At 40.2% G+C, this 71295-nt stretch overlaps 5 protein-coding genes across 6 annotated transcripts in view; 3 read left to right on the top strand and 2 right to left on the bottom strand.

Annotated features, from left to right (window-relative positions):
- The window catches only part of LOC146616823 (hormonally up-regulated neu tumor-associated kinase), a 12467-nt gene extending 9270 nt beyond the window's left edge, over positions 1–3197 (top strand). Inside the window, exons 8-11 of the mRNA XM_085373599.1 lie at positions 434–611; positions 729–812; positions 2068–2344; positions 2434–3197. Of these exons, the coding sequence (XP_085229725.1) occupies positions 434–611; positions 729–812; positions 2068–2344; positions 2434–3197 (1303 nt within the window). The remainder of the gene's footprint in view (positions 1–433; positions 612–728; positions 813–2067; positions 2345–2433) is intronic.
- Positions 3198–12920: 9723 nt separating this feature from the next.
- On the bottom strand, positions 12921–24657 carry selenoi (selenoprotein I). Its single transcript, XM_085372325.1, has 10 exons — positions 24472–24657; positions 22443–22511; positions 21920–22028; positions 21244–21318; positions 17971–18233; positions 17775–17883; positions 17638–17686; positions 17362–17542; positions 15798–15977; positions 12921–15289 (listed from the first exon to the last, which is right to left on the bottom strand). The coding sequence occupies exons 1-10, from the start codon at positions 24526–24528 to the stop codon at positions 15182–15184; spliced, it is 1200 nt and encodes a 399-aa protein (XP_085228451.1). The 5' UTR covers positions 24529–24657; the 3' UTR covers positions 12921–15181.
- A 321-nt stretch (positions 24658–24978) lies between these two features.
- On the top strand, positions 24979–26392 carry ost4 (oligosaccharyltransferase complex subunit 4 (non-catalytic)). Of its 2 annotated transcripts, none has more exons than XM_085373209.1 (3): positions 24979–25054; positions 25675–25812; positions 26285–26392. In XM_085373209.1, exon 2 carries the CDS (start codon positions 25676–25678, stop codon positions 25787–25789), a length of 114 nt encoding a protein of 37 aa, XP_085229335.1. In that variant the 5' UTR covers positions 24979–25054; position 25675; the 3' UTR covers positions 25790–25812; positions 26285–26392. The 2 variants fall into 2 exon arrangements, with proteins under 2 accessions (XP_085229335.1, XP_085229336.1); XM_085373210.1 differs by having other exon boundaries at positions 25675–25821.
- A 651-nt stretch (positions 26393–27043) lies between these two features.
- Positions 27044–43635, bottom strand: agbl5 (AGBL carboxypeptidase 5). Its single transcript, XM_085372493.1, has 17 exons — positions 43587–43635; positions 42561–42845; positions 42303–42474; positions 42003–42169; positions 41692–41869; positions 40782–40960; positions 37916–38447; positions 37560–37729; positions 37178–37313; positions 36140–36357; positions 35848–36041; positions 33476–33655; positions 29897–30039; positions 29728–29780; positions 29366–29553; positions 27715–27848; positions 27044–27605 (listed from the first exon to the last, which is right to left on the bottom strand). The coding sequence occupies exons 2-17, from the start codon at positions 42773–42775 to the stop codon at positions 27531–27533; spliced, it is 2934 nt and encodes a 977-aa protein (XP_085228619.1). The 5' UTR covers positions 42776–42845; positions 43587–43635; the 3' UTR covers positions 27044–27530.
- Positions 43636–45035: 1400 nt separating this feature from the next.
- On the top strand, positions 45036–52784 carry LOC146616819 (poly(A) polymerase type 3-like). Its single transcript, XM_085372870.1, has 18 exons — positions 45036–45043; positions 45297–45458; positions 45586–45652; positions 45757–45838; positions 46005–46114; positions 46198–46251; positions 46349–46463; positions 46586–46675; positions 47051–47189; positions 47297–47369; positions 47474–47594; positions 47806–47890; positions 49475–49528; positions 49697–49816; positions 49909–50015; positions 50090–50319; positions 50886–50983; positions 52595–52784. The coding sequence occupies exons 1-18, from the start codon at positions 45036–45038 to the stop codon at positions 52782–52784; spliced, it is 1905 nt and encodes a 634-aa protein (XP_085228996.1).
- Positions 52785–71295: the final 18511 nt, after the last annotated feature.

Below are 71295 nucleotides of genomic sequence, written 5' to 3'. Positions count from 1 at the left end.
AACATAAGAATGTGCATCTGTTCCATGAGAGAAAAGGAGGACACAAAGCCTCTCCTCAGGGAAAGTTCTGCAGCAAACATTACAGTGTGGGTAAAAGAACCAAGAGGGAAATCACTGCGTGTCTGAGAACAAAATGAACATTTTTGTGGTCTGCAGTGTAACAGCTTTGTGTATTATAGCACAACTAAAAAGCTTTTATCACTTTACGCAGAATGGAAATGCAATCATGTATGGCTCCTGCTGGAAATAATGCGTTTTCCGAAATCCGCAGGAATGATGCCACAGTCTGTGAGCGAGAGCCGTTGCAGCCCTGCTCCAAAAATCCTTCAGCTCCAAGTCTTTCTTTGCCACACAGGCCTGTTAGAGCCACTTCTTCTTCTTCCTTCTATTTCTCATTTGTGAGCCTTTTCCAAAGCTTTCTCTTGTTTTCCAGGTTGTCTTCAGAGGATCTCAACTCGACCGTGCTAGAATACATGACAGAGACACTGGGATATTCCCTCTCTGAAATCATACACGTGGTCACAACCAACCGACCCTCGGCCCTCACGGCCTCCTATCACCTGCTGCTCAGCCGACTCAACAGGAGTCAGAGAGGAGCCAAAGCCAGCAAGGTATTCCCGTTATAACACACAGATATACACACAAAGGCCTGAAAACATGAAACACAAAAAACCATCAGTACAAGTGATATATTCATGGTTTGGCATCAACAATGATTAATTTGTCAGAAGCTAGAGAATAACGACTGGAGTCTTCCCAGCAAGAATACATGGAAAGAGAGGAATAACAGTGAATCCCAGACTCCACAACAGGTAATGCTGAGGTCGCCCATCTCACTACTATTATTACTCTCCCTGACATATTGGTTCAATCAACAGTCAGATAAAGTTTTGATCCATTTTAAGTATAAACTGAATTTGGGCCACTCATGTGTGCTTACAGTACATAATAAAGGAACATATAAGTCAAAAACAGCCCACACAGAAAAACTGACCATGCATCTCATTCATTTGATTCACATAGACTGTATATAACACGGACATTACCAGCTGGTTTTTGGACCCGTACTAAAGTCTAGAATTAAAATTCAAAATTCTAATTCAAATACAAATTTTATTTGTCACATACACAGTCATACACAGTACGATATGCAGTGAAATGCTTACACAACTGCTCGTGGCCTAAAGAAAAAAAGAAAGGCTATCAATAAGATAGGAAATAAATATGAAAATTAAAAAGGGTAAATTTAACTAGGAAGGAATAAAATAAAATATAAAAATTAAAGTTAAAAATGAAATAACTGCACAACACAAATTAGAATGAAGGGTAAATTTAACTGGGAAAGAATAAGATCAAATATATGAATTAAAGTTGAAAATAAAATAACTGTACAACAAAATACACAATACACAGTATAGAAATATATAAGAATGTATGAAGAAATATAAATATATATATACACAATAACAGCAGCTGTACAAGTATTAACTGGAAATGAAGAATATAATGACCAGTGTTGTGCAATCCACATTATTTAGTGTCTTGTGCAGTGCAAATATGCTTAAAGTGATTATCATTAGAGGATCACATGCTAACATATCTGCTAACACCAACAAGCTTATTTAACAAGCTGCTTCTGTAAACCCCACAGACACAAACAGCTGCTAATTATTGCTGCTTAAAACACAAAATGCAGCCTTTCTCTCACCATCTCTTTTGTACAGACTTCTTCAACGATTGGCTCTACATGAACACATCAAGTCGAATTATATATCTGTTACATAATTGCACTAAAAACTCCAGAAACCACACACGCGTACAATCAAAATCAAAAACTGCAGAGTTGAAACCGGGCAGAAAGATAGAGGCAGCAACTACCTGTCAATCAAAGTAGCCATGTCCTAAATAATGCAATGCTTTTTGCATTGGCTTTAATTTTTTTTAGTTTTTAAGGCAACATTGTGGTACAAACTAGTGTCAGGTAGTGTGTTTCAGTATCATACATGTATTGTTGGTTTTATATTCCTCTTTCATCATCCTGACAACCAATCACTGATCAACCTTCAGAATGAACCAACCAATGAAAAAAGCTTGAAGCAGCTGAGCAAGCCTCTGAGGAACCAACAGGCAAGTGAATTTAAGAGCAGCAGAAAGAGGACTGAGAACCTGCACAGAGAGGGTGACGAGAATCGGTCACCTTCTCCTTCTCTACCCCAGCTTCCTCACTCTGCCTCTCCGTCCTTACCCCCTCATCTCCCCTCTCCTTCCCCTGCACCTCTGTCTGCAGAGGAGAGGGCTACTGATGAGGAGACCTTAGATGCCAGAGAGACACTGTTTGCAGAAGGTGAGGAGGGCATTAAATACAAATGCTGCATGCAGTGACAGTATAATACAATGTCAACTATACTATACTTTTATCTCGTTGTATTTTAGTAACTGTTTTTGGAGACAGGGAACTCGTCCACCTTTCTCCTCCTAAAAACTCCACATCTCAACTCTGTGACTCCGCCCCTTGCCAAGTTCCCTTACCTGCAGAGCCAATCAGAGATACTAGCACGTCAAGACCAGTCCGAAATACGCACCTGCTCAGGACTACTCAGTCAGATGGTGCTGCAGACCCCGTGTCAGACTGCTTCAAAGGCACCCGACGCCAGGAAGATTCTAATCACCTGAGCATCAATGAGCGACTGGAGAAGCTGCAGACGTTTTATTCATCCGAGAAGAACGGCACGTCTCCCAGGACGCTCCTGGACACTGACACGCGCACCACACACTCCTCAGACAGAGGCCACTTGGGTTCTGTTGAGGCGTCACAGACATCGCCCTCTTCCCCCCTCCCACTCCTCAACAACGTGGCGCTTAAAGACGGGCGGGGAAGGAAGATGACATGGGCAGGGCTGACCCGACCCGGGCCCCCGAGACTCCTCGTGAATGGGTCTAAACCTCCTGCTCTCCCCTCACAAAGACAACATACTCTGGTCTTCAAGAACCTCAGGCAGGAGAGGGGAAGGAGGAAAGAGCTGTCTGCAGCACGAGGAGAGAGAGTAGCAGGAGGGATAAATGGAGCCAAGAGGAACTCAATTCAGTTGCGCTCGTCTCTCCAGCGTCGCGTGGCAGACCTGAACCTTCCACTGCTTTCTGCAGGCCTGCAGGGGAAACCTGACAGGAAGAGTCAGCTACACAGCATGGACTACTGACACAAAGATGACAGGATCTGATAGTATTTCAGGGACAGTAACTAAAGAAGTATTCAGTAAATACTGGTGTCAACAGAAATAATAGCGAGCAACAGTTATTTGGAACAGATTTAAATGGCAGCTACAGAAAAGTACAATCCTAACGATATTACTTTCTCACTCTGCTGTTCTCTTCATGCCTTTTCTCACCAGCAGGGTCAGTGCTGCAGTGCCAAAGCTTTCAACTCTTAACAATAAGCTAGTCATACAACTCCAGTGTCCATCAACAAGACTTTGGCTGAGCACCTATCAAGCATGTTGTTCTTGAATTTCGACGTGCTGATCTCCACTGACACAAAGTCAAAGGCAGAATTTAAAATGATGATTTTTTTGCTTTGTTTGTATTCACTCTTCTGAAATAGATTTTTGTACTGACAGTGAAAGTAAAAGCAATCCTTGATACTGGTTAATGTTTTTATGTGCTTTCTTTTTCAAAGTTATTGTTGCCATAAGAAAAGAAAAAAACAGTCACACAAAGAATACAAATATTTTTATTTATTTATTTTGTGGTCTGTGTCAGATGTACACTAAACCATTATCATGGTTAAAAGAAGTGATAATATGAAAACATGATGATCATAACAAGAAATATATTATAAATCTAATTTAGGAAATAATCTATCCCTCAGATTCATCTTTAACTCTTCTTACTCCATCTTCTTCCGATTATCCGGCCCCAGGTCGTGCTTTTTTTGGACCAATGTCTCACTTGGTGAGAGGAATAAAAAATGTTTGTGAGCACAAACAAATATCAGTTTGTGACTATTTGATTGACGAATATCTTGCCAATCAAATAGTCAAGCTTGACAAGGGTAGTAGAAAAAAGCACAGGGGTAATACATTGTATATGCAAGTATATGTCTATTATTTTAATAAATTGCTAGTTGGTTCTTAGGCAACATTATAACATCATAACACATCATGCAAGTTTTGCGGTCATAAATTAGACGTTATTGCCATGAAATTAAATGCTATTATAAGGTGCTGTAAGTGCATAATGACTACACAATTTAGTGTATTGTGATATTATCATGTTGCAACATAATGACATCATAATATCTGATCTAGATAAGAACCTTCAGGGGCCTACTGACGCAAAGATGAGAAGACTTGGAAGTGCACCTGTGCGCCATTTTCGGTTGTTCAACTCCTGTATAGTAGGAGTTCACAGACAAACAGAAAGTTTCTGTATTATGGTAAAATTATAGGCACTAAGCACCCATATGATTTACGCCCTGACTAGTATCGGGCTGACAGATGCTAAAGGTTACTGTGCTTTAAAATCATAAAATTTAAGCTCTTACATGACACAAAGTTGTTGTTCTGAATGCACCTTCATATACAGAGCTATCATTAGGGCTGTATCGTCACTGATTTCTAGAATCAATTAGACTCTGATTCACAAGGTTCTGATTTGATCCACGAGTCGATTCAATTTGAATCAGAGAAATTTTGCCTCAGACAGTCAGAAGCATTATAATTCTGATCATTTATCAGTACATATCCATATTTTTATATCTATAAAAAGAAAGCTGACACTTGCGAGACTTTATCAGAGGTGTGAGCATCACAGCGGATGCCTGTGAAGGAGATGAAGGAGATTTTCCCGGCCTGGCTTTTTATAGCAGATAACCTTCAAAATATTCTGCAGTAGAACAAAAACGGAAGAAAACCATGAACCAACATATAAACATTACCTGATGCTGCTGAAGTGAAGCAGAGCAACGTTACAAAGGTTTGATTAGAAACACAGCTAAGCATTTTTCAATTTTGCATCATTTTAAAAAGTTAAAATTTCTTTAGTATTGAACAGCAGACATGAGACTTTCTTCAGGGAAGTCAGTTAAATTTAAGCAAGCAATAATGCAGAAAACAGATTTTTAGATGGGAAACTGTTCTTGAAGTACACTGAAGGGTGCAGGAAGTGTGATTTTATCATGGTGGAAGCAAAACACCAAAAGTCAGAGGGACTTCGTGACGATGTTTATGTGAAGCGAAATCTGAAGCGCAGTTTGGATCGTCTTTGGCTGCTGGTTCAATCAGTTTTGGTTGGAGAGTGATAAAACCTGCAGCTTCAGACTCGAGCACAAAAAAGTCGTAAACACAAAGCGCGAACCCGCCGACGCATCAGAATCAGTGAGCTGTCGGCCCCGACGGCGTGTCCGTGTACCTGCCGTCGGGTGAGAAAGCGTCGGGTCCGCGCTTTGTGTTTACGTCTGATTACGTCTGACACCCGATTTAGCTGTTTAGTGGTTGTCGAAATTTAGTGAGGTTTAACCTGAGATTCTCGTGTTTCGGGCAAAATAAATGTATATTTAAAAAGTCAGCAATGTTTTCTCCCCAAATCTCTGGCTTGTGCCACCCCAAGTCTAGGATCTGCGGATCATTAATATTCAGGACAAAGATGTAGAAGAATCTGGTTGCTGCTTGGTGGCTCTCAATAATTCAGGGACCGTCATCTGATACTTTTGTTTGCGAGTGTGTGTATTGGTGAGGTGGATGTTCTGTGTGTGCCCACTATGGACAGATTGAACCCACTGAGCTGGATACATTTCGAACTCCAGTTACCTCTCTGGCTACTTAACAGTGATATGAACCAGTAAGCTCTGATACTGTTATCAGACATGAGCACACATTCAAGCTGTACAATAGTAGAGTAACAGTAAAGCTGCCAAGTAAAGTAAGCCTATGTAAATAAAGGTGCATAACATTGAAAACAAAATATGTTATTTCAGTATAACTCTATAATGAAACTATATTAGCTCTTTGGATTAAATTAACATAAAAAGATCCATAATGCTTGTTTTGGATGCTGGAAATGTTGGTGTGAGTAAACAAGCACTGGTAACCCTCACCCGTTTAGAAATGACTTCAGTCACACTGATTCTGAATAAACCATGCGCACAACAATTTGGATGAACGTGGTATGGAAATTCAATTAAAAATGCATGCTGCACCTACAGATGTATCCATAGCTACTGGAACGTTGCATTTGCATGCATGCCACAGGAAATGTCATGTGATGAGCATCATGCCATTAACAAAGGCTTTCAAAGGTGTTAGAGAACATAGAGTTCAAGCTCTACTGGCTTCATGCAGGAAAAGTTAGACTTTCCACAACCAGTGGTATAAAAGGGTCCATTTAGGTCAGAATGACATCCGAGGGTCAACGTGAAGCTCTGTGAGGTCTTTTGCACTAACTACACACACTTTCTGAAAGTGGAATGGGAAATAGTAAAAGATCAGGATTATACATGCTTTATGGACAGCTGTAATATAAGGTCTCTGAGACATTTACATCTGTTGGATACGGTGGCCCGGAGAGGCCAAACAGACTGCAACTTAATAAAACACCAGCAATAAGAAAAACGCTGCAAAAGCACACAAAACACAACGGAAATAGGGAAAAACAGATTGCCAATAGCACAAGGGAAGTGTTTATGGGGAAACAATAACCCGACGGACCAGTTGCAGGAACCAAGATATGCTAAGAATTGCGCTGGGAGACACTTAAAAGAAGTGGAGGATCTATCACTCTTGTGAGGAAAGAAAAGATGAGAGGTAAGTGTGTTAGCCTAACTATTAGCCTAAAAATCCATCATCAGTATTTTATGAATCATGATAAAACACACCTACCATGTTTTGGGTTCCTGCAATTGGTCCGTCGGGTTATTGTCTCCCCAGAAACACTTCCCTAGTGTTTTTTCCTATTTCTGTTTTCGTTTTTCCAATTTCCGTTGTGTTTTGTGTGCTTTTGCAGCGTTTTTCTTATTGCTGGTGTCTTAAGTTGCAGTCCGTTTGGCCTCTCAGGGCCACCGGACCCAAGCAGATGCTTACATACTGCTGATGAAGAGGGTGAGTACCCACAAAAAGATGCTATTCAGCTGCTGTTCAGTGACATTTAAAGCTGTCTGTAAACACATCTGCAAGCACAGTCGTGAGAACAAGAACGTTTTCTCAGGACTCTGTGCAGTCCCAAGAAAAGTAAAATCCATGATTCAATAACTTGTAGAACCACCTTTAGCAGCGATTGCTGAGATGCAGCTCCTGAGTTTTTAAAAAGCATTGCATAATCTGACCTTGAAGTGAGTTTGCTGGGACGTCCAATCCTGGGAATATCTGAGATAACACACACCTGAAGGTTATGGCCCATTTGGTAAGATGCTATAGGGATGGTTGCTTGTGGTCAAGGGCAGTTAGTCATGTGTGCTCATTTAGTTAAAATTGTTCAGACATCAAACATGCCTGGACTTGTCTCCCTGCAACTTCTTTTGATGTTTGCTGTTTTTTGTTAAGTTAGTTAAATATTAGAGAAGCATTAGAAACAGCAGCCGTGAGCTTTCTGAACCCAGCAGATGTGTCTTAAATCTTTTTTTCACTCATTATTTCCCTCCAGTCTCCCTTCTTTCCTCATTTGTCTTTGTACCCATTTATAAAGTCATTGTAAATTTCTTGTCTTAACTAGCATTTGTTCACACCACCCTCTGTGGATCAGTGTCTTTGTCTTTACTAAATTGCTATGCAACAATGTGGTCTCGTTAGATTGCTTTTGATTGTCTGTGCACAAAAAGTTGTCTCCGTGCAGACTAATCCTGAGGGAGAATCGTGTATTTAAAAGCTGCAGAAAAGAGCCCACAAAAAAACCTAACGTACCCTGATTGTACTTGTAAGCTGAAGCCTTCATGTCTGCGTATGTGTGTGTGCCTGCGTGCGCGTACACTGTGAACGCATAATGCCACCGTCTACAGTCTACAGCTCAGTTCATCTGTTAATGACTGATGAGAGATGTCCCCAGATGATCCCAGAACAAATGCAGGATTAAGAGCTGATACAAAACCACAAATATGTACAATAGACAAGAATATTGTATCGCTATCATGCATGAAAGAGAAGAACTCATCCACTCAGCTACCCCCCCTCGAATATCATGATATGACACAGATTTTTAAATTGCTAGTAACGATGACACTGATATGGAAAATACTAACTGGTGGTGAGCTGGAGGCCACAGGGGTTACAGGTGCAGTGCTTATGGAATGAAATGGATGGTGTTACTCCATTAGCACTTCAATAGTCTTGGGTGTCTCTGAGCATAATCGCTGTGTCCATCACGGTGTTTGCGTGCGCGCCTGTGTGTGCCAGTCTGGGTAACCCTGTGTTCCGGCGTGTCTAGTTTCTAATGATGGTCATCCATAATTGAGAGTCACCTCGCAGTGGAGGGCCGGGAACAGTCCAGGGTGGCGCGGTGGTTAACTGGGCTCCAGCTGCTCACCGTGAGCGTCCGTATATGAGTCACGGGGGGTCAGCGGTGCACAAAACGCCCAGCACCGCAGGGCAGCAACCTGAGCCCAGGGCAGTTTAATTGATGCCACCTCTGATTAACTGTCAGTTGGGCATCAACACCAGCTAATTCACTAAAGGACGTCCTGACCAGAGACGTTTTAACCTCGGCGCGTGGGAGCCGCCCTCAGCTTAAACACACGTCGACTTTCAAAGCGCGGTAGATCATCGGAGAATGGGGAGAAAATCCTGTTTGTCCATGAAGCACATCAAAATCCTACAGTACAGCACTGTAAAAGTTTAAGGTCAGGGATGGATGGACAGACACCTTTAATATCTGCATGAATTGGGTTCAGTGAGAATCACTTCAGTCTTTTAACTTCTCTCTGCCATGTAAAGCTTCTCTTATCTTTCCTGCAATGAAAATAAAGGCTAATGAAATCTTTTTACTAAAGTGTCTCATCATCTACATAACAAAACATGACATGAAAAAAGCTTCCTCTCTAGAGGTCGTCATTTACATTTATATTCACTAAACATTCAAACTTACTAACATTTTATCACATCTAAGCCAATAAAAACAATATTTTAAGTGAACTGTTCATTATAAAATATTATTGGCACTCATAAACAGTAAGAGATGCCGCTACAGGTGCACAGTTTATGTCAACCTAGTAAAAGTCCATACATTTGTTTCTAATAAGCAGACAGTTAAAATTAGTCAGTTATCTGTTTTACATGTTCCTGGGTGGATTTGAGAACAATCAAGTGTGCAGTTGTAATTGTTACTCATTCATTAGCAAATATAATTAAAGACAAAGTTTTTTCCACCTGGTCCCACAGAAGCTGTGCTGTTTAATGGATTAGAGCTCAGCTCAGTCTAAAAGAATTCTTCACTGAAAATGATTTTAAAATTCATGGCTTCAGAAAGTGGCCCCAAGGACTCACGTTTTTTTTAATAATGTGACTGGAAGACTGAGCACATGGATCGACCCAGCAGAAGTCCCCTGCTTTAGGATTAGGTTCAGGAAACTAAAGCTTCTTTCTTTGTGACTTCTTGGTCTTTTTTCAGTTTGCTAATGCTGTGAATCCACCACAGCTATCAAAGAGGCCAGCTTTAAACTTTTTTAGCATTTCAAGCAAAAAGACTGTGAGATTTTAAAGGATTAATATATTTCTCCATAAAGTGTGGAACTCGTTTGGTGCACAGATGTTAATAGGTATAAATGATCGACTGAAAATGAGTGATCATCTGTAATTTATTCCCCCCCACTCTTCTGTAACACTTCTGCAACCAGGCCGTTGTTCCCAGACAATCAAGTTGATCTCGTGTTTAATGTGCCAACAGTCCCCCGGCTTGCTCTTTGTTTGAATGAATCATTGCTTCGTGAAAAAGATCTTGGGGAGCTGCCAGCTGTTTTGACAGGCAGGACTCAGCACCTATGCACAATGGAGAGGCCGGCCCGACGCGCCTCCACATTCAAACATACAGCTCTGTGAGCTACAAGCATTTATTAAAGGCAAACTTGCCACAGACTCTGCCTCTTTGATGTTCTCTGGCAGCTGCCCTAATGACTTTAAGCATTTCAGATTTCTCTTTGTTTGAAAGTTTTCATTCATTTTCAATCAGTACTCTGCCTCTTAAACTTCCCCGTGAGATTTATTTTTACAGTCTTTCTGTGAGCGCAAAGCTGATAAAAACCAAAAACACACAAACTTTTTGCTATCAGACAAACTTGCATGCAAGGACACATCAATTACTAATGAAGTCTGTTAGAGAGAGCAGAGCCACATAAGTCAGGGGTGTTGAGTTCGGCACATTTTGTTCATACTACGAAGAAGACTTTAAAATGCCAACGTGTGAAGCTCATTTTGTGGAGAACTGTGTGCTGAAACAATTCTTTTATAGTTCTCAACTGTCTGGTCCACTCTACGCAAGTAAAACTGCAACATCTGCTGAGCTACAGCGCCATCTGCTGGATGAGCTGCATAATGCACAAGGATGGGCCAGTTCCTACCTTTGATATTTCATCTCTGAGGCACACACAGCGCTAGAAATGTGCAATGAATTGAACTCACTTGAACAGCATAGCTCCCAGGTATTAACCAGGGTATGTTTAATTGTTTTCCTTATTCCACTCAAATGTAATTGTGTTGCAGATTGTCGGAGTTCATTCGACCACAGTTTGACTGGAGAACAGCTGCAGACATGTTGAATTCATTGCATGGGCAAAACTGTGGATGATTTAATCCACATATTAGTTCATTCCACTTCTTAACTTTTAGTTTCACTATTTTTCTTTCCACATGTGACTCAGCAGTGTAGCGATTTACACATCTGCCTGTCAAGCGACCGATCGCTGGTTTAATCCAAGGAGGAGATGCAGATTTCTTGGGCGTTGTGTCAAAAAAAGCATGTGGTATAAAAATCTGCCACGCATGTGCTGTGGTGACCCCTTGCGACAAAGGGAGCGACTAAAAGTAGCTTCTTCCGTTCGTGTAAATAGGTTCAACAGTATATTCCATTTTAAAGCAATTTCATTATTTAAATGAGTGAAACTGAAATAAACGATGTGGTAAAATGCTCATTTTAATGTGGCGCAATAATGGAAGCATTTTTCTACAGCTGAGGTCTTGTTAGATTTTTATTTATATTTTCTTATTTTAGCATAAGACACTTGAATATCAGTAATTATCAATTTTAGTAGTGTATTTTTTTTTTGTCAGATTAGATCTGTTGCAAAGGTCAAGTGCTTCCCATTTCTGATAATATATACTATGAAATGCAGATATATTTTTCTAAAGTTACAATATATACTACCCTAAGTTGTGAAAATTGGAGTGTGCAGTTTGCCCTTAAAAAGTTCAGGGAACTGGACAACTGGAGCACTAAATGACTGCTACGCCTAAAAAGATATCTACAGCATCTGAAAGTCATGTCTTTAAGAAAACATGTCACTTTGTTCCACCATACAATACGTTCTGCAAAGACTGATTGCCAGTTCCTTCATTTTTCAGCATGACAATGATCCCAAACACGCTGCCAATGCACTAAAAGCATCTTGATTGAAAAACACACAGTGGAACATTGTGAGACATGGATTGGCCTCCACCAGAGCCCGGACCTCAGCATTGCTGAAGCAGTGTGGGAGCATTTTGACAGAGAACAGACCAAAAGGCAGAAACGTCCAAAGAAGAGCTTTGAATGTCCTTCAAGAAGCCTGGAGAACTATTCCTGAATACTTAAACAAAAGACAAGAAGGCTCGACTGGTGAAGAAAAAAAGCACTCACACCAAATATTGAGTTCCAAGCTCATTAAAATTGTACAAAGTCTTTTTTTGCTTCAATAAATCATAGCAACTATTTCCATTTTCCTAACAAAATATAAAGAAATGACCGGTGGTCTGAGACTCTTGCACACTACTGTGTGCAAAGAGGATTGGCACATATATTAAAACAACAGTGTATGAGGTGCTGCTCAAATCTGTTAGATGGGTCAGCTGTAATATTCACTGCTTTTAACCAATCAAACTTGCGCTGACACCCAAAAGCTTCAAAGACAACAGTCGGGATACTGTGGAAAGTTTCTCTGAATATTCTGCATGCAGCTAATAACATAGTGCTGTATGTAATCACAGTGCAGCACTCTTACTACATGAGGTGAGTGAATGCTGCTCTCTGCTACCCTCAGGAGGACACTTAAGAAATGACAGGCTTCCAAGCCCTGAAGTTCAAACCTCAGTCAACAGCAAAATGTTAAAGAAATCTATTTTTATTTGTTTCCGTACAGTCCTTCTTCTACTGGTTAAGTACAACATCACAAGAAGCCACACTGAGGCTCTGGAGCGTTTGCCAGAGCAGCATTATACAACAGCTTGGTTCATCTGAGGGTGGGTGGTTAAGACTTGCTAAGGAAGCAGCATGACAATTTTTTGTTTCCTTCTTTAAATAATAATTTTAAAAAATCCCAGATAACATTTTCTCTGATATGAATTCCCTGTTTGGATTGAGTTTGTAGTGTCTGCAACCTGGAGAGGAAATCCTACTGCTCCTTTCCACAGGATCCCAAAGACCTGGAGGTGATCTCATCAGCTGGTAAAGCAGCACACATAAAAAAAAATAAAATCCTACAATTGTTAAAAACAAACAAACAAAACCAAAAAACCTTAACATTGACACATTTAAACACTGTTCCATAGACCATTTTGTGTTTTGTGCTGCTGACTGGCATCACACCCCATCACGAACTGTCAGACAGTCAACAATCCCACTTAGTTTAAAAAAAAAAAAAAAGGAAGAAGAAATAATAATATGTATTTACAGAGATATTCACACATACAGCGTATACACCCATACTTAAACAGACATGTACTCATGGAGCTGTACATACCCAGACAGTGCACAAACCCACCAGAGACACAGTTAGCTCACTGTGCCGGGCTTAAATCAGTCACAGTTGTTGCCATATTACTACAATCTACTTCATGAAGCGGGGCTCCATAAACATCATTTATTAAAACAAAAACTGTCCTATCAGTGTCAACTGTTATAATGCGATAATGACTGAAAAACAGGTACTGCGAATCACAATCACCTACTTAGCTGTCTATGTTCCTCCCAGCCATACAGGGACAGTAACTAGGTTGTGTTGTGGTCTCAGTGTTCAGTGATGCTCAGTAACAGTTTACGTACAAAACTTCTGCACAAGTGGTAAAACTGCAGAGATGATACCAGCGTTGTTTATATATCCCCAGTGCATGTTACCTATGTATCCTTAAAATAAAGAAGACTGTATAAAGAGATGATGCTTACTGTGACTGTAAATCGTATTCAGTCAGATAACAAACAAACATTAACTCCTGACCGGCCTGACTGTTCCTGAGCCCAGTCCAAGGTTTTCCTATAATTCTTATTCAGTGTTGAGTTTTGTCCTTTTATTTTCAGCTTATTGGTTCTTCCTGTCCCACCTTTCAATAAAGACTGAGGTACCCCAAGTAAACAAGAACTTTACATACATACTGGTTTTCTTCTGGTTTGGCTGGTTTTCAAAAACGGTGAAGCTCAAACTGGTGAAACTAACAACCTGAGCTGAACTACAACAAGCCTGCCCCTCTTCTCTCGGCATGCTTTAAAAACCAGTTTGATGAAAATCCAAGTACCGAGGCCATGACTGAATGGCTATCACACTGGATCCATAGTTACAATCACAAGAGAGGAACAGTGTTTTACAGGACCGGAAAAAGCAACGAGAAGTTATCAGACACACTGCTGAGAAAAAACAAAAATAGAGGCGCTGACAGTATCAGTGCGAGGAGGGACCACGGAGCCAGGCGGTGCTGTGGAGTTCGCGGTGTCCCGTGCAACGACTTGTTCCCTCAGAGTGAGCCCGCTCCGTTAGCGGTTTTTGGACCCACTCTTCATTCAAGTGCTGCGCAACTTTACCACACACCATTGCCATAGCAACAGTTGAATCAAACCCCCCCCAAAAGACGTGATGTATGTTAAAAAATGTTAAAAACTACAACCAAAACACAGTTTTAAAAAAAGTGTTTAAAAAAAAGAAGAAGAAAAGAACGAATCAGCATGAAGACACGACACCTCAGATAGTAGGTAGAGTTGGGAAGCCAGTGCTCAGAGGTCAAAGTGGAAAGTTAGTAAAAGTCACCTGGGTTTGCTCTATAGTCAACTCTGTTCTAAGACGACAGCGCAGACAGTGAACTTCAGAGGGAAATTTGTACAATGTTTTACAGTTTCATTTAAGTTAGAAAAAAAGGATGCCCCAAATCCCCCTGACACATACCATTTATATATATAAGTCATCTCATTAAAAAAAAAAGGTGACAGAACCTTAAACACTGGACCCAGCTGTGGAGCCACATGTGGCCAGAGTTTGATGGTTTGGTCACGTTCAAGAACAACACTACTTGAGGCATTCCTGTTAATATAATAAAACTGAAATGGCATTTCCCCAAGGCATACGATACATTCATAATACTTTTAAGAGTACACGTGTGTGTGTTTGTGGCTGTGTCTATAATCAAATATCTGCCACAAAGTATTTATTCATCTGCATTAAAACAGAATAATGCATCTTCCTGTGTCAATTAGCTTGTACATCTATCTTATAAGTGAGGGGAATTTCTGCCTTTCCTCACTTTGAGTCGGAACTTAGAAGACAGGCTGTGTGAGGTGGAGGCCTGGAGTAGAAACGTGTGCGGTTAAGGGTTAGGCATTGACTTGTTATGGACAATATAAGAGGGGGGCGGTCTGGGCACTGCGCTGGGACAATGAGGGCCCTCACGAAAGATAGCAGAACAAACGATGCGAGTGTTTATCTTTGCATGGCTCGTCTGGGCTCCTGTCCTCGCGACTGAAGCACATTTCCGTAGGAAACAATTGCACCTCATTGGCTCAACCAAGTTGGCCAATCATCAGTGACGGAAGCCAGAGCCCCTGGGCCCACCACACCGCTGACACCAGAGTTTGGTTGGTGGATAGGTTAGGGGAAGTGTGAGCGTGCGTGCTCAGAGTGACTGTGTGTTTTTGAAGACACTGGAAAAAGAAAACCCTAGTCCTTTCCACTTGCAGTGTTGTCATGGATGGAGGGGATGCAGTTTCCGCGGTGATGAAAGTGAAGTGTCGGTAAGCAGAGGAGGAGAGAAGCTTAAACCTCTGCTCCTTTCAAGCCGATTCGTTCCTCCTCCTGTCAGTCGCTGTTGGGCTTCTTGAGGGAGAAGGCAAAGATGTTGAAGTGGTTACTGAGCTGTTTTACCTAGCAACGAAAAAGGTAAAAACAGCAGTTAATTCAAATTCAAAGGCCTTCATATATTCTGTTTCAGTTCAGTTTTGCATTGAATGCAAAGTTTAGGAACAGGAAAATTACTGGTCTCCTCAGGGTTCAGGTTTTGGGCCATTGCTCTTTAACATGCACATTTTCTCTCCAAGTTAAATCATATAGGACAGAAGCATTATTCATTACAGCTATACAGGCCATGCAGTAAGATGTATTATGTATAAAATGGCTACATAAATGAAGACCTTTTGGAATTTGGTGGTTTAACGTCTATAAGTTTTGATCTAAATGAACACAATCACTGTTTTGGGGGGCTTTTTAAGTGTCTTCTTAGCCTCAGTTGGCTGCGTGTTACTGGCACTGCTGCAGTGCTGGTAATCAGGATAAAGGCAGAGCTACAGCAACAAACACATCTTTGTCTTTGGAACAGCTGCAGCCTCTTTGCACAGCAGGGAATCAAACATGTTCTTTGCATATGTGCTCTTACCACAGACACGCCGTAGTGTATGTGCGCTAATACGACAGCAGCTGTCCACAAATAAAGCAGAAGCGTCTCGTTGGTGAAGACCCTGGTGATGGCTAACACCACCACCGCTGTCATGGGCAGTAACAGTATGCTCAGTGGCTGGCAGCGTGTGTTACTCATTTGACACACAATCAACTTACACTGAAAGACAAACACATTCACAAAAAACACGTGAAAAAGCATTAACTATGTACTTCATCAAAAGTAATATGTATGGCATGTTTTGATTTCCAAAAACACGATAGTACCCGTTTGTTTTTTGATTTTCTAAAATAGATACTCAGCATCTTACAGACCGACGCCCTTCTATTTCTGAGGAATTCCATGAGGTCAGTAAAGCTACTGTTTCACCAACACTCAAGTATTAAACATAAATGTTAACCAGGCTGACATACACATTACTGTTAGCCTATATACTGTTTTAACAGTCACATTAAACCATAACTTAACAGATGGCTAAGGCAACAGCTAGTAACTGTGGCTACTTGATAAAAGGATAACATTATTGTGGGAGTTAGGCAGCAAATGCTATTAGTCTTGCCCCTCTGTGAGGTTAACAGACAGCATTACTTAACAGAAAAACACAATAAGGGTCTAAAAAGTGTTGTGTTGCTCCTAAAGTCTCACACTGAAGTTGAAAAGTCCTGAGTTGAAGTTCACCAGCAGCTAAACAGAAACAGTGGCAGGCCACCTTAACAACTCATTTTAGAAAGAAAAATACGGTGCCAAGTAGGGGTGGGCGATACATCGAATAAACTCGATGTATCTCAAGTTTTTCCACGTACGATGGTTAAAATGGCTTTATTGTAACCATCCAGTATAAGTCGCCATGGAATTATTAAGCTGTCTGAATGTAACTCACTCTAAATTTTCTTTTCTCCCACATGCTGCGAATGCATCATTAACCCCCCCCCAAACCAGAAAATGTTCTACCCGCGCACTGTGCTGAGCATGCGTGTCTATATACCAGCAGATAAGGAAAAATATGGTGATAGTGGGAGGATGTTGAACATAATGCTGTAATTTGCAAAACATGCCGTAAAACTACTGCCGCAAAAGGTAGCAGTACCAAGAAAACTTTCCACCAGCTCAAAAGTCATCCACTGCAAAATTAAGACCGTTTTAAACTCTGCAATCTGATTCGGGGGCACTGGTTCGGGGGCACTGGGTTTCAAGACATATTGCGATGTATATTGTGTATCGCGATATAGCCGAAAAATATCACGATATTACATTTTCCTCACATCACCCAGCCAAGTCACCAGAAGCATATGAAATAAACAGGACTGTAGCTGAATACATGTGCATGGACCAGGACTATTGTAATCTATCTTTGACAAGTTGAAAAAACACAAATGAAATCTTTGGTATAGAAAATGGTATCAAGTATTTTCCTGGGTATCAGTACAGAGTTTGAAATTCTAGTGAGAAATTCTGACTGAGGAAACTACATTGCAGAGATGAAGGAAAAAAACAACACAAAAAAAAAAAAGAAAAAAAAGAAAAAGAAAAATCACACACTTACCGTGACGTTGGCAAAAGCTGTCCCCACCATGAGGTAGAAGATCCTGGGCTGCAGCACCAGGATGTTGGATGGAGAGTAGATCACCCAAATGGTGGACAGGACAAACAGAAGAAACGGCGAGAGGAAAGGCAGTAAACCTTCATACAGGCTGCTGTGCTTCAGTGTGTTATTCCTGTAACCCCTGCAAAAGCACCGTGGGAAAACAGTTAAGAACAGAATTAGCAAAGGCAAGAGAAAAAAGAAAATATGATCTAAACTGATATAAGTTGTGCTTACTTGAGGACGTTGTAGAGGCTCATAGGTAAGGTCACAGTGAAGGAACAAGCTGGAAATCAGCAGAAATTAGTTTCAGTTTCACTGCTTTGGCTAATGAATGAACATATTCAGTAACTGAGTAATTAAACACAGCTCACCAATGATCATAAAGGTGAAGAGGTCTCTGTAGAGAAGGTGAAAAATAACTGGCTGGTACCAGGTTTCCACACCCACAGCAGCAGTAACCAAGTAAACAAGGGAGATTGTCTGCAAGGAGACAGGACACAAGACAGATGTTTAGAAGTCTAGAGTAGTGTCTCACACTGTCAATCAACCAAATGCCCAAAAACTTACCACTTGGCTGATATCATATCCCCAAGGCAGAAACAAGATGCCAGTGTTATATTTCTCCCAGTGGGACAGTATGAAGGAGAACAGCACCACCCACAGTATGTAAAAAAGTGTGACCACACCAACACCACTCTCCGCACGCCCAAATATAGAGTATACAGTGGCCACAAAGAAGACACAGGCCCAGCTGTCCAGACCGTGGTCAAAAAGCTCCCCTAGCGGTGTGGAAGAGTTGGTGCGACGTGCCTGTTTGCCATCAACACCATCTATAAAAAGCACAGACAGACACAGATCAGCACATACAGTACAAGTTTATGGGGATATGTATATATGATGACATCTCTGCTCAGCTAAGGCTGAGCATAACTGGTCAAAGGGAGCAACATTCCTACTTCCCACTTCACTGTTACACCAACACAGCTGGGCTTCATTCAGTTCACTCAGGAGCACAGCCTCACATGAAACATCACGGTTGCTTCACTTTAATGGTTCACAGAGTATGACGGAAGGATAGATAAGAAGGGATCAGTATAACTAACACAGATCATGTCAGTGGGAGAGCAACAGACAATTATAAAAAGATATTTATCATAAACTGCAATGAGAAAGTCAAAACTGAAAGTATGCCCAGAGATAAGAGGCTTTGTTCATGTCTAAACGTTCACATTTAATGTTACACGCAGTGATTACTGAGGTCATCAGTCATTAGGGCTGTGTGATATGACCAAAATCTCATATCCCGATATAAGAATTTTATCGTCCGATAACGATATAAATCACAAAAATGTAACATTTCCTGTAAATTCTGTGAATCTTGGGCAGCTCGACTTGCGTGAAGTGTTTCCAGCTGGGCGTCGTGTACCTGGAGTCGAATGTTTTAACCGATGCATGAAACGATACATTTTTAGACATAAGTTGTAACAGCCGCCGTTTTCTTTGTGAGTATTTATTACACGGCGTGCTGCGGGGAAAAGCCTGCTCTAACGTTTGAGTCTAAGGTTTATTTTTTAGCACCTGGCGGCTCTTTTTTGCTTCTCATCCGTAAATACTCTGCATCTTTCACGTGATTCAGTTTATTTTGAAAAGTCTCAACAGGATCTTGAGCTTTATTGTGAAACGTTTATGTGGAAAATAAACAAGTGGACACGCGGTGATTTTACGGTCCTTGTTGCTAACAACAACGCATAAAAACAAGCGCTTGTCCGTCCGTAGTGTGGTTATATTAAATATAAGAGAAAGAGAGAACTTTAAGAAATTAATATAGCCACTACAGTGAGCATCAAAATGATGAAAAATATTGCCGTAAAGTTTATTTTGCGACACCACGAAACAAACAATAGCGTAAAATGAAACGATAGACGTTTTTATATCGTCATCCGATACATATCGTTATATCGAACAGCCCTATCAGTCATTCACTAATGGTGTTCAGGACAAACAGAAGAAACGGAGAGAGGATTCAACTCTAACCTAACTCTGCAGTCTAGCAGGAATGGCTTACGTTTCAGGATGCTGCAGTGTGACCCTTCTCTACAGTCAGGGAATGAAGCTGCTTCAAAGTGTGAGATTATTATATTATCTTATGCCACGTTAGACCCCTAATTAAAGATTGTGAAATCATTATGTAGTTTTAGTTTGCATTATTCTCCTGAAGAGGTGATAACTATCACAGTTATTAAACTGATTTGTATTACATTAGACTGCTCATTTATTGTGAATGAATGATATTGTTTTATGATGCATTATACTGCTGAGTTATAAGAAATACTGTTTTCAGAGAGTCATCACCTTATTTGTCTGATTAGAAAAGAACAGAACATACTGCACAGGAAGCCAAGGTCATAACATAAATGTGTGGAACGCTCAGACACTTCAAGATCAGGCGGACACCTTCCCGCGCTCATCTCTCCTCCGGATGGTCTCGGCTCATAAAGTGTTGAATTGTACGGAATAAACGATTGTTGATTGAGCATTTATACACCGAGTATTGTCCTTCCTTCAGCCCAAAGACCAAACAGAATTGGGAGAATTTAACAAAAGGCAATTACAGTGGTCCCTCGTTTATCGCGGTACTTACGTTCTAAAAATAACCCACGGTAGGTGAAATCCACTAAGTAGCTAACTTTTTTTTTTTACAATTATTATAGATGTTTTATGCCTGTAAAACCCCTCACTACACACTTTCTACACTTTACTCCGACAGGCATGAACATTTTCCCACTTTTCTTTATGGTTTAAACACTCTAAAAGTAAAAATAAGTCCAGTGTTACAGAATAACACCAAAGGCACCCGTGATTGCCTTTGACGGTGCGAAACGTTTCATCGACATTTTTTTGTTTGTTGGAGAAAACTTACAAACATACAATACAGCACTTCAGAGTCACACCGCTAGCGATCAAAGATTTAGATAAATTTTACAAGCTGAACGTGTTCTGTACTGTACAAGAGACACGGCACGAGATTGATTGACAGTGGTCTACAGCCAATCAGAACACATTACACAATGCGCTGTTTAAAAATGTGTTGTTGGTTGTTTTTTTAAAAGCATGCAAAATTGCACACACAAAAAATCAGCGAAACAGCAAGACCGTGAAAGGTGAACCGCATTATAGCGAGGGACCACTGTACTTATGTTATAGCTATTAAGTGGGCAGCCATATGTACTGAAACCTATTTCCCCAATGACATTTTCCAGCCTGGATTTCCCCCACCTTGCTACTTGTCAGAAGATACGTCTCTTTTTTTCAGCCTTGACAACCACACATCATACTGAATATCAGACAACAATTTTATTTCAAATATGCTTTCCTTCAAGTTTTGTTTTTTTAAATAAAATATATAGATATCAGAATTGGGAGTGCAATATATTTACTCTTATAATGTTGTTGCAATGGTGGTTGGTCCCTTATATTTCATACACATACCTCCAGGATGTCATGCATAGCTTTAGACAGACAAGTGCAGCTTTATCTGATTCAAGTTACAAATAGTCTGATAACTTTTATGATTTCAGTTAGAGATACTTCTAAAAAATGAAAATGTAATGCTATGAGATGTAACATGAGTGCATATAAACAATCCAGAAAAACAGGTGTCTGCGTGCCTCATTCTATAAAGTAAGCATCCGAAACAAAAACAGAATAGGGGCCTTTAAGCTTTCGAGGGGCACTGCACTTCCCTGTGAGTTTCTCTACTTCCCATGAGTAAGAAGGGGGAAAAAAATGTACAATAAAAATAAAAACAAGCCACATGGAGTTGCAGAGGTCAGAACTCACCAAGTGTATAGGCTAAGAAGTTGAAGATCCCCGCTGCAACCCAGACCCAACTAGGCACGTGTTGGTATCCTGCAGCTGAGAAACAAACATTGTGAGTATATGGCACGACACACGGAGATCATGAAAAACTTAGACTAGAGTAATTTTCCACATTACTGATTCCACTCACTAGACCAATGTTATCCAATCTAAAAAAGTCAATATTTTAGGACAACTGTTAATATGTGTGCACTGTTTGGATTAGCTATTCCTCTAAGAGCTCAGTACTGACAGATAAAATCCTGACCGGCCCTCTTATTGACTGTAGAGGTCAGCCTTTTGTCCATGAGTGTTTCATTTATGTGTGTATAAGGTAACCACTTAGATTGGACAGCAGACACGCCAGAGCAGAGTATCTTATTTGCAATACAGAGATGTAGTCTGGGCATGTAAACAGGAACAGCTCCCTCGGTGTTGTTGCCTGTGTTAATGACGTAACGGGTTAGTGATTACCATGAGCCACCATAGGCAGTTGATCGCTAGACTTTGCCTTCCATAAACAAACTTGCACATGCCTGAATCTCTCTTCCTACTCTAGACAACAGCGATGGATTCAACCCACGTCTAGTCTGTTTGAGGGAAAACAAACTGAGCAACCCTCCCCAGTTTAAGAAAAAGGAAAAAGTGAATGACCTACAAGATGCATTGAAGTCAAAGTCGTAGAAGGCCAACATGAGGAAGTTCAACACAAGGAACATAAAGCCTGTAAATGTAATGAGGTTTGGTGCCAACCATGTGGGTAGAAACTGTTGAGAAAAGAGTGAGAGAGAAAAAAAAAAAAAAAAACAGAGGCTGTGAGAACAACAATTCATGATCATGGCACTCAGCTCTCACACACAGTTTTCTCATCATAGTAATGGCATATTGAATAACTGGAATTTAATTAGTAGTGCTGAATAGAAGATTTATGTATATTAATATGAACCTTTTCAAATGACTGTCTGGTTAAATGACAGCATTAAAAACAACAACAACAAAAAATCCTCCCAAATCTAAAACAAACCATTACAATCAGTGACTGATGTGTTCTGACACTGGCAGAAAAATGCGCGCTGGTAATGCATCAGGTCGCCTCGCTACTGTATCACAGCACACGGCTGGAAATCTCATTAATGATGTAGCCTGCAACTGACACATTAAGCTGGACGGGTCTTCCTCACCTTCACAACAAGGTTCCAGAAAGGATGCATGACGTAGATGGACAGGGGATTCGAGTCCACTGCGCTGTACTGCAAAGAGGCACAGAGGTGTGATCACAAACAGGTCTTTAATTCTGCATTTCATTGCAGATAAAGCAAAGCAACTGCCTTGTTAACTGGACCGTCTTGATACTAAATAAGAATAAAACTGATTGCAGTGTGCACCTTTTTCCATTGTAGGACCCAATGTAAAAGCTATATTGCATTGGACTGTGTGTTTTATTTTAGTAGGCTTTCCTATTAGGAGTAGATATTGAATCTTTGATATCTATCCTTTGGCACACCCATCTCCTGCGATAGACTTTGATCACACTGTCACTCTTAGATACTTGGAAGAAGGGTGGGATCTTCATTTTTAGGGGACTACACAAAACTATTGTTTTTTTGTTTTGCTTTGTTTTTGTTAAATACACTGTTCTTACAAAAGCTGGGCTCCCCAGTCTTCACTTTCCAAGTTCACTGTGAATACAGTGCAGCACTTAATACTGCAACAGCCAACTAAGGACACAGGCTAATTTTACTACACAGTGCTCTCACTCAAGCCTACACAATGATTTATCTAACCTAATATGAAAATGTTTATCTATTGCTGCAATACTGACAGCGTGTTCACTGCAGATAATGATGATTATAATATGTGATGACATAATAGGTTGTTTGTGTAATCACCTGTGTGATTAATTATAACCATACATGGAAAAACAGGCACTATAATCATAGTCTGTGTGCATTAACAGATACACAAGTATGTCACTTTCACACCAACTAAGGTGGCCCTGCAGTCTGTGACCTGTTACAAATGAATGTGAGAAGTGGAGTGACAGAAAAAAAAGTGAACTGATCAGCTGAGCAATCTCCACGCTCTTGTGTTCTTCCCACTTAAAGCTCATCTATATGCATCTTTATTCCCCTTTTGAGAAAGCAACCTCTGTTTTCAAGGAGAGCCACAATCCCCTCATTTGCTCTCATTTGTCCTTCTCTGCTGCCTGCTAGAAACCAGTGCTTGGGTTACGGCTGCTATTAGACAGGGGAAGCCACTTACAAGGAAAAAACTGGGAAAAAATGGTTTCTTGTGACAATCAGAGATATATGACGACTCTTGCTTTTGCTTCAGTCTGAAGCATTAAAAGCATGAGGTATTAGGAAGGAGCCTGAGTACCCACACTAGGGTTTCAAAGGAAGAAGAAACTTGACTGAAATAATGCAAAACATATAGAAAAAGTTGTAATGTTATAGCACATGTTAACAAAATGAAGATATTCAAAGATCAACTTACTACTTAAAATACTCCATGACTTCCATGCCCTTACAGATGAGCGCACTGGTAATAGCCCAGTGAAGCGCATCCTTATGGGAATTAACTAACAACTAAAATGCTATTAGTTGGCAAACACAAAGTGTGATTCCGTTCAAAACCCATCAAAAGACAATGTTGCACACCCCAGGATTTTTTACAATTAATTTAGACGTTTTTAATGTGCTTCTTTGTTTCTCATATCCTACTGGATCCAGTTCAATGGTTTCCTCTCCACGCTACCATTACAGGTGTTCGTTAGCAGTTTTATTCCTTACAGTGGCTGAAATAAAAAAAAATATTAACAGCTGGAGTCCAATAAAAAGGAAATAGATAAAGTCTCTGAATTGTGCTGTCAAAGCAAAGAAGCCTCCATTCAAATACAACATAAGCAGAGAGGAGTCGCTAGCTGTTAGCGCATATGCACCAAATGTAAAGTAAAATACAGAAAATAAGGACACTTCCGAGCAGAAATTTCAAACAAAAAACGTACCATTGGTGAATATGAGATGAGCTACTTTGCGGCTTTTATTTTCAACAGGAAAAATGGCAAACATCCGGTATCGTTCCGTAAACTCTGAGTACCTTTACACATTTTTCAGGGGAAGCACCCTGCAGATCGTGACAACTAGCTGCTAAACGTACAGAGCCTGTCCGCTCAGCGGCTAGCATGCCATTGTAACCTATAAATCATACCTTATATTTGTCGAAGCCCGCAAGCTGCTCCTGAGTGACATATTCGTAAAGAGCCATGGCGGTAGGGTCTGGCTCAAAGACGAGATAACTAAATATCTCTTCCTTTGGAAATGCAAATCTCCAATGTTAGCTGCCGTGTTCAAGTACCATCTAGCTTGGCCGCCTTCGTTTACGCCGGGTGAGGCGATGTCGAACCATAGGGGCCACTCCTACGGAGCGCAACCCCCTTCCCGGTTAAAGGTAACAGTAGCTCACTACCGCCACGCAGGCCTGGAGGACCCTGAAAAAATAAACCACACAAAATTCCATGAAATTCTGTTGACTGGGTCCCTCTTCCACTATGGTATGGTGATTGTGGTCTCACCTGATAAAAAAGAATGCTAAAATAACTTTTAAAGTGCCGGAAACAGTTTTGACTCCTGTTAATTGCTCACCAACTCCATCAATCAAACAGCTTCTATGGCGCTCCTAGATGTGACGTGGCTTTCCTCTTTGACCGGAAGAAACGTCACTGCGCTTACCTGCTGTTGGAGAGCTGGAGTATTGCTCGAACCGGGAGTTAAAAAGCAATTTAACAGAAAATGTGAGTGATAACATTTGGTAAACGTGATTGCACTTGGATAAAATTTGTAATTTTGCTGAAATATAATATGAAACGTTACTTATTTTACTTAGTTCAGTTCGTGGGGGTGTTAGTAGTTAGCATGCTTAGCATCGCTAAAGCTACGTTGATTGTCCACTTAGAAATTTTACTAAAATATGATAATTTGGCGGATTATTTTGAAACTATCCGATCACTCCTATCTGTTATTATCACTCTGTTGATTCACATAAAAATCCTAATATGCAAACTGCGGCAACGTGCAAAATGTCGGCACTTAATTGTAACATTACATGAAGTTGTGCATGATCTCGCTACTATTTCATTTTTTCCCAACTTTCTGTGTTAATTTGTGACATAATTGTCATGCCTTACCTTCAAGTCGCTAGTGAAAGAGAATGACATTTATTTGAAACTGGTGAAAGGTCCTGAAATGCATTCAGATATCTGCCAAAGCTGTAAAAATAAGCACAGAATATACAAAATAAACATGACTTTATTTTAACCTTTTGAAAATGCCTCTTCTCCTACTACCCACTGATGTAACACACTTTTTCTTCACCCCAGCACCTGCCTAATCTTGCCTCTGTGTCCTTTTGCAGAATGGTGACAGACGTGCAGCTGGCCATATTTGCCAACATGCTTGGCGTCTCCTTGTTCCTGCTAGTGGTGTTATACCACTACGTTGCTGTGAATAACCCCAAGAAGCAGGAGTAGAGTTGTACAGTATGACTGCAGAGGTCAGTGAGGTCAGACACTGTTTGCGTTTTTTTCTTTTAACATTGTCATTTCTGATGTTGATCATCATAAAATAACAAATTGGACAAAAGCAGGTTCTTTCAGTTTTTCTTTTTATTGTGTTTCTATTATGTATACCCCCATGTATTAAAAAACATGACTCAAATCCATCTATAACTGTTTTATAGTATGGCAGCTTTTACATTTAGTTAGTATAATTTTGGTGCTGCCAGTGCTACATTATTCTATTATTGAAGAAAAGTCTCTTCTACAGTTTTCAGTAAGTGTCATTAATAAAGGAAAATGCACAGAAATAAAGGTTATTGGGCTACATATATAGAGTTAATTTGTTCCATCCTAGTTCATGGCTGATCACTGAGCACTACTAAAAATCTGGAGGAATAATTACAAACAAACAGGATTTTAAGGTTTAACAACTGTGAAATGACTGAGGCTTTCTTTTCCTCCCCACAGATGAGATGGATGTCAAAACCACCACCTTGATTACATCATCCCCCTCATCATCTCCTCTTTCTAAGAGGTGTAATTTCTGTTTGCACAAGGATCTTTTTTCTTTTTCTAATAAACATGTTTGAATTTGAATTTCTACAGTCTTTGAATTTTTTCACCTGCTCTGTACACATGTAAACATTTGTTATGCAACTTTAAAATACATGGAGTTTATTGCAGGTTATTTATACTTCCAAATTTAAACACAGTTTTGTTCATCACAATCTTTGCAAAAAAACCCAAAACACGAACGCTAAATGAATAAATATACACATGTACATATAAAAGGAAGAAAAGTTAAAAGTTAATTCAGTACAAACGGGTTACTATTTAGGTGTTCACTCCATTTGGATGCATCACGTTTCCTTCATTAACCTCACTGAGTGCATTTTGCAGCATTAACTTAACCCTCGACTTCCATAAGCCTCACACAAAGCTTGTTTTAGCTTCAGCAATTTTGGTTTCTTATACACATAATACATTATTTTAAACCTGCACGCAGGAGGATTTTATAATGTGACATTTACTTTTATGGTGAGTAGAATCACAAAAACTAAAAAAAAAAAAAAAAAGGCCAAGTAGGTGAAAACCATTTTATGAACAGTATGTGCAAATCACAAAAGTGGAATAAATACACTCATCTCACATTTGTTAAACATCCACAATAGAGATAATGAGATTATAAAGTTGCTATTGTGCTTATGAGTCTAAATAAAAATCAGCCCTTCCCTGTAATTGTACAAGTGGCTGCCTAATAAAATATTTAGCAGTGCATAACAGTATTGGTCGGTATCTGAGGGGAGCAGCAAGGACCAGAAAAATGCAACTTAAATCACAAAAACAGGAAATGTGAGGTACAATTATGGTAGCTGAAATGTTCAAGGATGTTTCAAGTCTGCATTCTTGAGCAGCTGGAAAAATTTGAAAAGATTGAACCACTCCCCCAATACAGCTGCTAATGTAATGTCATAGAGCAAGGCACTTAACCTTCAGCTATTCCAGTAAAAACAAAAGCTGCTCAGTAGTTGTAACAGGTAATTCTAGGTTCTAAATGTTGCCCAAAAAGGCTAAAAACAATACGATTAAACATAAAAAAATGTATTTATATTGCACATCATCATGCCCCAACCAATCCTCCACTGGTGACAAGCCCCTCTCACATTTTGAAGTATTCAATTGCTCAATATGATATTTTTAGGCTGTCGGTTTCCTAGGCTTCTCCACACAGGGTTACTGTCTCACACATGTTCACAGTGTCAGGCACAGTCACTGGAGTTTCCTCCGCCTTTAAAGACAACATCACACAGCCTAGTCATCTTTTAGTTATTCATATTAAATTATAGCTTCAATCTAAATGTACATTAACAACAAGAAGTGTGCACATCGGTTTTCACCTGTTGTTGTGTTCCCATGTCCTCTGCTGCACTTTCTATGATAGCACTTTCTTTGCACGTGATACTTCTGTCTGTGCTTTTCTTCATTAAAGCTTTAGAGGCCAGCTGTATGGCAGCTTCTTTCTCAGATACACCTGCAGAATGGAATAACAGAGGGAAGCAAAGAATATGTGAGATGTCCACTGTAATAAGGGAAATGGGAGTATTAAGTAAAACTTGATGGTGACATTGTGGATTTAAGGACCAGTACTTCAGAAATTGTTACATTTTAGTGGACACAAAATTATGTAGTGCAGTAATAAAATGCTCCAGCAGGAGGCAGTTTATTAAAGTCCATTTCTGAGTCTAAAGACTGCTGGGTTCCATCTGTTTATTTTTACTCTTTTCAATTCAATTTTATTTATACAGCGCCAAATCACAACAACAGTCGCCTCAAGACGCTTTATATTGTACAGTAGATTGTACAATAATAGATACAGAGAAAAACCCAACAATCATATGACCCCCTATGAGCAAGCACTTAGGCGACAGTGGGAAGGAAAAACTCCCCTTTAACAGGAAGACTCTTGTGTCTGGTTGATGTGAATGAGAGGGGATTGCAGTGTATGGTCACAGATAGCGTGTTCCCTGGATTAAACAAGACCAGTTACACTCAGTTCAGCTCCATATTCCAAAGTTTTGAAGCTGAAATTAATCTTTATTTATGTCATGCTGGGCCTTGGCGCAGCTCTTCAGTTCACTACATCACAGAAATCAGCTCACGCCCCTTCCTTAAGCTGACTTTCTTCTGACTGGCTGCTGATTGCAAACAAAAGATCTGAGCAGCAAGTGGGTAGGGCTTTCTTGCTCAGAGCCAGAGCTATGTGCCTGGGTTGACCATCATAAATTATATATTTTTCCATTCTCATATATATATCACTCTTACATACATGGGCCTCAGAGAAAGTTTTACTTATATTTATTACAAGCATTCGGCACTGTAGCGGTAAAACATGTTGTTTAAGATGGTGGATAACCTGAGGGACTGTGTCAAGGTGTCACTAAAATAAGCATGTGTATCATTCAAAACTTGTAGCAGAGCTCAAGAATAAAAACATTAAGCTAATGTGCCTAATAGGTCCACTCTGAAGCATCACTATGCTAACATATGCTAATTACCACTAAAGTAACTTCTACATCTGCGGATCAAAGCCAGGTGGCAAACACCATAGTAATTAGAAGGGGGAAATGTATGACTGCACCAAAAACAGCTGTTGAAATATTTCACTTAAAATCAGAAATGTCCACCTCATATTAGCCAGTGTCAAAATCAGGGGGTGACTGAAGTCATTCTACCACTTGGGGATCCTGAATGTGTGTCCTTTATATGGATGTACAGATCTGAGCTTCAAAAGTGGTATCTGAAAATTCTCTGGATGTCATTCAAAGTTATCTCATTACATTTCATGCACACTGTGGTCAGATGCACAAATAAGCACAATCATGAGTTCTATGTTGTTGTTTTAGAAACGATTCTCCTTTAATATCAAGTAAAACATACTTTTATGAGATGCCTTCATGTCACTTATCCCCATTTTTAACTGATCATTGGTCAGCTCATCTCTGTAATCTATGTCATAAACAGCCCAGAGCAACAAGCAGGTGTACATGCCTGACAATGACAGGTGTCTGTGGAGGCCAGGTCTGAGCAGCTTCCACACCTTCATGGTAGCAGACACCTCTTTACCTCCTGGTGGGTTATTGCTAGATGGAGATGCTTTATTGTTGTGTTTGGGAGGTGCGTCAGTCGACCCCATCCTTCGGATGGGAATGCGGCTGACGTGGGGCTGCAGCTCACACCTGGGCAGGCGACAGAGAGGTTAACATTTTCGCTATTCAAGAAAGAAAATATCAGCATGAAGAAGGGGTTTCCAGTGTGGTTTTCATTTCATTTTTCAGATCCCAGCCTTTGTTGACTGTTTTGGATTCAAATTATTACAATGCAAAAAAAAAAAGAAAAAAGATAGGGCTTACTTGCTAAATTTGATGGAGGAAAGGATGTGTTCAGGCCCCTGGTCTTTAGCAGTCTGTGACACATGGAGACATTACAACAACACATCATAGTCTAAGTGTATATTAATACGAAGTGTTAATAATGGAAATGTGAATTTGCTCAGTGAGTGAGCCAGCAAGGTAACCTAACCTCTCTACCAGCTTCTGTGGGAGGATGAGTGATTGTAAGAGTTCGGCACCCTCTCCCTATGTGCCCAGGACGTACAGGTAGAGGCATTCTGGACCAGACCGCAGAACTGGGTCCACCAGTCTCAAGGTCCGGGCAGCTATTGCCTGTCAACCACATGAAGACACATAAATAAACAGAACAAAGAGAAGAAAGGAGAAACAAAGAGTGGAAGATGAAACACTAAGAATCTGATTTATAAAACTTAAGATTTAAGCCATTTAGTGTGTGTATGTTTAAAGTATCACAATTATGCTGGCAAAAACCAAATATGTTGAAATAACTGAATGTCCTGTAATATCTCATAATCTACATATACTCCTAACTAAGTTTAAGTGGTGAGAGTTTTGGTGTTGATCTTTTCCTTGACGTGAAAGTTGAAAAATAAAGATCACAATCAGAGTCAAAAGAGAGCAAAAGGACCCACACTCTGTAGCTGCTTGACAAACGGATAGTTTTTATTCCAGAGGTTAAACAGAGAGGCGCTAAAAGACAGCGGCACATTCAAGAAAGGTGACAATTGTAGAGACGTTACAAGGACAAACACATAACTGTAGTCTGGTATAGAAGGTTAGCACCACATTGAAGGAAACGGCACAATTCTCATAAGGAGTATAAAGCCGAAAGACCTACTGAGAATGTGACTATGCATACAGTGTTTTCACCTAAAGCTGAGTTCGTCATTTTCAATGAAGACGTAGACGCTTTAAGGCTGAAACAACTGGGACACAGAACATCATAGCTCACAGTGAGAAAGCAGGAAAAAAACAACAACTACAGAACACTCCTTCACCATTTAGCAGGGCACTGATCTAAACTGATAGATCGTAACTCCACTGAGCTGAGGCTACACTAAAACCTTTAGTACAGTAATATTAGATGAGACTACTGTCCAGTAAGCACAAGACAACCATCAGATTTGCAGGGTTTTCTGAGCTTCTCTAACTTAAGAGAGCTGACATTTGAAGCTAATGCCGTGTTCAGACTATACGATACCAGGCTGGTCAGATCTGAGTCACGTAAAGCATCGATTGGAGGTTGGGAACAAAAATGAGAGCAACGCATGCCAATAGGGTGTCATGATAGACAAAAAAAAAGCTATGTGCCAACAAAAGGGCTAGCATATAAGGTAGGTGTACTATTGCATACATTACAAAAGAGAGAATGATGTTCCAGTATAGTTAGGAAGAAGTGTGAGAAGCAGTAACACAAGATAGCCAGCGTCATAGACACTCCTTTGTTTGCTGTTCTGTTGACACTCTTATTTAAAATCAACTGTACCTCCAATGATATCACACTGATTGTGAAAGAAGAGATGAACAAGATTTTATAACTCTTAACCACCTGACACATCGACCACTGCGACAGACTGAAGTATCATGTAGTCTGAGCCCAGCGTGAGTATTAAGGACTGTTTCTACAAGAGCTTTTTATTTGGCTTAACAACGCTTGAATTCGCAAGAAATTTATGTTGTGAGATCACTGCAACTTAGGCAAGTCACACTGAATATGAAAGACAGATGAAGAAGAAGGATATATACCCTATAAGATCACAATAGGAGCAGGACCTTCAAAACCTACTGCTTACAACAAAGCAAGGCACAGCTTAACTACAATGTGTAACAGCACTGGATCAGACAGTAGCTACAGTGAGCAAAGGCCAGATATTCTGAAAGCTATTTTGATCCCTTAATGGTCTGGTTTGTTTGCTCCTTCTAAAAAAGAAGAAAAAATAAATAAATAATAATTCACTTCTGCATGTTCAGTGCAACATAAACGGCCGGTCCTAAAACACAGACCATCATCAAGTACTTGGATAACAGCACGCAAAAAACGAATTACAGACAAGTTACTATAATTCCACAATAGATGAGTAAAATCTTAGACAACATGGCAGCTTCTCATGACTGCTTACCACAAGATATATTAACTCTAGCCGTCGACAGCCTACTACACACCTGCCACGATCGATTTACACAAGGAACATGTCTATCTGCTTGAACAAATTAGGATAAATATTATCTTCATCGGTTTAAGGAAACATATAATACATAAACAAACAAAAAGTCTTCACCATATTTACACCAGACCAGTGTTAGTGTCATATTAAAAAAACAATAAACACCTGCCAGTCAAACTGGTTATAAGCTAAACTCATTCTTTTCATATAATACTACTTGCTGGCAAATAGCCCCACAAATCAACCGTAGTTATCCCAAAGCAGCTACAAGATTGCAAAATCCATAATGAGGTCTCCACACAGGAAGTGAGTGACATGGTGACCAAAGTCAACGATAATCAGAGAAATTGTAGCTATCACCAATGAGAGGGAAGGATGCTGTTTACTGATGTATGAGGATGGTAAATGCCAACGAATGAGCCGCACAACGTTTCCTGTGTGGGTGCCCCTTAAGGACTTAAGCTAATGAGGGTACACAGTTTCTGGCAGTAGGCTATGCTGTGATTATAACGTCATGACCAATGTTGGTCCGACATTGGAATGATGCAGGTTTTTGTTTTTATTTATTTTTAATGGTATTTAGATAATGAAAAACTGACTTGTGTACAAAAATCTAAAAGCAAACCTTTGAATGTCACTTTGAATCATAAGAAATTAAAAAAAGCTATTTAAATGTTTAGCCTCAAATGAAAGTATAATGTGATCGACTTGTGACATCGTTTTACAAATCAACATTAAAGTGAAACCCAAAGACAACAGAACAGATCAGAGGGTGCTTTGGAAGGCTTTTAAAGAAAATAAAGTCTGACTGTGTTCAGTCTATAAAAATATGTCTCAAAAGTCAAATAAAACCAATAAATAATTCAAACATTAAACGCATCACAAAAGCAACTGTGCGAATAAAGAAGAAAATCTCCCAGCTACTTTCAAATGGTGAGCAGAGTAACGTGGTAATTAGCTTTAGCTTATTATTGTATACAGAAAAAGCTTCGTCTGGATCCATATTATAATATTATGATGTCTACGGATAACATCTACTGTGTGCTCTGAACGTCTTATAGGACAGCAGATATTAGGTACCCAAGCAAATATCCCCATTTACTAACCAGTCTGCTATGTTTATCAAAGAGCCAGAGGACAGTGCGGCAACCAGCACTTGATTCAAGGTCGGTGAGAAAAAGCATTTCAGTCATAGCTGAGATCTGAGGAACACATTCGCTCTCAAGTGAAAGTGTTATTTACCTTAAGGTGCTAAAACTGTAGACATGTAATTACTGTGCAGAAAGAAAAAAAATTATTTACTAGCACCAGTGATGTTTTGCACGCACGCTTTGACCTACATGGACTACCAGGCTGGTTTCTGAAAAGACAATCTCACTCAATCATCTCGCACAAGGACATGTGCCCAGTGTTTCATGGTTTAAGTCAGATTCAGTCCGGGGTGGGCCCAGTTGGACTGCTGGCGGCCGGCGGTAAGCTCTGAAGGAGCAGGGGACTCAGTTTGGAGAGCAGCCCAGGGCGGGGCAGGGCCTGCAGGGATGGGAGCAAGGTGGAGAGGCTGGGGGGCTGGAGGGAGTACAGACCTGTCATACTGACGGAGGCCGGGAGGGGACAGGAGCCTGCTGCACACACTGAGGAAGATGAGGAGGACGAGGAGGAAGGGGGTGAGAGTGGGGGACGAGCGGGTGTGTGGCTGTTGCTGGGAGACCGGAGGATGAAGCGGTGGTGATGGGGGGGGCGTCTCTTCTCCTGGGGCTTAGTGTCTACAGAGAGGGAGACACATACACCTGCTCAGAGACGTGCAGGGACCGTAGGGATACACAAAGTGGCTGAAACTACCCTGCATGCACTGAGAACAAAGTCATTACAGGTAACGCAAAGTAAATGCAAAAAAACTCATGAAAGCAAACTGAAATTCTTTTGGTACACAGGGTTTCTGCCAGGAAAGAGAAAAGGAAGACAATCGCTATATCTTTTTTCACACTTCCAGCATGAAGAGAAAGTAAAAAGCATGTAGGTGCGATATAACCAAAATCTCATATCCCGATATAAGACCTTTATCGTCCCGACAACGATATATGTCATAAAAATTTTACATTTTCTGTAAATTCTGTAGTACAGTTTTCTGGTCCGTGTCAGACTTTTCATAACCAAACCATGTCCATGCTACAGAGGTAGCCCCTCGTTTAGGAATAAGGTCCTCGATTTGTTTTGACTGGTCCTTCTGTTTGTCATCATTTCAGTTTATTTTGAAAAATCTCAACAGATCTTCAGCTTTATTGTGAAAGGTTAATGTGGAAAAATAAACAAGCAGACAGCGGAGCCACAAGCTGGGTTTACCGTCATTGCCGCTAACGACAACGCATAAAAAAAGTTGCTTATCCATCTGTAGTGTGGTTATTTTAAATGTAAGAGAAAGAGGGAACGTAAAGAAATTAATATAGCCACTACAGTGACCATCAAAACGATGAAAAAACATTGCCGTAAACAGTTTATTTTGTGACACCACGAAACAAACGATAGCGTAAAATGAAACGATAGATGTTTTTATATCGTCATCCGATATATATCATTATATTGAACAGACCTAAAAGCATGCATATACAAGCTGGAGAACACCAAAACATATTCAACTCTATTGAAATAAAGTGATGAAGGATATATCTTACAGTGATTAATGGACCGAAATGGATGAATATGAGCAGAGTAAGTAAAACAGAATAAAGTCATAACATTTGCCAGGTTCTTTAATGCCCTTTAATAATTGTGGATCTCCTTTTTCTCAGAGACAAAAATCAGGTAAAAAACAAAAAAATGTAATTCTTTGTTTTTACATTCATCAGGTCCCAATCAGCCCAAATAGCAAGGAGAAATTAAAAATACATGCCACGAAAGAGTTGGGGTCTTAGGAGGTTAAAAATGTAATTAACTTATAATTGTTAAATTGTTTATCTGATGCCTTTATCTGCCAACTTTATTTTCATATTCTTCTATCTGAAACAACAGGAAAGCGGTTAAAAAGATTTTTTTTCTGTCTCTGATGATTGCTGCACCCAACCATGTAGCACAGGGGTGGGCAACTCCAGGCCTCGAGGGCCGGTGTCCTGCAGGTTTTAGATGTGTCCTTGATCCAACACAGCTGATTTAAATGGCTAAATGACCTCCTCAACATGTCTTTAGGTTCTCCAGAGGCCTGGTAATGAACTAATCATTTGATTCAGGTGTGCTGACCCAGGGTGAGATCTAAAACCTGCAGGACACCGGCCCTCGGGGCCTGGAGTTGCCCACCCCTGATGTAGCAGAATACAGGCATTGTGAGGAGCCAAAAAAGTAGTGATGCTTATCACGTCCAATATAGCGGACAGCTCGACATGCCCATGATGTCACGTGCAAACCCTTTATACACTGGTGGAAACCCTGGTACATGTGTTATTGAGACAGGGACGCGTGTCTATTCTGCACTCATCATATTTCTTTAAAAGGAGAAAAGAAACTTGATAACTCTAACTAACTCTAAACATCATGTTAGAATACTGTATTATCCATACTGTGAGAAAAATTTCTTTAGGGTAAGGACACAGCAGCAGGAAAAGGGGTCATGCAAAGGTCATGCGGGGGTAATGTGGGGGATGTTACAGGTCGTTAACATCCAGGACACCAAGCTCATCCCAAACCTTGCTGCCAGTTTCACGTCACGCGCAGCAAACCAGAAACTAACATTCACGCAGACAATAACACATCAGCCAGCCTTTCTGAACAGCTCCAACAGCAACGAACAAGAGGTTGAAGAAAGGGAAAGAGAAGAAAATGAGAAAGAGAGAGACCATAAGAGAGGATTTGTGATACAGAGAGAGAGAGAGTGGAGCAGAGGACCACTAAAGGAGATGTGACTTAAGAAAAAAAAAAGAAAAAAAGGCAGCCACAGCACAGGCAGATAGTTGGGAATTCAACTTACCTCTGACTGGCCCGAGTGTTTTGTTGCCTCCACGTCCGCTGCTGTTGTGCTGTGTATGAGTTCGGGGTGGGGGGCACCCGAAAGTAAAACTTGGGGAATTGTGCATCTTCGGCGAGGGTGTTTGGCTGCTGCTACTTTGGCTGTTGCAGCGGACGCGGCTGAAGGTGTTCTCCGATGCAGATCCAGACAGACAGCTAGTAGGAAAATGAAGAAATCACAGAAATCCATGACCCAGCTGTTATCTTTGGACAAACTAAAGGCATCCAAGTTAAAAAAATGTGTGGGAACTCACTTGTTAAAGCTCTTTGGTGGTGACACCTTGCTGCCATTGTGGTGTATTCGTGGGGGAGGGTTGGCATGGATGTGAGTGTTCAGTCCTTTGGTGTTGCGGACGTGCTTGAGGATCCAGGCTCGCAGATTTGTCAGACAGGTGTGCTCAGAAAGCACCAGTCGCGGCCAAGGGTTACACTCTGCCATGTCCAGGGCAGAGATCGCCACAGCACGCCCCACCTGATGGCATCACCCAAATTTATTTCAGAACTGATATAGATGGGCACACTTTGTTTACATAAATTGCCAAATTTCTTTAACATGTCAGGGTAGGTGTACAGTACTGTCTTGAGACACATCTCATTTCTTTATATTTTGTAGAAAAATGGGAAACAGGTGCAATGATTTATTAAAATGTGCAAATATAGATCCGGGTTCTGGGGAGGCCAGTCAATGACTGACAGTGTTCCACTGTGTTTTTCTGTCCAGATATGTTTTTCCTACACTTTCCAGATGGTATTGATTTAGGTCATAGATTTAGGTTCTATTTGTTGGAGGAGGAGGGTCGGTGCATACAAGTGCTTTATCGGTCATTAGCAACATAGTTTCTCTTTCTAAATATTTGATTTGCCAAATACTTTGTAACAACATCTAAGTAATATAATCTGCTCTCTAGTGAGTCTTTCATCCTGCCGAATAACTCTAACTCCATTGTCTTGATGTCAAGGTAACCCTCGTTTTGCTCTATAGCTTCAGTGAGCTCATCACATGTGTCTTAACCGGTTCCACATACAGTATGCTGCAGGCTGTGGTTAGTGTGCTTTCAAAATAAGAGCAAGTAGGCCTTGTCTTTGAGATGTTGCTCTCACTAATCAATAAAAAAAATGAAAATAGAAAATTCTAATGTGAGGTGACAAGTATGCTTGAAGGGGATGGTAATACACTTGGACATACCTCCCAAGTAAAGTCTATGGGTGGGAAATAATTCAAAGAAAAGTGGAGCATAATATGATATGATATGATATGATATGCATGTGTGTGTTATATATGCGCTTCCTACCTGCTCAAATATTTCTGGAGTGTATTTTGGAGGGAAGGATGGAGGTGGAGGGGGGGTAGCTCTTCCGTTGTCATGGCAGGCAGGTGGGATTGTATTCATGGTTTTTCCTGTGTTATAGTTGCACTCCAGAGTGTAACTGGTCGGTACCCAGTTGCAGAAGCAAGATAAAATATAAAATTACAACACAAAAGCATTACTGTGTTTCCAAGGCTTTTTGCAACTTAATTTGTACTGGGCCCACAAAATCTGCACTTGGTTATTATGGCTAATTCGAAACTGAGTAAAAATTCTGGAAATCACACTTTAAACACCTGAAAAATGACTACATAAACTTCCTACACCGAACACAGATTGCAGCAATGTCATAAATCTAATGTCTGACCTGTGAAGCAGCCCTATTGCCTTGTGAATGGCAACCCGACCGCTGCCTTCTTTAGATTGGCCATCTCTCTTGTCTCGTGCGTACATGTTTTTCTCAGAGAAGTTACAGCCCAGAAAATCAAAGTGGGCAGAATTCACAGCGATCAGCCTTGGATACAGCATGTTCTCGACCTGCGGCAAGAAAATCACAGCAATTCAGACACACGTGACAGAAAGTATTACAAATGTAATGTAGAAAATGTTTTTCTAAAAAAAAAAAAAATTTCAATGAAAGAAAAGTAAAAAACAAATTTGAATGTTATTTGACAATTTTGCAAAAGTACTGCAAAGTAATGGATAAAATGCATTCATTATTACCTGCTGGCTCTCATCAGGAAGGCTATTTCCATACATGAAACACCCACGTTTAGACGCGTGCCCATGCAAGTCGACATAATATGCCACACCCCCCTCCTGTGGTGGCACCGACTCCTGTTCCTCCACCTGTGGTACTGCTAAATCTCCAGCACCTGGAACTACAGTCTCTGTGGAGCTCGATGAGCTGTTCTGATCTCCCTTCTCCGCCTCTGAGGTAGCCCAGGCGTTTTCCTCCATCATCATGGGGACCTCTGGCTGCGCAGGATTTGCATCTTTCTCAGCGTTCCGTTGGTTTAAGGTGACTTCGAGGGCAGTGAGGGGAGGTGCTTCATGCTGATTTGCAGGTTTTGTTTTAGCAGCTGGGGGCTCTGTATGGGTGGGGCCGTTAGAACGAGTGCTTGGCTGTGTTTTGTGCAAGCGGTTGTGTGTGTGGTGGTAGAGCAACAGTGTTTTGGCTGCATAGATGGACGGGTGTAACTCGGGGCTGGGGTTCAAGTATTGTCTATTCAGGTTCACACCCCTGGAATCCGTCCTTTAAAAAAAAAAGAGAAAGTAAAGAATCTTTTATTGTCGACAAGTCTAAACCCAGCAGAGAGTATTTTGTACACTTCACCTCTGCTATATTTAACATGTGAGCTATTTTATACATTATTACACGGTGATGTTTAGATTGTACAGAGGAACACAGGTCTGGGAATCAAAAGAAGAGGCAGCATACCACTAACATGCCAAGAAAGCAGCGTCACCATTTACTGACACCTCAGTGCATCATTCTCTGAGACACAGGGACATCTGGTAAAAAGGTCACCACATCTCACCTCTGCTGGCTCTTCTAACCTCCTTATGACTAGTAGCAGTGATGAGCCTAAACTAAACTCAGCTGTGGTCGACTTTCCCTTCCAGTTTGATTTCCAGAATCTTATCATTTGTACCAAATGCAGTTTCCATAACCAGAATAGAGCCAGGGTTTCCATCACTGTATTTTAAGTTGTCACATCTTGAAAGATATTGCTTTTTTATTTATTTAACGCAAGCAATTTATCGTCTGTACACAATAATTAAACATAAAACCTCAAAACTGAAAAAAGTTAAAATATTAAAGAAGAACCAGGCTAAAACCAGATTATGACTTAATGATATTTTACTCTGTCTTCCTGTGTCCACTAGGTCTACCATGATTTGGTGCTCTCTCATTGGTGTAGTCTAAATTATTGCTGGGAATGTGAAAAAAACTCTCCAGTGTCTCTTATTCTCTCACCCCTGTGTCAGCATATACATATCTTCACAGTGTTACAGCAGATAGCAGGTGGGCAGCTTTCCATTAACTGAGTGCAAATGCGCCTGCATTCAATTGCACGTAATTTCTGAGTAGGTCGTAGTCACTGGGCTTTTTTCCCCCTGAGTGATAACTGCATAGGGCTTGAAGAAACCTAATTTTTCCAGCTGGATTTCTTGATTTCTCCTAAAACGAGCAGGTTCATTGGCCACACACATGCATAAATTAGTTCTTATATAAGTTTTAAATGTATGCACATGTTAGCAGAGACATTCAGTTGATATTGACAATGAATGTTGTGAAGTAGGGCTGCACGATTTTGCATAAAATGAGAATCACGATTTTTTGGCTTAGAATTGAGATCACGATTCTCTCACGATTTTCTTTTCCAGTATAAATATTTATTGCACTTATTAACTGCACATCAACTTCGTAACAGTTGAGACTGAACATAAAAACAATAAATAAACATAAAAACAACAAATGTCTCACGTTTTGTTGTTGCCGCAAAATGTTGTACTGCTTGAAATTCCGTCTCCATCGTTGCTCGACGCTGCGTGTATAGAGCAGGTAGTGCAACAATAGAAAAATAGTTGCGGGACAGCACTGTGTAGCGTTTGTCTCTAGGGTGTTGATCATTTTCCTAAATCCCTCGTTTTGCACAGTGTTGATGGGAGCCATATCTTTGGTCAGGTGATAAGTGATAGCCTCCGTAATTTCTTTGTGCCTGTGGAAGTTCGACGGGTATAGGAAAGCGCTGTATAAGGTTCCCGTTATTGGTGTTTGGGTGGTTGACCGGGACGGATTTTCTCCTGTCACTTTCTCGTCATCCCTGGCGTGCTCTCCGTTGTTTTTCCCCCTGATAATTTTAGCATCACACGGCACAGCTTCTATATCACGTGGTATAAGGCTCCGCCCTTGTCATTTGTTGAGCAGGAAGAGTGAGCGCTTGTTTTCATGCAGATTACGTCCCGGATCAAAATGCGGTACAATCGTGGTTGTCGTTTTAATCGTTGTCATTTGGAAATGAGATCGCACATAAGTATGAATCGAGATCGCGATTTTCTAACGATTAATCGTGCAGCCCTATTGTGAAGGCAAAGTAAGAGGAAGATATGCACATAGTAATACAAAAACTAATGGTCATTGTAAAAATTCAGACACATTTGCACTGTAGCATCAGGTGCCATATCCCCATTGGTTGCCTGGTCTTCAGACAAACTTTCCATTCAAATCAAAATTTCATTAGGAAGCCAAAAAACAAAGATTTTGAACACACAGAATGCTTATTTTTAATAGGATATATCCATTGTATTTGCAGTACATATGGGTCTACAGTTGTAAGACTTCCTATGCAGAAACACAGAGCTAATCATCTTATACTAGCAACTGTTAACTGCTGTGTAGCCTTTTAACAGGCTCAACATCAAACCAACTTGCTTTGTGACAATAATGAAAGAACATTGTAGCACAACAATACATTGTAGCACATTTCCAGACTATAATTGTGGTACACACTACTCACATTATTATTGAGAGGAAACGCTCTCATGTCTCATTTAAGGATGTGGATGAATGTGAAACTCTTACCTGTAGTGTCCACGGACAACCCCGTCTGGGTTCAGCATGGGAATGAGCTTGAACACAAACATGTTGCGCAGCGCGTGTGCACGTGGGTCATCTCTTCTCAGGATGAAGTTGAGGAAACCGTTAAACACAAATGATGAGGGAGTCTCCCCAGGGTGCACCCGACTGCTGAGAAAAAACACCTGGGAACACACACAGACACGCAAATACCAAGAGTGAACGTTCCTGTTTAAGGTCAGAGTCTTATAAATTATCATTAAAGGTCCCAATCTACAAAACACTGGAAGTGATTCACAGCCATGTGGCAACTGGAGATCACAGAAAGTCAAGGATATTCAGCGACTTTAAGAATACCAATAATTGACATTTGTACTGGTAGTAAATACATTAGGGGTTTACCTAGGCAGCCAAAACCTGGAATTTCTGCAAGTGAACAGTCTTCAGCTTAAAAGTAATGCACAATGAGCAACTCACTTCCAGTGTGGATGCAGCTTAACAAAAAGCCAGTTAAGTTTAAATTAAAATGATCATTTCTTTACTTGTGGTAAAACAGTCCTTTCTAAGGTGGGAAAATTGCTGCTGACAATCCACATTATTACATTTAGCATCTATATTAGCAGCATGCTATAACTCGCTACATCAGACTCACCGAGGAAGAAACAAGCAGCTATGGGTTGATTATGTGCGAATGTACTAGTTTACTCTTTTCTTCATGGGGGGAGGCTAACTGCTTGGAGGCGGTCTAGGTGCCCGGTTTCGGAAGAATGTGCATTGTGACTTTGCTTCACAGATCATACTTTACACACGGGAATGTATTTAAAAAAAATCTCATAATGGTCTAAAACTAACTTTCATAATAGGGGACCTTTACAGAATAGTGATTGTTTTGTTTTTGTGTATGATTAAATGATACCCTTTTGCCAGGGAAGCGGTGTGGTCTTGGAGTGTTGGTGTCAGGAAACAGCTTGGGCAGACGGGCTTCCCGTTCATCCTGCATCCCGCTGCAGTTGGTCACAGTGAGAAGGTCCACCCTATTGCCATCTAGAGAGTGGCATAGCAACTCCCTATGATAATACACAGTGCCTGGAGTACTAAGCAGTGGGAGCAGTGCAGGAAAGAGTTTAAGGAAAAAAAATGTTAGAGAACTGTACACATTTAAGGTACTTTGACAAAGAAAAGATTCCAAATTTGTGTGTACATAGTTGTGTCTTTTGTGCGCTTTACCTGGTCGGACTGAGCTGAGCAGCCCTGGGGTAGCTCTGATCCAACTGCTGCAGCATCTCCTGGCACTCTGTGTAAGAGAATGGGTAGCAGAAAGAGAAATAGGTGGTAGCCCCTCTCACCTCCAATAGCCGGTGAGTGAATGAAAGGATGAACTGGTTATCTACAATCTGAAAAGCAGCAGAAGAAAAGAAGAAGAATGATATTTATAGATGGATAATAATAGCCTGACAGGCAGTACTCTGCCTCACAGAGTCCTGTTGCCCACATCCTCTCTGACAGGCTCAGAGAGTGAATATCTACCTCAGATGTTGGTCTGTCTCGTATCCTTTCCCAGCGGATTTTGCCCGGTAAAGTGCGTACGAGAGGAGCCATGCCTTGGCTGTAGAGTTTCCTCTGATTGTTCATGTTCATCACATTGATCTTCAGTAACTTCCCAGGTGCTGCCCCCTTCACACTGAAGTAAAACCATGATCTGAAAAACCACAACATGATACGGGATACTTTAAGTCATCTAATGTGGTAAAGTTGGTGTGGCACGAAAAATTAAATTTTGGTTACCTGTTTCCGTTCTCGTGCTCTGTGCCGGCACAGTCTGGCTGCGTCCACACATTGAACTCATAATCAGGGGTGAGGCTTGACCCAGAGGAGGAGCTTCCACTAGAAGGTGTGTCAGAAGAAAGGCTGGAGTTGCCCTTCTCCACCTTCTCCACACGTGCCAGGTTCCCTGAGTCAAACTTGGAGCTAAACACAATATTCCCAAAGCGAGCCTCCATGGCTCTGAACTCTGGCCTCTTTCACTTTTCTTTTCTGTGAAGTGCCCGTCAGAGTTTTGACACAGATCACCTGTCATGAAATTAGGATTACAAAAATATGTTAACACTGGGCAAAAACATAAAAGGGAAAGGAGGTATAACCGGCTACAACAGGGGTTTTATGTATATGTAACGTATTTCTCAAAAACATAATAAACAAAGAATTTTATACAGATGTAATATACCATAATACTAGTTTTTGATTGTAAGACTAAACAGCGACATCTCGAGGCCATTACAGAAACTACAACGATGGCCACAACCAACAACACAAAACATTTTCTACAATTACAAGCTTTATACGTGTAGCCATTGCTGTACATTGGTTGCTTACTGTTTCCTTATCATTAACAAAAACGCGAGTGAAAGTCTCTCCAACAAGATGAAATAACGTTTCAGTGTATCAACAACAAGCAATAACAACAACAGCTGACCGAGAAATCGAGGGCAGCGTAAAAAGGGGGAGTGAACTAACGGCTGCAAGCATTACAGTCGGTTCATAAAAAGATTTCACATGATTTAAGGCAAATTAGCAACCGCTAGCTAAAATCGATTACACAGCTAATAGCCAGTGTCCTTCCTTTATTAATGTTCCACACAGCTAGCATACCTTTCTAAGCTACGGAGGCTAACTTAGCAACGGAACTAGCAGTCATTGCTCTGAAGGAATCTGTTTTTTTTTTAAATTATTCTACGTTTTTGGTCCACACACTACCTCGACACCTAATCTGCATCAGCGTCTTTATGTGAAAATATAAAATGTCAATTTTACCAGCCTATTTTCGATCGATGTCCATTTTTGTTTCACCGTCCTTCTCAACCCTCAATTCATAGCTCTGTATGCTGCGTTCAGGGTTCTCTGGAGAACTGACACTGCCTGGAAATTTCCTTGTGTCTTAGCCTAACAAATTGCAGGCGAAACGTTTTAAAGTCATTCTGTGCATTTGGTCTGCTTATTACAGTGGACATGCAAAAATATAATCAAAATATAAGTAGATTTATCTTTAAAAAAAACAGCAATTAAAGTTACCAACTTTGTTGTTCTTTTCCTTATGAAACAGCGCAATAAAGAAACGTAATCTTAGTGTAGGCTTACTTTATTTAAAGGTCTCACGCATTATTTGGCTGTAGCATTGCAGTGACATTATGCACCCAGAATATCTCAAACCTGAAAGGCCTGTTCTACAAAGCAGACCTGGGGTTAATGGTCACCACCTCCTTACCTCATGTGTGTGTGTGTGTGTGTGGGGGGGGAGCTACAAAAAGTCTGAATAGTGCTTATTAATATATGATGGGGTCTAATTAGGATTTTGTAGGTAAGGAGAAGAAATTTTAAATTTAATTTTGGATTTAACAGGGAGCAAATGGAGAGAAGTCAGTATAGGAGAAATATGTCTTTCTTGTCCCTGTCAGAGCTCTCGCTGTAGTGTTTTGTACTACCGGGAGGCTTTTGGGGCTTTTTAGAGCAACCTTATAATAATGAAGCACACTAACTAACAATTAATTCATTAATTCAGACTTATTGCATAAGTTATATGCATAGTTAAACACTTAATGGTATTCAAAGCAACGAGCTTCGTTTGAAATAAAGTAATATTTTTATGTAATACCACAGGTAATAGACAAATATTTTGCTTATATTTAAATATCAAATTCAAACATTTTATATTGATCCTTTATTTGTTTATTTGTTTATTTATTTATTTATTTTTTAACAAAAAAAATTGTTGCAGCCAGGGGTAATAAAATGGATTCTCTTAGGCTGTTTTTATTTATAACAGCCTTCTTTTCCACTCAGTAACGGTTCTGTTATTAGTTAGCTTAGCTAATAACTAATGTTACTCCATAAGCAGCAACCAACCCAGTGAGGTCACTTTCTGTACTGACACAAGAGGGCGCTAAACCTGTTCAAAAAACTTTAGGTTTGTACGCTTATTTCTTAAATCCAGCTTCACGGACAGAGTTAAATTATTACTGTTTATCTATTACAGTGTTTTTTGTGTAAATTACCCTTGATACTTGTCGTGTTTCGTGTGCACTTTAATGCAGCTTTAAAAGCATACATACCTGGGGCTCACGTCACGTGTCACTGTTCTTCTGCGGCTCACCTTCATTGCTGAACATGGAATGTTCAAGGAGCGTGTTATTATTAGCGCTGTTTTGATTTGAGAAAGCAAGCAAGCAAGATATACCTGACTCAACTAAAGAAACAAGTGCAACAATGTTTCTGTAAGTACTTGCGTCCCCCTTTTTTTTTGCTGCTTTTTCAGCAATTTAGCTAGCTAAAACACATATATCACTGCTATCCGGTCTTTGTTATGGTTACGGATTTGTTATGGGATTAAAAGGAATCATATTTAAAATTTCGAAACAAAATAGTTGGCGCAAGTACATTTTATGCATATTGTTAGTTTTTTCATAATGTTATTTATTTTTAAGGTTTCCCATTAGTACACTAGCTTTTTCCTTTTACTCCAAACAGGGGCCAAGCTCCCACGTGGTCAGACATGCCAAGGACCTATGGGCTCACTGGTCCAATCAGCGAGGATCTACCTGAAGAGGAAAACTTGATCCAGACCAGAAAACTGTTAGACACTATGAAGTCCTACAATGTATATGAAAACAACTTAGAGTTGGAGAACAGGTATTATACATAGTTTTTCCAGCCCTGTTTAATGTTGCATCACCTTGAGAAAGAGTCAGTGCAAGCAGTTGACTGCATAGCACCCCTCACTTTGGAGAAATTTAAAAATGCTCTGTTTCATCTGCAGAGAAAGGGTTGTTAAAAGACTGGAGTCCCTCTTTAGGGATTGGCTCAAAGAAATGTGCATAGAAATGGTAAGAATTTATCTAGCATTTTTTTTAAAAAGAATCTCCAAATCTGAAAAACAAAGAGAGTTGCACAGGGTTGATTTTGATAGGTAATGTCATTTGATTTTTAGAATGTACCTAAAGTGGTTACAGAAAAAGTTGGAGGCAAGATCTTCCCATTTGGCTCGTATCATCTGGGAGTTCACTCAAAGGGTAATTACCCAGACATTATTTAATGTTGTTGTGCAATTAAACATTGCACGTCTTTGTGATTATACGGCATCTTTCAGTGCTAACTTTCTGTAAGAACATGGTGAAAGGACAGTAGTTAGCTCTTTCCCTGGCTTTGCTTTTATCTGAAATAGTGGCATTTTGACAGGTGCTGATATTGATGCTCTGTGTGTTGGACCTGGATTCCTTGAGAGAAAAGCCTTCTTCACCTCCTTCTTTGCAAAGCTGAAAGCTCAGAAGGAGGTCAAAGACATACAGGTCAGTCACATCACTGAGTCACTGTACAAAAGTTGAATGACATTTTGCTATTTTGTGCAAGCTGACGGTATCATTGTCCTCAGGCCATCGAAGAGGCTTACGTCCCGGTCATCACACTGTCCTGGGAAGGGATACAGGTAATTTGTTTAGAGAGCAAATTTTTTAATAATGCAGGATGATTCAGTGTTTTTGTATCTGTCTTAATCATGTTTTTGTGTTTGTCTTACTTAAAAGATTGACTTAGTCTTTGCTCTGCTGCCTCAGAGGAGCGTTCCTGATAACCTTGACCTCCTCAATAACAGCATAGTGAAGAACGTCGTAGATGCACGCTGTGTCAGAAGTTTCAACGGTAAGTGTCAGATTAAAATTTGGTAATTAAATTGCTAATTAGCACCTGACAGATCTTCTTGGCCTCCCCCCTTAAAAAATAAATAAATAAAACAAAATTCTACTTTTATTTCTTGTCTGTAGGCTACAGAGTTACAGAAGAGATTCTCAGGCTGGTACCCAATGTTCTCAACTTTAGGGTTGCTTTGAGAGCCATCAAACTATGGGCCAAACGTGAGTCGAACTTTCAACTTGCAAGATAATTACACATTTATATTCATATTGTTAAGCCATGTTGGCATTTCATTCGAGCACGCGCCTTACATTCTGAAATAAAAAATGTAGACCTTGAGTAGTTTACCTCCTGACACATCTGTTAGTATTTTGACATAGTCTTCTGTCCACAGGCCGAAAAATAAGTCATGATTTATTGTTTAGTGACACAGTGACTAGTACCTGTCCAAGTACCAATTTGAGTATTAGGAATTAGCAGGAGAATTAGGAAGCAGCAGCAATGCAAACTATAAAAGTCTTATCAAATACCTAAAGGGTGCTTTGAGATAATAATATAGATGCTGAAGTCTAATGTTCTCTGTTGTTTCCCTTCAGAGCGTAACATTTACTCCAACAAGCTGGGCTTCTTGGGCGGTGTATCGTGGGCCATAATGGTAGCCAGGATTTGTCAGGTGTACCCAAATGCTACCGCTTCTACCCTGGTGATAAAATTCTTCAAGATCTTCTCCATGTGGTGAGTTGTCTCACTTTTTCCTCATTTCATTGATGAAAAAAAAAAGTGTCAACACCCAATGCAAACAAGGATCAGCTGCCGTGAAACTCTCATATGTTTTGTCTCAGGGTGTGGCCGATCCCAATCCGCTTGATAGAAGTAGAAAAATGCACCTACAACCTTCCTTTTTGGGATACCAAGGTATGCCCAGCTAAAAAAAAAATCTGGTGGAGTCACCACCACCAGACGTTTAATAAATGAACATTTTCAAAAAGCACAAGTAAAACATGCTTCTGCATTTCCAGGTCAATCGATGTGACCGCTATCACCTAATGCCCATCATCACCCCAGCGTACCCGCAGCAGAACACCTCAGTCAGTGTTTCTCGGTCCACGTTTGCCATCTTGAATGAGGAGATTCATCGAGGTTAGAGATTATAAGTGCCATAAATACAAGCGTAATTTAACAGTCTTTGAACCTTTCTGTTTGCTCCAATGTGAAGAAACTGTTCACTGAGTTGAGTTGGACTGTTCAGACTGTTTCACTCACAACATCGGGGATGTTCTTCTGTAAGCAAAGCGAGGGGGTTTAATTATACCTGGACTCTAACCACTTCTATTTCCTTCCTCATCCACAGGTCACGCCATCTGCCTGGAAATAGAGCAGAAAAAAGCAAAGTGGTCTGAACTCTTTGAACCAACTGACTTTTTCAAAAAGTACCAGTATGTATTAAGACATGTAAAGATGAAAATCGACATTGCCACACACAGAACACAACTGTCTTCCCCAATTTCCTTATATTTTACCACACATCGATGTTTTGCACTCGTGTCTTCTGATTGTTCATTTGTACTTTGACAAAGAAAAGAGCGTTGTATTTGATGATGTTTGACTTTTTAAATTGTAATATTAATAAATTAAATGAAATTAACAGCTAAGGGCAGCACGGTGGCACGGTGGTTAGCACTGTTGTCGCACAGCAAGAAGGTCCTGAGTTCAATTCCACCATCAGGCCGGGGTCTTTCTGTGTGGAGTTTGCATGTTCTCTCCGGGTACTCCGGCTTCCTCCCACCGTCCAAAGATAGGTTAATTGAATAATCCAAATTGCCACTAGGTGTGAATGTGAGTATGAATGGTTGTCTGTCCCTGTGTGTTGGCCCTGCGACAGACTGGCGACCTGTCCTGGGTGTACCCCGCCTTTCGCCCTATGACAGCTGGGATAGGCTCCAGCGCCCCCCACGACCCTGAAAAGGATAAGCGAATGGATGGAAATTAACAGCTATTTACATTTTAGTATCTTTACTGTATATAAAGGGCAAAATAAGAATGTTTTGTGCACACATTGTAATCTTACTCTATGTATTGTGTAAATTTAAAGTGGGTGGTTAAGCCGGGCTGTCTTATGTTATTCTTTTTTGAAAATGTCTGGGATGCCGACTGTACGATGATTGTACAGAAAATGCACTGCTGTTATTCAATTTATATACAGGAAACCTGATTGGTTAAATGTAAAAAGTGGATCAGCTTTTGCCTGATACTGTGACGAATTTACTTTTGTACCTGACTTTACTGAACTGTGGTTGGACAAGTTTGGCTGTTTGCTGTCATGAATTGAAACGCGTTCAGTGAAGTCTGTTTGAGTAATTTGTAGGAAGCGGATCGTCTGTCAGTTTTTGTGGGGATTTTAAATTATTTGTTTGCTTTCTAAACTCTTGGTATGCTGCTTCAGACATACATTTGCATAATGGTGGGTTTGTTGAACAGATTTTGCTGTTTTCTGTCCATGATTCAAATATAAACTGAAACCTGTTGGGGTATTTGTAGTAGTTTCTCATTTATTCATCGCTATATGAGCTGCTGGACGGTTTGAGTCATTTTTGAGCTCCTGATATTCTCTGATTATTTAATGCTTTCTCTAAACTCTTGTGGAATCTGTAGCTTCTATCATTTCTGCTGCACTTACATCGTCCTGTCTGAATAAATTCACCGTGTGTTCTGATCTTCTGGGTTACTTAATAAAATGGCAAATAAAAGGTTAATGGTGTAATCATCAGCTGTTGCTTTAAAGTGTGGTTTTGCTTGTTTGTTGCAAGGCCTACACCGAGTGCAGTAAAGAGGAAATCATCAGTGCGTCAGTATTCTCTCTGTTATGTGTACAGCGTTGTTACCCACTGTCCTGTTACACTGCCTGACTTGCTTTAAATATTGATTAGACAGTCAATCAGCTTCAAAAACAGGAAGCATGATTAATGTACGATTCCAGCATGTGTGGAGCCTATCGCCATTGTTCTGTCTCATGTTTCAAGGCACTACGCTGTGTTGGAAGCATCTTATACTACAGAAGAGAAGCGTCTCGAATGGTGAGTACATAGCGCAAAGCAAAACTGGAACATCTCATGACTTTGGGTATGAATCCTTCTTATGTGTTCCAGCACTTCTCTTAAAGGCTGAAAACTGTTTAATATTTCATTCCCGACTGCTGTAGCGCTGTCCTCTTTCTGAAAACTCTGTGTTGTTCGCTCTGGCAGGATTGGCCTCGTGGAGTCGAAAATCAGATTACTGGTGTCAGCTTTGGAGAGAAATGAGCCGGTCTCCTTGGCCCATGTTCACCCACACGCCTTTCCTGGGCTCAGAACAGCGAATAAAAAGTAAACACAAGCGATGTTCTGGTTACGTTTAAACCGTGTTTACGAGTAGCGTTGTCTTTGCTAACTCGTGCCTGTTTTTCTGCCTGGTTTAGAGATGGACAGAGCACAATGTGGCTCATTGGACTTGTCTTAAATGTGAAATACTCTGAAAGATGTCAAAAAAATCTAGAGCGCAGCTTCAAAACTTTCACTAATATCAGTAAGTTTTTCTTTTTTTTTAATTAGAAAAAAGTAATTCCTGAAATTATAAAATGTGTTTTTATTTTGTTGCAGTCAACAGCCTGGCCAGGAGCTCTAACATATATGATGAAGGGATGTCCTTATCAGTCGCATGCCTAAGGAGGGAAGACCTCATTTATGAGCCACAGCAGAAAGCTCTCCAAACCTCTGAAACTGAGCCGCCTCGTCTCGTCTCACCTGTCAGCGCTGACAAACAGGGCACGACAAAGAGAAAACTACTCCATAGATCTGAGACACCATCCAAAAAATTCAAAGATGACAAGGTTTGCTCAATCATCCATCCAAATTGCTTGTCTTGGATGTTAGATTGGTTTTCTTTTTTTGTTTTGCTTTCTTAAGTGGTAAAAAAGTAAAAAAAAATTGGTTTTAAGGTGGATTAGACACTCAGCCATGTCACTTACTAGAATCTGTAGTAGTATTGTACATTACCTTAACCCAGGAGTGTCAAACTGACTTAAGCAAGTTGGCCTGACCGGTGAAACTACATGAAAAACATTTAAAGGTTTTGGTAAATCACTGCTTAGTAAGTTAGTATCCTGTAATTGAGACTATGAAGTTTTAATTAATTCAGAGAAAATATTCTTGTACTTTGGTGTGGCGTGGATGGCAGGGGGTGAGGATCTTTATCAATAGGAAAAGCTTTAAAGGTTATGAAAATACTGTTACAAAATACTGGGCCTCATTGGAGTCTTTGAAGGGCTGATACTGGCCCCCGGGCCCTATGTTTGACACCCCTACCTTAACATAAAGACATCAGACTGTTATCAGTTTTCTTAGACTGTCAGGAGATATTAATATGCTGTGAATAAGTCTGTTCCTTGTCTCTCAGAGTCTGCCCGTCGACCAGCCTCACAACGTCCCTTCAGGTGGCCACGTCGCTGGACCTTCTGCATTTGCAAAACCCGCCGTCAGCCTTACAGCCCCCAGGTACAGAAGAACACGAATGAACAGAAACCTCTCCCTAGTTTCCCCCAGTTCATGTCTTCCATGTGCCAAAAATCACATAACATAGCAGCTTTTGTGAGGTTCATGGAAGTCCTGTTGAAAGCGACACTTACAAGATGAATTTCATCTCTTTACCACAAGAGGGCAATGAAGCCTTTCTACTCAACTGCAGTGAAGCAATGTGTGCACAGATCAACTTTTCAGACGCCAGTCAGTGGCTGATAAAGAAAAAAAATGCTGCAGATTAGAGTTATGGGAGCAGCTTTGGATTCAGTTATCTCTGCGAATATTCTTCACTTTGAGGAAGGAAATTAAAGAATCCGAATGCTTGCATTTTTCACTTTAGTGTGTTGATTTGGAGACCAGATAATAGTAGTGAGGTGCTAATTAATACATTGGGGGTGGTGATCTATTATGTTGTGCATTTAAAAATAATTTATCGTTTCTTTTTTCTTTTTTCCTGGAAGCCCTGCTCCCAGAGGAAAGTGTTTTGTCTGTTGACCTCTTCCAGCTCTTTGCTAAGTGGTGCTTTTAAGTCATCTGCTGTCTTTGATTAACTGCAATTAATGACGGGGACAAACAAACATCACTTATTATTGGGCTGTAATATATTTGGATAAAGAGGCTAATAGAACTATGCTTAAGAATTTAGTATTGCCAGAAAAAGAAAAAAGTGGGAAAAAACAAAACAAAAAGAAGCTTTCAATTCCTCATAGGCTTTGGAGTTTCGTACTTTCACTTGCATTGAATAGATTTCCTCTCTCATTTCTACACCAAATGCGACATTTGCGGCGTTCAGCTGATGATATTCCGAGTGATTGAGGGAGAACAGGGCTTAAAAAGTGTGGCTGACCACTTTGTGACCATTTGAGAGCACAAAGTATCCGTTGTGTGACAACTTGTAAAATTATCATGTGTGATTTTTTTTTTCTTTTAAAGCTAGCTCAAAAAGGTACTTTTGTTCTTTTTGACATTTAGTCATAATGGATGTTGGAACGTTAATGGTATGATTTGTAATCGCTCAAGTAAAAATTGAACGGGACTAAAAACGGGCCGAGATTTTGATTTTGCAAAAATACCACGAGCTGGCTCTTTTCTCTTTACTGTCTTTTGTTGATATGCAATATGTATCATTTTGGGGGAAGATTTGTGCCAGGCGAGACACTGAGATACTCATCCATAGGGAGCTGTCTCATAACATGGCCTAGTTAAAGGTTTTCTGTTGTTTGCATCCCAATCCGGTCAAAATTTCCCAAGATATGGCTTGTAAGAGTGTGTATGTTGTTGCTAAGGAACAGTTTTTTCTGCACTCTCAGTAGGTGGTCTCTTGATGAATATCATTACATATCCTTATTCAGGGGAGGCAAGGCATGTTTATTCTTTGCTCACCGCGTTTATCACTGTTTTCGTGTTAAAATTTGTGAGGGCTCTGTGTGGCCACTGTTTAGACCTTGATGTATTTCCTAATATCTACAATTGTGATCCAGACTAATCGCTGATGATCTGATATGTTTTTAAATAGGTGTCTGATCTGACTGAAGTTAAAAGCGAGCCTGTTTTTCCCTCACTTGCATTTGTCTGTAATTAATCAAGGACAACATTAGGACTCAATCCAGAGGTGTATCCACGGGAGGTCCAGTTTAAGGTCTGGGGCTCCCCTGTAGTTGTGGCCCTGCTTACTCCTGCCGTGTGCACTCTGTGTGGGGCTGAGGCTCAGGGCACGGCCCCCTGTCTTCCTGCTGGGCCTCCATCTGCTGTGGTGGTGGTTAGGTCCCCGGATTGATGGCAATACAATGATTTTATGACAAGTGTCGCAGTGAGTGACAGAGGGTCTCGTCCTAACCGGGCCTCCCGACGACCACGGCTCCCACATTTGTGGTCGGCTCTTTGCCAAGGCTAATGGGAGGAGTGATCCTCCTGCTGTGGAATGGGACTTGTAGTTTACAGCTGGCTGGTAATTCAGGACAAGGAGTAAATCTCTCCGGCTTCTGTCTCTTCTGGCACCAGCATGTTTTTTTTTCTCAAATAGTAATCTTTGGTAAAAAAAAAAAAATAAATAAATAAATCAGCTATTCTTAGAAACTAGCCTTCAGTGCTAACTTCTGATTGGTACATGAGTGTAGTTGCTCTTCTGCCAGAAAGACTAGCCCACTCTTTTGAGAGACTTTTGTTAAGCCTTCTAAACTGGTCTCTGAAGTTCCCCAGTTGACCCAGCAGCACTCCTTTCACACACCTGTCAACACGCTGTTTCTTTCCACTTTGGTGGGTCCAAGTTAAAAAGAAATTGTTTCCTTCATCTCCCACTACTCTCCTCCTTGCCCAAAAAACAGGATGATAAAAGCTAAGAAAGAGTTTCACATCTGAGCAACAGTAACAACGCTACTGTACCTTCAAAGGGGAAGATGCCACATTGTGAGATGACAGGGTATTGATATGAAAGTGTTGTCTCCTTCCTGGGAGAGATCAGAGGAGGCCTGGTAGATGTGTACTGTTATGTTGCTCTGAGTGATCTGACCAGTGTGGTGGAAGAGAAGTGCCATTCACTGTGAAATGTGCCTGTGTCAGTTTTTCCCTGACAGGATCCAGGGTAATACTTCGGAATAGGCATCGGATTCTTTTTCTTTTTTGCTCTCTTTAAAAAAAAAAAGAAATCTTGGCTTGAGTTTGTTGTTAATCACTTTTTCGGGCTATAAATTACTTTTAATTTCTGGAAACTGACATTTCTGGGGAAGATAACACAGTTGATACCAATAATGAAGATTTTTAATCTGTTACACACATTTTAGTCTTTACTTTGTGTACAAGACAAATCAAACTCCACGAGTTATTTGTTAAATCTTTATGATATCTGTTGTACTTGTGCAGGATTGTTCTGCAGGTGTTGCAGGTGTTACAAGCTTGACCGCTAACTTAGTTCTGCCTGTTTCTCTTACAGGCAGACCACTTAATTGCCACCGGTTGGATTGCTTTCTGCTTGCAAAATAAATACATAAAAATAAAATACTCCATCTCCTTTATTTGCCTGATTTTTGTGTGTGTTAAGCCTATATTGTACTGAAACTATAGTGCTATACACACATGCATCGCTGCATGTAGAAGAAAAAAGCATGTAAGCACATAAATCAGCCCCACAAGCATGCAAGAGCTTCTGCTTTAGAAACTGAAGTGCTGCTTGTGCTAATTGACTGACTGACTTTTGACAGTTACGGGCCGGAAACCAAGGGAGGAACTGGCCTTTTGATGGTCACTCTAACAGCAACGGCACACACACAACCTTCCTGACTGACAGCTCCGGTTAACTGAGTTATGCTGAGTTACAAAGTGGCAGAAAAATGACTTTATATTTGTGTTTGCTCAGTTAACTGAAGCTGTCAGTCAAGAGGTGGGGTTGTGTGCATATTATTTCTTTGAAAGTGATCACTGATAAGAGGGTCAATCCCTCCTTGTCACAGCCCACCCCCACCACCAGGAACTGTCAGATCCACTTTAGCAGCAGTTACCTGTAAAAGCATACAAATCCACAAACTCTCGAACACCTGGTTGCTGCTTAATTCCACACCTGCACCTATTGAATTTGTGCACATATACTGGAATGCCTGACACCTCAGCAAACAAACCTAAATAAGCAAAAAATCTTTACACATGGAAAGCTTTCTAGTTTTAAACAATGTAGTTTTTTGGTTTTGTTCTGTGTTGCAGCATTTAAACGGTTACCTTCAGAAGACTTCATGATAGCAAGGATTCAGAAAATACACAAAGTGTAAATGTAATGCCTTTTGGAAGCCCATTAAAGTTTGGACCAAATCCACATTTTCAGCACCAAAGAAAGTAAATTAATGAAGTAATTAATACTTTATTTAAATGTGAACTCCCCAAAGTCTCAATATGCTTTACAAGAAGAAAATGAGCCCATAAAACACACCGATATCAATAACATATATTCTAAATTGATGCTAATCTTTGCTTTCCAGGTGCTGGTCACAGCGTGCCTCTAATTTATATGAGTCTGAGTCTTTTTTATAAGAAACATTCATGTCTGTCCTCTAAATGTCCCCAAGTAAGGAAATTATAGGACAAAATAGGAAACTTGGATAGATTAAAGCTCAAAAACAGTGAAAGAGAAATAAAAGCATTTGGCTGTTTGTGTTTATGGATTGTAATTTCTGCATTAATGAGAGTAGATATCAGCTTAGTGATTCTGACAGTCAAAATATTGTCTGTTTGTAAAGTGTGACCTGCTTATGCTCCACAAATGAAAACAAGAGTGTTAATAATAGACTAATATCAGGATGTATCTAAATTATTCTGACAGTCGTCTGGAAATTATGGAATTGGAAAACTGTCCTAAAAAGCAAAGAAAACGCTCAGTGTCTGCTTTGCAGCAAAGGCTGACGTATACATCGGGACGAATAACGATCTTTTAAATTAGTCACAGCCTGTGAACTTGTGTCAAGCAAAATTCTTGACAACAGGTGAAGTCAAAAAGTCTGATACAAAGCTCCATTCAGACCTCTTTCTGAAGTCTACTTATTACTGTTGACAATAAACAACTTTCATATGCTCCTCTAAACACTTTTCAGCCACATGTAAATGAGTGCAGCGTAAGACTTAATGTAAATATCCTGGTTTAAAAGGTGGCTTAGTTTTGATCGACACGTGCCAATGACTTTAATTAATATTATTTAATATCATGTAAATGATTTCAGCAATTACTGTACCAGTATCAAAGAGGAACCCTGGCACTAAACACAATGGAATAGAATATAATTAGAATTGAATTCAACTTCATTGTCATTGTACACATCACAGGTACAAGGCAACGAAATGCAGTTTGCATTCATCCAGAAAGTGCTTTAGCCGTGATATAGATATATTACAGAATATAGATCTATTATAGATACAATGTACACAGTATGAAGGTATGTTATGAATATACTATAAGTATGTACAAGCTATGAACATGTTACATGTATGGTTATAAATACAAAAAGCTACAGCAGATCATAGATATAGAATTGCGAGTATTAATAAACAGTTCTAAAACTATAATTATTGTATTGTACAGTATGAATACAGCATTTACAGTAGTGCAGTCGAGATCAGTGAGATCCTACAGCGCCTCCCAGAGGGCAGGAGGGTGCTTTGTTTGATTCAAGCTTAACTGTGTGCCACAGAAAGCCCACAATGTAAATCTGTGCACTTCACCACATTTTTTAAAGCTGTCCAGTGGGCCAGACTGGAGTCTTTGCAGGGCTGATTCTGGACCCCAAGCCTTATGTTTGACACCCCTGATGTAAACCTTTTGTAAATGAACTTTTCTTATTGACAGAACATCAAACACATTTCAGTAGAAACAGTAGTCTCAAATATAGATATGCAGTTATAGGAGTGCTACTGTATGACTGCTCTTTCTAATGAAGGTTGAAAACGCTAAAAAGAATAAAATAAAGGAGAAAAAAATGAGTAATGAGGTGGGTCTGTCACTCCCAACTCAGTCCTTCATTTAAAGGCACTTGTTGTGTGCCTTGTTCTGATGTGTGTGTTTAATCTTGGGAAGCAGCGTGTTTTAACACAAACTACCATCTTTCCCTCAACCTAAACTAGTAGTTTTTGGTAACCTTTCCAAATATTTCTCAATGGCTAAACCTAACCAGCAAGTGAAAGGGAAAATACCTACCACACTCAAAAAAGGCTCAGGAGTCACAGGTGCAAACGTGACACGAACCACAGCCTGGTGTTGGTTACACACCAAAGCCAAGAGACACCTTGTACTTTTGTCTCATTGGACGTTCCGGGATGACAATGTGTTGCCACCTGTTTAAAATTCTGCGTTTACACCTTTTCACAGCACAAGTCTAGAAACACTGGTTGGTGTTTAAACCTGTAACTGTAATTGGTTCAAATGACCATGTTTAAGCAAAGCTGAAACAAAATAATTGTACCTTTTCAAAGCAACCACGCTTATAAAGATTTCCAGTAGAATGAAGCTCAAATGTGATGGCGGTCATAAAAAAACATCATAAATAAATGTAAAGCTGTCAGGTACGTCCACCGGAGTTCAGTTGAGTTAATGGCACCTCTTTTGGTTCTGCAATGGGATAACGATTCCGCCAAATTAAAACAAACCCTATAGCCAAGTTTCCAGCAGGGCAACAAAGTGGTAACTGAAGTCAATGTCAAGCTCTGAAATGTGTAAGGAGAAAAAGTTAAGCTCAGAGCAAGGCGCTGAACCCACTGGGATTCTCTCAATTCAAAAGCAACCTGAAGGATGTAATTGAGGCCTACGGACACCATAAGCACAACATGGAAGAGCACCTGTTCCTGGATGGCACCCTGCCATTGCTCGCTGTCTGCCTGCTGTGGAGGCTAGCTACCCACTGATAAGGAATTAGAAAGTCATTAAGGAACACAAATAGCAGGATGGCACAGTCGCAACCAACTCCAGACTAAATTTGTGTCTTCATTTGCAGACTTATGAGCGTGGGCGGAAAAAGACTTTTTTCTCAATTCATTATTGATCATATTTACATTTGAAATTCAGACTGTCTCATCAGCTTTGGGCTCTTTATTAAATCTCACTTTCAGATCATTACCAAATTGCTAAAAAAAGATTTTTTTTAAAAAAAGTTCCAATTAAATTCAATATTTGTTTTCCTTGTTTTTTGAAAGGTCACCGTGAAACATGAAACACAGAACTGAAAAATGTTACACTGTTTCTTTTTGGTCATCCATCTGCAAGATTTTTAGTGCAAAAAAAAATCTTCTTTGAAAGCTATTCAAGCATCCTACTCTGCAGAGTAGTTTGGTTTTGTAGAAATTTAATAACAAACCAAAATATTGGATAAACTGAAAATTTGAACAGGTGTTACTATGTCTGGACATTTTCACCTGGAGGTTGGGCCTCTTTCATGATTTGCCTGGAGATAGATGGGCTGTGCGTGACAGAAAAGTGGTAAAAGTTAGCTCTTGTCAGTTATAGCCTCTGGGCCAGCTGTTGAAATGCGACACAGTTACACAAAACTATTTAAATATCCAACGGCTACTATAAGGTTTTCCTCTGGCCCTGCATTTCTTGAGTCTTTGAACTTTAGCTGATTTCCATCTGTTAACACAAACGCAGTCTCATGTCACTTTGTCAAAATACATCCAATATTGAGTCTATTGTTCTTTCTATGTTTATGGACACAAAGATCTCCCATTTTTGGATTGTGCGGATGTGTGTGAGCACATACACACAAATATTCCCTGAGAGCATTAAGTGAGAAAATCATGATATTGAAAATTCTTATCCAATTCTACAAAACAGTAGTATTGTAAGCTCCTTGCTGTTTCACAGTGCTACAAAAACAGCATGAGCTGGCTCATCGCTCATGTTAACATACACTTAAGAGACTTTATGTTCAAATCCCACAGATAGCTGATGGTGTTTATTTATTTATATGACTTTTAGCTTTAAATTTCAGTGTTTTCATTCACTGTTTACCAACTTTATTACCCTGGACTGATAAATGTCATGGGGGCAAACAAGTTAATTGCTGCCCATTTACATGATCAAACAGACTGCCTTACTAGTTCAGGTTTTTCCCACGCCGTGTCCTCTGGGGCCGAGAATGAAGTCAATTCAGAAGGGACAGAAACTGCCCTTTCTGGATTAACCACACGAGTGTTTAGCACAAAAAGCTGGTCTTCACGGGGAGCATCTGTCTAGAAAAACATCGACTAAACCAACAAAAACAGTTAACTAACTCATTTCTAATAACTGACATGTTTGGATTTTGTTAAAGCCTCGAGCTAAGGGTGTGGTCTAATTTGGTGCTTTATTAGCATTAGCTGATGACTCATTATTTTATGTGCTTACCTATGTATGGTCACTTCTGTCTCTAAAAAGCCCAACATGGCGGTGGGAAAGTAATAATAATAATAATAAAATAAAGAAACCAAGTTGCCAAGTTGAGAACGCCTTTTTATAGAGGCTATGGTTTTCTTATGCTTCTTTAACTTTCGATTTAATGACACTTCAAAGACTTTGACTGTAGTCTTTTTTAAACTGTTGTCTCTATATATTCAAGCAGAATTACCATTTGATATAATATTAATAAAATATTGTATGTCTACTGTTTCATTTAAAATTTTAAACTCAATTTAAAGGTGAATACTTTAATGCCAGAAATTAAATGCAGTTATAAATGTTTCATTGCATGAGGCATGAGAGAGCCTCATACACCTCATTTAACATATTTTGGTTTAGTTCTCATGAACCTTTAAAAAAAAAACAACTGCAGTTTGCGTGGTTAAAGTTTTTATAAAAAAACTCTGTATCCTGACTGGCTATTAGCAAAAAGGTGCTGGAAACATGAAGACAAAAGAATGCTAATCCTGCTCTAGGTGTGCTGGATGTGGAAACCCTGGAGGCAAAACTTCTGAGGGGCCAATTCTTTGCCTTTACAACTTGACATTTTATTTGTAAGTAACCAAAATAACATTTAAAAAATGAAAGACTTTTGAAATATTCAATGAATGAAGCATAGTTTCTTGAAAAAAAAGAACTTTGAGAGTCTCTGTGTGTAAAATTGAGTTGTACATCGGACAAGTCAGAGAGAATTTATGTCTGACCTTTGCACGGAGACAGCTGCATGTGCAGACTTGACTGCAACCATCAGTTAAGCCTGCATGTGTAGCTTTAAAGCTGGGGCTTTAAGCTTCACTGTTTTGGCTACACGGTAGCTCGAATTGACCACATGTCCAGTAACTTCAGCAGACTGTGTCTGATGACTACGAGATGAATGTCTGTTTCACTGAGGTCCTCAAATGCATCAAGTGCACTAAAGCCCATTTCAGGCTGCGCTGCTTGAGAGGTCAAGGCATATGGGAATCTGACAGATATCATGAACATGGCAATAACTCCTATCTTTTGCACTTAAATTCTGGAGCCATAATGCATTGTACTTTGAGAGTTACCCCAAGGCTCACTAGCCGTGTGAGTCATTGACACACCAGTGACTCTGACTGCACAGTCAATTACCCATCTACCTTTCATGGGACAGGAGTGGAAGACAGGGAATGAGTTCATCCATGCATTCAACCTACAGCAGCCATGCCTATACCAGAGGTGAAACCCATATGCAGACTGAAGAGACAAGAGGATATTGGGTTAGTTTTTTTTTTTCTAAGTGGAGAATAAAGGTTAATAACAGTCCTTTCCTGTGTCATATTTGACATGACCAGTCATCGCAGTAATTACAATCATTACACTCCAAAGGATGTCTAGTTATCCCTCTTAAACACAGGCCGCACAAAGGAAATCAATTATTCAATCAGAGCACTCCCATTCATCCCTGCCTGAGTTCACTTAATTTTGGGCCTGGGTGAATCTGCCGCAAATAAACCCCACGACCAGAGAAGAAAAGACGAACAGGCCCCTAATTTGTACCCTTTCAGACGGTCAATCACTTTTCAAAGGAATGCAAGCTTATTCTGACAATCAGGCCGACGTGAATGGGAATGGGTTTCATCTGCTACTTTACATAAGTTATCTGGTGATAAAGAGGGCAGAAGAAGAGAGGGAGGGGTGAGCTTTCTGTCTACAAGTGCAGCCTGTGGCCCCCTCTCTCTTTTCTCTCATCCCCCTTTCACCTCATCTCTCACCCATCCTCCGCTCCTCATCTTGCCCGTGCCCACTAGGATTGGCAGCATGTAATTTAAGAGCATGGGCACAAAGACCAAATGCCAAGCCCATAATGGAAGCTGGATGTGTTCTGATTTAAATGGGCTTCTCTGCACAGGGCCCAGGGCCTGTAATTAAGATCACTGGGACAAAGGCGAGGAGACAGTTTCACAATGCAGTCGGGACCTGGTTGAAGACGAGGGAGTGAAAATATCATCTCCTTGCACCAAAAATGGAAAAGAAGTTTTTTTTTATTTTTATAATGGACACTTGAGTAGTTAGAAGAGGAGACGGAAGTTAAAGTTAAAGTTATAGGCGCTGTCTATTTGTTAGTACTTTGTTGCGATGATCTGATAAAGGTACTCGTGCCGGTGCTGTCCATTCATTAAAATGACAACTTGGACACGCACTCGGCTAACTTTCAAGGATCCGCCACAGTACATGCATCTCTTTGATTGCTTATGGAGCATGTCATGTTGCAAAGAGCAGCTTAACTTCATAGAGAATTCCTATTACCAAGCACTGGCTCCATCAGCATTCCTGTAGGGGTATTTGATCAATCTGAATGATGAAAAGACTACGAGAGGCCTTCATATCCGGATGGAGGGTTGGAAGTCTCGTCCTCCATAGCCATACACCCTCCATCACTCTCTCCTGAGCGTTTTTTGTTCCCGAGGACACACTCTAGCTCCTGGTGCTCTGGGTGGTTGTGTGTTCAGACCTTTTTCCGTTTAATTAGATTTGTTAAAACAATTTTTGGAGTGCTTTATTCGGTAAAAGCTCTCAGGGGTTAATATCCGCAGAACACTTCTGTTCAGCTTCTTTTCACCAATGGAGCATAAATTATTTAAATTATTCAGAATTGTGCGACCTTTTATCTCACCCCCTTTGAAGGCAGCAAATTAAAAATGCAAATGGGCTAACTAATTAATATGTAAATGCATTCATTCCCAGTTAACAATTAGCAATTAAACCTGCAGTGTCTAGAAAGAGCACTGACAAAATTAGCAACTTATTTTTTCATTTGAAAAATAGTCAGTTCGAAAAAAAAATTGATTGACGAAATGACTTTTACTGACAACCACCTGCCTCGATATAAACAAAATTAATAGGATGTCATGTTGGAGACACAGAAATCTGAGTAGAGTCATGTCACAAACAACCAAAATGTGTGTCATTTTTTTTTTTTCATAGTTTGGTTCCAAGTCTTGTATATTTCATAGCTCGTTCAGCATTAATTGAAACATTAGAGTCTGAAAGGGATTCTGTGCATGTGTGAGGAGTTTCTATAAGGGCACTGAGACCTGCCACATTGCATAACGCAAATTACTGCAGGTCCTACTTTTTAATAGCTTTAGTCCAGAGCAAAGAGAGACCAACAGGAAACCATAAAACAGCAAAAGCTGTCAAACAGTTTCCCATTTCCTTCAGCATGCTCTTACGCTATCTTACACTTCACACTATCTTCTGTGTTACACTTTATGATAGCTAATGTTACAAACTCGACATCAATCATGCATGCCAAGCCCCGACCGTCTCTCCAGTGTCTGAATTTAACCACATCCAGATCCTTTGATGTGATAGCAGGAAGGTGCGGGGGCCGGGAGGCGTGAACTGCACCTCCTGTAAAGGTTATCTGTGATACACAGACCCGGGGGCACCTGCCTCATGCAGAGTATGCGCACATTTCGGCGGCGAACATACAAAGTGATGTATGTGTGCAGATCACTGTCAGCTGTGGAGCTCTGACAATAGAGGTCAGTCAGCCAGTCAATCAGGAACAGAGAAAAATGATTTGTCCTTTTCTCTCTCTCTCTCTCCACGAGACCTTCTTAAGCTTATATCCTAATAATTACTGTCAGTGTTCAACTTGATCTCTTGTCAGCTGGCAACTTCTGCCAGAGGGCTCAGCAGCACGATCATCACCTTTCGACAAACGCTCAGCGATTGCCGAGCCTTTAAAAGCGATTCTTGTGTTTCATTAACTTGCATTAAGTGCCCACGTCCCCTGATACTTGAGCGCTATATTGCCAAAGAAGGTTCATATTTTATTTATTGCGGTTTAATATTGTTTTTGAATATTTGCGCTGCCTTTTGGCCTGCCTTGCAGTCACATTATGTTCCTTAATTTCTCTTTGGAATTGACTTTCTGTTGCTCGGAGTGACGTGTGATTAAAAACATTTTCTCGCATAAAAATGTAAAACGAACATGAAGTTAGTCTCCACGCTGCAGCTGTTTGCTACAATATCTTTAGATTACGCCCACGTCTTTATTTAAAGCACTTTTTAATTGGGCTGTTTTTTTTTTGTTTATGTTGCACAAACTAGACTCAGCCACTTAAGAGCAACTCACCTTGCTGACCATTTATGCCGATGACAACCTCTAATTCGCTTGCTGGTTTTCATATACATGCTGGTAATATACTAGCAACTGCGTAATTACTGCACTCGACACAAGACACTCCACATGCATCTCTTTATCCACTCATTCGTGGAATAAATAGAACTAAAACACAAGAAATGCAGCAAAGAGCCTCTTTCAAGCAAATAGGCTGGGGGTGGGGTAGATAATTAATTCTGAGATTAATGTACTGTAGCAGTGGTGTGTTATTAAAACGCTATTTTTAAATTACAGCTCAGAAAGCACCCCCTTGGGATTAAGAGTGTTAGCCACTGATCTCTGCTTAAGTTATGGATGGAAAAGGAGGGGTGGTCTATTTTACATGCTCAGGTCTCATCTTATGGCTCATGCTGTGGGCTGACACGGAAAATCTTTTTGGTGTTTGTTCGCCTCAGTGACTCTAGTCCCTTTATCAATGGAGTCAGAACTTGTGCTTTTCAATAAGTCTAAGTGTTTGATAGGCGAGGGCCACTGCTGGCTTACAAGTGACATTTGATTAATGGATCTCGCTGTGCCTATTGTAAAACACTTGTTTGCCGAGCAGGGGAATGTTGGGAGGTTGTTGTAAGATAGAGGACAGATCTTGTGGTAATATGGTGCTTAATAGAAACCAAACTCAGTACAGGACCTATACAGATCAAATGACAGCAGCAGCCAAATGTAGACTTTTAAGGCATTATTTTCCTTACAGTTCATTATAAAAGCTCCTTATGCTGATATTATTGAGATCTATGGCAATGTCACTCTAAAGAGGTTTAATTAGCCAAAGAGGAAGCTAATTTAAAAATTATATGTTGTAACTGTGGCTTAGATAAGCTTAACTAGTTTATTTTGGAACTGTGCTCTCATGAAATATATATCAAATTGAAATGGAAATCATATGTCAATATTATCAGGAAGATTTGCAAAGAGTTTGTTTACAGCAGTTTATTTTTCCCTTTATCTTGCTTGGGAGTAAGAGGCTTAGCTAAAACTGCTAAATTACACATTTATATCACTGATGTGTTGTGGCTAAAATACCTTTAAATACAAGTAATATTTGCAGTATTCATCTAGTTCTGTTTAGATCATCACAACTGAGGAAAGCAAATGATTATCATTACTATGCTCACCATTTAAGTGCTAACATTGCTGCTGTCTGGTGCTGAGCCGGTAGCATTCAGTTTCTTTATCTGTTTTTAAAAAAGTCCTTGTATTTACTTTATAGTTCAAATCATCAGGGCAATTTTAAAAAGAATGATGGCGAGGCTCCACAAAGTGTACAGCATTTTCACAAAGCGCATACTCATGTAATCCACTGATAATGTGAAAATGTTAACGCTGCTTTAAAACCTCTGCATTTTTCTGTGTCCTTGTATCTGTTTGTTACAGTAATACTGTTTGTAATTTGCCTCTAATGTGCCAGTCACAGCTCTTGTTTTGTGCACCGGTGCTGTGTTCCTCATTTTTGTTGTTGTCTTTTTTAATAGACACAAGTCCTGAAGATTATACAGCTGTCCTTTTGTTAAATGATGTTAATGCATTAAATAACAATTTGTAACACATTGATGTGATAAAAAATTGTTACAATGTTACAATTACAATGTGATGTAGTTAAGGTGTGATACGGATGTCCTCCAATTATCTGAATGGCAGGCTGATAAAAAGGGAAATAAAAAGATTTAACATATATATATATATATAACATATATATATGTTATATATATTATATATATGTATATATAAAACACCCACCAAACATTTCTCAAGCTTCTCGTGTTCCTTCTTCCTGATATTGCTGTCATTCGGAACCGCTGCATCGATCACTACGGCCGTCTTCTTCTGTTTGTCTACCACCACTATGTCCGGTTGGTTAGCCACCACCATTTTGTCCGTCTGTATCTGGAAGTCCCACAGGATCTTAGCTCGGTCATTCTCCACCACCCTTGGGGGCGTCTCCCATTTTGACCTCGGGACTTCCAGGTTATACTCGGCACAGATGTTCCTGTACACTATGCCGGCCACTTGGTTATGGCGTTCCATGTATGCCTTGCCTCCTAGCATCTTGCACCCTGCTGTTATGTGCTGGATTGTCTCTGGGGCATCTTTACACAGCCTGCACCTGGGGTCTTGCCTAGTGTGATAGACCCCAGCCTCTATGGATCTTGTACTCAGAGCTTGTGCTGCCATGATTAGTGCCTCTGTGCTGTCTTTCAGTCCAGCTTTGTCCAGCCACTGGTAGGATTTCTGGATATCAGCCACCTCCTCTATCTGCCGGTGGTACATACCGTGCAGGGGCCTGTCCTTCCATGATGGTTCCTCGTCTCCCTCCTCTTTCTTGGGTTTCTGCTGCCTGAGGTATTCACTGAGCACTCGGTCAGTTGGGGCCATCTTTGTGATGTATTCGTGGATGTTCGTTGTCTCATCCTGGACTGTGGTGCTGACACTCACCAGTCCCCGGTCCCCTTCCTTCCGCTTAGCGTACAGCCTCAGGGTGCTGGACTTGGGGTGAAACCCTCCATGCATCGTAAGGAGCTTTCTTGTCTTGATGTCAGTGGCTTCTATCTCCTCTTTTGGCCAGCCTATTACCCCAGCAGGGTACCTGAACTCATATACTGTATATATATATTTATTAGGGGTGCAACAATACTCATATCGATATTGAACCGTTCGATACAGTGCTTTCGGTTCGGTACGCATATGTATCGAACAATACAAAATTTTAAATTTATTTGATCAACTTTCCTTCTGACGATGCTGTCTGTGTTGAGCGCTCAGTGGATCTGCGCTCGACAGTGCAGCCTAGGCGGAGTAGTCGAACGCAGATTCACTGAGCGCAGGGCAAGCTAGTGAGACAGAAGCTAAGCTCTCCTTGCAACATGGCAAATTGAACCTCCCCCACCCTCATTCAGATCTGGCGTTTGGAACTATTTTGGTTTTCATGTGACGTATGACCCTGAAGGTAAGCGCGTCATGGACTAAAGTAAAACAGTATGTTGGATGTGCCACGCAATGCTCAATTACATGGTGGGAACTAGTGCGTTAGCGCAGTTAGCTCGTTAACTTGTTGGCCGTCCAGCCCCACGCACGGGGCGATCCGCGGTAGCTCGTTAATGGAGATTTGCCGTGTTGTGGCGTTAACGTCATTTCAGATTAACGCTGACAGCACTAGTGGGAACACAACGAATATGACTGCACATTTACAACGACATCATCCTAGTGCAAAGACAAGTGGAAGCAGACAAAAACAACAAGCATGCATGCTACAAACTTTACCCGAGTCATTTAGACAGCCGTCAGCACAGGATTCTCCTTATGGGGACCTGATATGTTTAATATGCTGCTGAGAATATAGCCCAGAAGAAGCGTATAGTAGAGCTTTTATTTTGGAAAGAGCCATTTCTCTGTAATAAACTCTCTTTTCCAAAGATGAGTGATTTCTCGATCGGATAGATTAATTTTTTTATTATTTTGTTGTTTCAGCAACATTAAATTTAAAAACTGTACTTTTGAGTTAAAATATATATTTATAATTTTAATAAATGACAAATTAAAAAGGCGTGAACATTTTTTTTGTATCGAAAAAATATCGAACCGTGACACCACAGTATCGAACCGAACCGTGAATTTTGTGTATCGTTGCACCCCTAATGTATGTATATATGTGCTGTGCTTTTTTGGAAATCGAATTTCCCAGAGGAACCCACCCGAGGGATTAATAAAGTTCTATCTAATCTAATCTAATCTATATATAAAAACATTCCTGGCCACTTATCCTACTTGTGTGCAGGGAAGAGGACAATGGTGCCGCAGTGTACTACTTAGGAAGAGTGGTGATATGGATATAACTGGTTTCAACAGCACAGTGGTAAATTGGAAACTGTATCCAGGTCAGAAAAAACTGCTTGGATCCAAAAACGTAACGTGTAGCGTTAAAAACTAATTATTAAGTTGAGTAATTCATTACTTTAAAAAAAATAATCAGTAATGTGTAATATCCTGGCTTGTATGATGAAAATCAGACTCAACCTGGGGTTTTTGGTGCCTAATAATTCCAACCACACAGTAACATATTCATTACTAACACAGCATTGTTCATTTTTGGTGTATTCTTCCTGCTTTGCAGTGACATTTGTTTCTGCTGATTGTGCACTCACTGAGTGACCCTCAGCATGTACATTATAGTGATGGGTCGTTCGCGAACGAAATGGCTCTTAGAGCCGGCTCTTTGACGAGAACGACGCGAGCCGGCTCCTTATCGCGAGCCGTCACGTGGGTTTTTTTTTTTTTTTTTTTTCTCTCAGCCTCTCTCTCGCACTTTTTTTCCGCTTCACTCTGCACGCGAGCCTTGTGCTTTACGCTGGGCAGAGGGGGGAGGGGCGGTAGTTACACTCAGTAGCACAGGAACAGAGCCAGAGAGAGAGAAAGAGAGGCAGGGACAACAACATTAGAAAGGTATAGTAATCATCCACAACTATTTTCGGTTGCAGATGATAAAGGATTGAGAAAGTTTATTCATGCAGGTCCATATGACAGAGAATATGCATGTTCTTTTAGTTTTCATATTATAATTTATATTTAATTGTGTTGTGGTTTGCAGTGTTTTGTGTTCTTTTCACTTTAAATTTGTGAAAGGAAAAAGCTGAAAATTTAAATAGTTAAAACTTGAAATGTGAATAGTTGATTTTTGTATTATATGATTTATTTATTACATTTTATGTGGAGTGAATAAATAAAAGTATATTTACGGTGGCCCCTAGAGACAAAGCACATACAAACTTCAAATCACGTACGAACTCTGAAGCATGTACAAACTCCAAAACACGTAAAAACACGTACAAACTCCAAAACACGTAAAAACTCCAAAACACGTAAAAACACGTACAAACTCCGAAGCACGTAAAAACTCAGAAGCATATAAAAGCTCAGAAGCACATAAAAACTCAAAACACGTACAAAAGACAACAGAAGTGCTCCAGGATGCTGGGCGCAGTGTTGAGCCTTTGTTATCTTGTGGCTACACAAGCCAGCAAGTACCAACGACCGGATTTGGTGTGTGGTAATAACAGGTAAATGAACTTTTTTTTAAATTATTTGAATATATATATGAGTGCCTGTGTATAAATACACAAACAATACACACATGCTTTCAATTGTGTGATTTAAGTGATCTAGTAGCTCTGCTTTGGAAGTTCAGTTCATGCTAGAAATGTGTTTTGGAGTTTATACGTGTTTTGTCTCTAGGGGCCACCGCATATATTTATATATAAACATATATAAATAAAACCACTTGTTTTTACGTTAGTAATTCCTTTTGTGCATAATTTTATATTATTGTTAATAATAAATTAATTAAAGCAACAAAACAACCTGAAGAGCCGGTTCGGAGCCGAAAGAGCCGGCTCTTTTTAGTGAGCCGAACCGAAAGAGCCGGATCTCTAAAAAGAGCCGGAAATCCCATCACTAGTACATTAATTAAAGAAGACATTAACCCTTACTCAGCTGCGTTTACGAGCCTAACAGTACATCTATACCTAGTGCTGAAATGCAACTAAAAATCCATCTTCCTCTTTCCCAAAGGCACAACTTGGTTGTTTTAAAATTGATATATGCTGTGTTTCCAAAAAGCAAGTGTTGAAATTAGTTAACCTTTACAAGAAGTTCCCATTCGTCATAATACAGGAAAACACCTTACAGGAGAAACCCAGTTCAACAAAATAAATGGCAGCTCACCACTGAAAACTGCTTCAGACTGCTTCAGATTAAAATAACAACAACAGGTAGAAAGATGCATGGCAGGTTGACTTGAGTCCTTTACTATGAATTGGGCTTTGAGAAGTCTTACTGGCATACTTTGCCATGTTAACTTGTGCTTATGCAGATCTAAGCTGCTCTGGAGCAGGTTATGTTAGCGATTAGAGATCGGCAGATATGAAATCACTTCCTACTGACCAGTCGGTTCTTTGGAAAATTGCATCTACATTCCTGAAAGATCCCTGGGACCTCTAAAGGGGATGGTAAGATAGTAAAAGGGGAGAGAGTGAGAGTCTTTAAATTGTTTGCCTTTTCATTATGATAATCTGTGGTAATTATAGAATTTTTGATGCAAGTTTATTCTTTGATTATTCCTTGAAGCCTTTACAGTTTTATTATTGTGTACATTATCCTAAACCGTTTATATTTTTCTCTCAGATCTTTAAACACCACCAGGGCTGCAGCTGAAAGAGTGAAAGCTAAAACTGTCCAGTGCACATCTAAAGATTAATTTAATGGAATAACGTAACACATCAGATTCTCTTGTTTCCCTGTTACAACAGAGCTGCAATATTCTGTATGTATGTAAACTCACACAGTCAGCATTTTTGTTGGCTTTGCTTCCTGACTTCAAATAGGCTAAACTTTATTAATATACAAGCTCTTGTCCAGTGTGCATACCCGTTCTAATTCTATGCTACTGTACATTTCCTAAAACAAACTCTCACACTGCAGATTTGTTTGGTTATTTTTATCCTTTAATATGTGCTTAATTGGTCGCATTTTAGTAAAACTATACTTTTATCTTCCCTTTTAAACCAGTTACTGCGTTGGCAGTAAACTCCTTGTTCGTGATTGGCCACTTGCTGCTGACACTATCCTTTTCATGTGAGCGTGATTTTAGCTAGACGGTGAAGCTCTGGATTAATGTATTGAGGCGATATCTACCTTTGTGTCACTTTAGCCTGATTGCCAGTGTTAGGGTAAGTGAATGCAGATAACGGAAATATATCCTGGGTATGTTGACCTTATTTCATACAGAATCTGGAGCTATTGTTGTCTTGGCTCTTAGTGTAGACCATAGGTGTCAAACTCTGGCCCGCGGGCCAAATTTGGCCCGCAGCCTAATTACATTTGGCCCGCGAAGCCATACCAAATTACTATTAGAGCTGGCCTACTGGTATTATACAGCTAATATATACATTGTTTAGTATTAAGCTTTGCTTGTTCCACATTCAGTTTTTCAGCAAAACTTGTTTGAGTCCATAAGAAGAGATTCATTCTTAAATCTGGAGGAAGATATTTTTCAATAAATATTAATGTTAGCCCGCGACCTTGTTCTAGTTTTGAATTTTGGCCCACTGTGTATTTGAGTTTGACACCCCTGGTGTAGACTGTTTTCCTCAGCCTGGAGCCAATCATCTGAAAGCCACGAAATGCCCCACTAGGGACACAAATAGCCTGGTCAGGCACCTCTACATCTCAGTTAGCAAACACACTCATTTATACCTACGACACGTCATGCAGATATTTTTAATAACTTGAAAGAAACTGACCAGAAAAACACACTTACAAAATCAAAGCAGTGTTAGCAACCAAGGTGGCAAACTACAAACAGTTAGCCTAACTAGAGTAAGCCTCCAAAAGCTACCTGGTAGTTTTTTATTTTTATTTTATTTTACCGTTATTTGTGTTGAAAGTGAATGCAGTCCACTTTCAACACACGTGAAGTCTGATTTTGCTTTTTATAGAATACCTATTTCCTCAAACTAGCTAGCTTGCTAACTATTGACAAAATACAACCTCACTCAGCTTAATATAGTAAATGTTTGTGTTCATGGGTGGATGACTGAATTGTTAGAAAATGGAGAAAATATTATTGGAATGTTTCCAAAACTGACTCTGGGCACAAGATGTTCCAAAGTAACACGTGACTGTAATTACGTTACATTTTTCAGTAACGCTGTAATCTAATGAGTTACTGCACTAAATTCAGCAATCTCATTACAGTCAAGATTAGGTTGTTACATGTGTTGCAAAAGTTTTTATTCTTTTCTGCATGCCCGATGGATGAAAGAAGAAAGACAAATCAGCTGATTCTTCTGTGGGTAGGCGGACAATGGATGGAGCGGTCTACAACTTTCGAGGAGAGGAGACATGGACATTACTGTTATTCTTACTGCACTAAAGGACAAGAGCGCAAAATGCATTAAGGGCAGAAACAGCTGCATGGTTTTGCTAACACGACAGCATCTCTTTGTAAGTGTCTGCACAGAGAGCATGCTAAGCTAGCAATGAATGTAGCATGACGCTAACAAAGAATGCAGAGTGATGTTAAAGCTGAGTGTATGCTGACCCCAGCCCAGCTGCCAGAGCTTGGCTGTAGTGAATAATCAGGCTAGTCTCCATTTCTACTTGTACCTATTTCTGCAGCAGAGACACTGTGGCTCTGAAGCTTTTTTTTGCTTTGTTTAAGTGTGTAAGTAATAGGTGACT

Source organism: Diplotaxodon limnothrissa, linkage group LG15 (genome assembly GCF_057381915.1).
Source record: "Diplotaxodon limnothrissa isolate DT_005_m linkage group LG15, D_limnothrissa_male_GT1.1, whole genome shotgun sequence".
In the NCBI taxonomy this organism is placed as follows: domain Eukaryota; kingdom Metazoa; phylum Chordata; class Actinopteri; order Cichliformes; family Cichlidae; genus Diplotaxodon; species Diplotaxodon limnothrissa.
The sequence above is the reverse complement of the archived record's forward strand: the minus strand, read 5'-3'. Positions and strand labels throughout refer to the sequence as shown.

Bases quoted from the DNA above. Each gene is read 5' to 3' on its own strand.
- ost4 (XM_085373209.1), top strand. From the start codon at position 25,676: ATGGTGACAGACGTGCAGCTGGCCATATTTGCCAACATGCTTGGCGTC.
- agbl5 (XM_085372493.1), bottom strand. From the start codon at position 42,775: ATGGAGGCTCGCTTTGGGAATATTGTGTTTAGCTCCAAGTTTGACTCA. The intron at 37,730-37,915 runs GTAATAATGAAT...TTCTTGCCGCAG, and splicing joins TTCCTGATGAGAGCCAGCAG to GTCGAGAACATGCTGTATCC. The intron at 29,781-29,896 runs GTTAGGTTACCT...CATGTGTCACAG, and splicing joins CCACAGAAGCTGGTAGAGAG to ACTGCTAAAGACCAGGGGCC.
- LOC146616819 (XM_085372870.1), top strand. The intron at 47,190-47,296 runs GTGAGTTGTCTC...GTTTTGTCTCAG, and splicing joins TTCAAGATCTTCTCCATGTG to GGTGTGGCCGATCCCAATCC. The intron at 47,370-47,473 runs GTATGCCCAGCT...CTGCATTTCCAG, and splicing joins TTCCTTTTTGGGATACCAAG to GTCAATCGATGTGACCGCTA.